The sequence below is a fragment of the Ischnura elegans genome (assembly GCF_921293095.1).
Source record: "Ischnura elegans chromosome 13 unlocalized genomic scaffold, ioIscEleg1.1 SUPER_13_unloc_3, whole genome shotgun sequence".
In the NCBI taxonomy this organism is placed as follows: domain Eukaryota; kingdom Metazoa; phylum Arthropoda; class Insecta; order Odonata; family Coenagrionidae; genus Ischnura; species Ischnura elegans.
The window spans coordinates 98,724-170,812 of NW_025791659.1; the positions used below are offsets into that span (position 1 = coordinate 98,724).

The 72,089-nt window shown below is 37.7% G+C and overlaps 1 protein-coding gene and 1 long non-coding RNA gene across 2 annotated transcripts; one reads left to right on the plus strand and one right to left on the minus strand.

Annotated features, from left to right (window-relative positions):
- Window positions 1–11,826: 11,826 nt before the first annotated feature.
- Window positions 11,827–26,266, plus strand: LOC124172898. The gene is made up of 4 exons (XR_006868317.1): window positions 11,827–11,952; window positions 13,279–13,368; window positions 16,801–16,890; window positions 26,214–26,266. It is a non-coding gene; the product is annotated as an uncharacterized LOC124172898 (long non-coding RNA).
- An 18,850-nt stretch (window positions 26,267–45,116) lies between these two features.
- Window positions 45,117–52,123, minus strand: LOC124172950 (zinc finger protein OZF-like). The gene is made up of 3 exons (XM_046552477.1): window positions 51,967–52,123; window positions 49,520–50,481; window positions 45,117–45,227 (listed from the first exon to the last, which is right to left on the minus strand). Exons 1-3 carry the CDS (start codon window positions 51,995–51,997, stop codon window positions 45,117–45,119), a joined length of 1,104 nt encoding a protein of 367 aa, XP_046408433.1. The 5' UTR covers window positions 51,998–52,123.
- Between the last annotated feature and the right edge of the window lie 19,966 nt (window positions 52,124–72,089).

The following is a 72,089-nucleotide window of genomic DNA, read 5'->3' on the forward strand; positions in this document are numbered from 1 at the left end:
CTTAGGAAAATTTCATGAACCTTACTTCCTAAATAAGGAAATGAGACATGTTTCCTTACACCTCTGCAGCCGGAGCGCTGTAAAAACGAATTTTTTTTCATCTACATAATACCCTGCGAGCCACCTCTAGCGTGTTTGGCAGGGGGTGATCAATCACCAGCAAGCAGCATGCATTTGGACTCCCACATGCACACCACACCGTCCAAAGAACGTCCCGTATAATAACAAACTATACTACTATATGCTGTAAGAAATAGAATATAGAATAGAAATTCAGAAACATGCATTAAGTTTTACATAGGTTAGTGGGCTACACTACAAGTCATGCAATATATTTACGAGTTCTATCGCTGCCGTTATAATCTCTTATTGATCGTGGAAATAATGACATTCGGAATCTTGCTGTTCTGCAATTTATCTCTCTTATTTTATTTATATGATCTGATCTTCCGTAGTGCGTTGGCGTCCGCAAGATATGGTTAACTTCGTCAGAAAAGACACTGCTCTTGAATTTATCGAAAAGGTTTAGTCTATTTTTCAATCTACGGTCCGACAAAGATTCCTATCCGAGTTTATGTAAGAGGTCAGATACACTAACAAGACTATCGTAACGACCTTTCACATACCTGGCAGATTTTCTTTGCACGCGTTCTAACTCTGTCATTGAGCCTTTTTCTTGAGGGTCCCAAACACTGGCAGCGTGCCACGAAAAATAAAATAATTCGCCCAGACCAGCTTGGTTTCCGGCGCAGAATGTCGGCAACTCATCAGATCCTAAGATTAGTTGAAAAAATCAGCCATGGGTTCAATCGCGGACTCACAACGGACGCGGTCTTTCTCGACGTTGCGCGCGCGTTTGAATGAGTTTGGCACAAGGGACTCCTTTACAAACTAAACCAACTCCAATTCCCTCCCTCCGACATTCTCCTCCTCGCCAACTACCTACAAAACAGGAAATTCTGTGTCGCCGAAAGTATGGTAATCTTTTCCCTTCGGCCTATGGAAGCAGGTGTTCCACAGGGCTCATTTCTGAGTCCGCTGCTATTTACACTATACGTCAATGACATGCCAAGCACAAACATCACAACTCTACACATGTATGCTGACGAGACTGCAATCGCAGCCACGTCACGTACAGGAGACGCAAACATTCGGAAACTCAACAGGCATTTAAATCTTCTTCACTCATGGACAACATCTTGGAAAATTGAAATAAACGCAACAAAAAGCTCACACCTACACTTCTCACGACGACAGAAAAACTCTCCACAAACAGCCCCACACATTAAGGGTGTTCTATACCTCCGCGAAAAACGGCTCTGCAGACTTCAGGTTGCTCGCCATTTGCTCGCTTATTATACACTCTGGAGAGAACTTGTTTTGGATATGGTTTAAGCTAAGATTATTGTTATTGGCAAGTGAAAAAAAATTATTTGAAAAGCATTTGTTAATTAGTTATTTGCGCTGAAAAACACAATAAAACGCCTGTTTTCTCGATGTAATTCTACCACGTAGAAAACGCGATTTGAATTTTTTTTTCGGGAAATGAGAACATTCATCCTTCTTCTTGGAAATAAGATACGTTTCATCAATGTAATATTTGTAATAACCACACTATAGCTCAATTTCCCGAGCGTGTTTTCTCAACGTCAAGCGCTTACGATCTTTTCTTCCATGGCGCTGCTGTATGATCCCCCACTCTCGGTGAAAGAGCTTCTCACCCCACAGCAGTCTCTCACACTACCTCCCCTCCATCGTCTCTTGTGACCCCTACATCTGTTTTTTTTCCCTCTATGCTTTCCTCGACCTAAGCTTGCCCGTCTGACCCGTGGTCGGGCCCCAGCAGGCCAACAGTTTTTTTCGTTATTATCCGAAGCCCTGTGTTCTTGTGTTGCGAGCGGCATGTTTGAAACGGGGCTAGCGCGAGTTTTCAAGTTTTCTGTTCTTATGCATGGAAAGTGAAAGGAAATCAAAGAGGAAGCATATCTTTTGTGGGAAGGTGGAAAAGAAGTACTAGGAATAATGGTGAATGTATAAATCCTTTTTAAGTGTGCTACATTATTAACAGTTAGTATATCTTCAGACACGTATTTTCATCCACGTAAAATCTGTAAAAACGTGATGCAGCTAAGAAATAGACTATCAAATTATTTTAACCATTTTAGTCATTACAAACCTGCAATAATAGATGTTATTTACACTACAGAAGGAGAAACTGCTTTAAAGTAAGTACCTACCTCTCGATAATTTATTGGCTGTGACTATAATATACGAGTATTAATTTTTTGTAACCAAGCATTGAAAATAAGAAGAATACAGAGAATATACTGCACATTATCAATTAGATTCTAGGTTGCACCATTGCCTTTTAAGTTCTTGCTGACGCTAACCAAGAATAAATATTTCACCGAGTAGGTAATATAACGTGCATATCTTCATTTCGTGTCTAAATATTTTCAAAAGTAACCGTTATGTCATCAAAACACGATATGAAAAGTATCACGTTGGTTTATTTGTCTCGTATTTCCGACATATATGTTTCTCGATAACTTGCAACCGAGGGAGAAAACTTCGAAAAGTTATTTTCTTATAAAAATATTCTTATTTATTAAAATAACTATTATTAATCATTACATGAGTCACCCAAAAGAAAGAATTTGAACATGAACCACCGTATCACTAAGCAGGGGTTGATGTTTGGTCGATGTAATACAGCGACGACGTCTAGATGACCGAATTTAATCTTTAACTATCTATCTAACTATTTGCGTAAATATGCTTGTTGTATGCAAAAATTAGATACACGAGATCCAATGAACCTGCAAACCAGTTTTACAAGTATAAGACAAGAATTTTACTTGTGTAGCAGGAGTGACGAGAAAACAAACAATACACACGGATAAAACTCGAATGTGGGATATTTATTTCGCTCGAGTGAAGTTATGCAAACTAACTTCGCGTTATATCTCTCACCAACAACCTGCTTCACGTGCTGCTTACACTCTTCTGAGCGATTGATTCTCTCAATGAATTGTTCTCACTACAGGTCGTAATGAACCGAAACTCTGATGATGAATGCAACTTTTCTCAGAAGTGGGCGGCAACTTCCGCGATTTTTCAATGCTAATTTTTGTGAGAATCACTGAACGAGGTAGTTAGTTATTTTTACCCATCCATCGACCGAGTTATTAACTAAAATTAAGATTTCGTGCCAGAGTAAACGACCACATTGCGATATAAATATGCGAGACTTCATGTAAAATACTAGTGCGCAGGATCAGGTAGACTCATTATATTTAACTGTTGAAATTATTCGGCATAATAAGACGTCTAGAAATTTATGACAACTAAATGTAATATCATTAAAAGTTCTTCAGTTTAGAATGATTCTAACATCACCGCAGAGCGGTTGTAGTCATTGGGAAGAAACTAAAATTTCTCAGGAGCATTACCCGACCAATTTTTCTCTACCCCTCGAGTACACTGTATGACCCTTCCGGGATGGAACCCTGCATTGAAGTTAGGTCTTGTACTTAATATGTCTCCCATTTTTTTAATTTCGAAGGGAATTTTAGATCTTATACTCCACTATTATTTAATATGAATGAGAATACATATATACCAAGACTGTTATTTGCCACGAAAAAAACATTTCGCTTATGAAGAAAGATCTGAGGTTTTCCCGGCGTATGCTGTTGTTGAAGTTTATTCGGGATTGCCACCGGATAAGGTTCTCCATCTCTGCCGACGTTTCGATGGCCGAGTCGTCCATCGTCATCAGGGCTTGATGACGATGCCCTGATGACGATGGACGACTCGGCAATCGAAACGTCGGCAGAGATGGAGAACCTTATCCGGTGGCAATCCCGAATAAACTTCAACAACATTTCGCTTATGTTAGCCGCGATTCAAACCCAGATCCTCCCGATTGCCGGTCCGTTACATTACCAAGTAAATTTTTCTAGGCGAATCTTAGACACAAGTAAAAAGAGTCATTGAAGAGTCAGTGAATTTCATATTCAAGGAAAAAAGTTGCTTCGTGGTATAAGTGGTAGCATATTTAACCGGCCATCGGGATTATCCGGGTTCGAATCCCAGGTTAGTCAAATGATTTTTTCATGTCGATTATCATACTTATTTAACCATGCACTAGTGTATTTAACTATGCACTCGTGCGCGTGACTGCGTACAAATTTGCTTGTTCAATGTAGTACTTTGTATGAGTGAGAGCACAAAACCTTTTGCATGTGACGCTGGAATATCCTCTTTTACGAATAACTCTAACCACTACACGGTAGATAATTTTTAGTTGCCGTTCCATGCTTAACAACTTTATTTGGTAGAATGATTAATGATTTTCAAAACGCTCTACATAAAAACATATACTTAATTCAACTTACAAATAAAATCCGAAGATTCAAACGTGATGGAGCGGAATTTTTCCATATTGAAAGAAACACTTGCAATTTTCCACGATTATAAGAAAAGTTAATGTGACCTAGATTTCAATGTTATAACAACATCTTCAACGTACAAATTGTGTGTAATTCATTCAATGTATCTTCTTGGGACTAAGCTGTCTGATTACGAACTAATGGATTCGACTTTGCCAACATTTGGCCCGCTTTAATTTCGTAGGGGATAAATTATTTCTAATGCCTTTACTAATTTACTTTGAAAAACTGCGAGAAATATTCCTCCTTCCGTTAATTATGTAAAAGATAAGGATCATACGATCGATATTCATGGAAAAAGGTTCCGCGCTAAATAAAAGGATAATTATGGTAAAGCTTGAGACTAAGCCGGTAGATACCGTAGTGGTACATGTTAACATACCTACGACGGACTACTAGGATGAAGAAGTTAAAGACGTCTATGAAGATATCACAGCAGTAATCAAACAGGTAAGAGGTGAAGAAAACCTTATAATTTTAGGTGATTGTAAGGAGAAGGCTTTGGGTGTCAATATTAACGGAGAGAAAATAGTATGCTACGATTCGCTGACGACATAGCAGTCATAGCCGAGACAGAGAAGAATTTTTAAAGACTTTGTCAAATATATAAAGGAATATGGCCAGATATCAGTTGAAAATCAACAAAAGGAAGACTAAGATATTAGTATGGAGCAAAAGAGAGGAGGCTAGGACAAACATTAAGCTAAGAAATCAAAAGTTAGAAGAGGTGAAAGCGTTTTCTTACCAGGGAAGCCGAATTACCAACGATGGACGAAGCAAGAAAGAAATAGTAGAATAGCGCTGGCGAAGAGGGCTTACTACAAAAAGATGAATCTTCCTACATCTGAGAATACAAGCATAGAAGTAAGGAAACAATTCATCATATGCTACATATGGAGTATGATTCTCTAAGGAAGTGAGGCTTAGACGTTGATAGCAGCAGGGAAGTCAAAGAGAGGAAGCATTCGAAATGTGTTGCTACCGAAGAATGTTGAATATAAAATTGATCGAACGTGTAAATAATGAATGAGTGCAAAAAAAGTGGGATAAAAAATAAGACTTCTAAAAACCTTAAGCAGAAGACGGGACAACTTACTTGTCCATTTTATGAGACCTGATAGCCTGATGAAAACATTCATAGAAGGACAAGTGGAAGGGAAGAATGGCAAGGGACGCTCCCGAATGAGTTACATTGGACAGGTTATAAAGGATGCAAAAGGGAAGACATATGTCGCTATGAAAAGTCTAGCGGGTAGGAGAGACGAATGGAGAGCTGCGTCAAATCAATCTTAGGATTGTTGACTAATAATTATGATCTCATACCTATAATCCCTCGGTACCTAGAAGAGCAGAAATATTGAGAAGCACACTAGTCCAACAATTTTTACTATTGCCCAAATGTAGCAGTATGAATTTTGTCAACACATTGGCATTAATATCTACTATTGGAATAAGAGAGAGATTCTTCTGTAGGACAATATTGGATGTAATTTTTTTATTTTAAACTACATTTTGATAGCATTAAAATTAAAATTCTCTCTCATTTCACAGGCCCGTATTGTCGGCTTTCGAACTCAGAAGGTCTTGTTTATTGAAGTGAGGAACAGATACTGCTGTATTTGTGCGAGAAGTAGCGATACAAAATCGGAGGTGAAAGAGCAATGCTACAAAAATTGGAGCAAATCCTCGACAGCAATGGAAGCTGACATATTAGTCGAAGGGTTCGAAACAGGTATAAAGATGCGCGAATTAAAATATCATTGGATAATTGGTACGGTAATATAAGGCACGGAATAATTCATTGTTATTGTTCTGGAAGATACTATAATACTGTCATTTCATTCGTAGGTGATGGCGACAGCAGCGTTACGAAGAAATTGATTGAAGTACCACCCTACGGTATCAACTGCCCAGTACTGGACAGTTGATACCGTAATAGAGTGCATAAATCATTTATTGTGCAACTACTGCAACAGGTGGAGGGAAATCGCAAAGAAATTAAACATAATACGGGAAGGGTATCAGTCGCTTTGCGTCGGAAAAGGGAGACAATATCCCATGGAAAGGGACACATTTTCGTTCTTCGGCCGATACTGTAACACTGGACGGAAAAAATAATTTTTCTCGAGCCCTGGTACCATTCCTGCTGATTCTTATATAAAATGACCACCTGAATCCGAATATAACATCCGTTTTCCTCCATCACCCACCATTTTTTGGGGGAAGGCCCCCTATATTTTCATCAATTTTGCAATAATTTGGAGGAATGAAAAGGATTATTTTAGAATTTATATTTCTTATTTGGCTTTTGAGAGTATAAAAGTTCTAAAACATGATAATTAATGGTAAGGATGTACATTTAGGGGGATTAGTTTCCGTTAATGACAAAAAAAACACTTTAAAAATCATCTTTTTTAATCCAATGAAAATATAAAATCTCAGTTTTATATTCTGCATGGAACTAGAAATTATTACATTTCTTTTTTTTAGCGGCGAAATCAAGAGAATTGCCGTCCAATCCTTAGCGGGAGAGGCACTGCGAGGGCCAGAGTAGTAAAGTGAATCTTCCGAGCTATTGCTACATATTTTAATTATTGTTGCTATGCTATACAGCAAAATATTTTTATTAATACTGCTGTTTCTTGCTGTAATGTATTATTATCTTTCGGGGAGGATGATGTGAAATAGAAGCTGGAAATGTTTTAAAATACGTGAAAATTTGCGAAAAATGGTAAAATTGGTCATTTTAATGCGTTATTACACAATTTACGGAGACTAATTTCCCTCAAATCTGCATCTTTACCATTTATATTATTTTTTCAGAATTTTGCACCCCTCAAAACCCCTAGGAAAAATTTAAATGCTAAAATAATCCTTTTAATTTCTCCAAATGAGCGAAAAGTGGTAAAAATTGGAGGGGGGGGGGGGGAGTTCCCCCAAAAATGGAGGTGATGGAGAAAAACAGAGTTCATATTCGGATTTAGGAGGTCATTTTACAAGTGAATTCGAAGGAATTATAATTTGAGCAAAGCTGATCATTTGAATCCACACCCCCTTCATAGTTTTGTAAAATGATATAATGTCAGGAAGCATTTTGTTACCACTTGAGGCAGTAATACTTGCGTCATGGATAATGGCAGAAGTAAGTACTATACGGATTTTATTGAAACGTAGGTATTACAATGCGGAAATGTCGGGAGTAAAGCCAAAAAGGGAAGGATGTAAGACAAGAGCATACCCAGGGTCATAACTAGGGGGGGGGGGGGCAAGCCATAGTCTAGAAGGGGGCGCAAGCCAAGTTGTGACAATTTAGCATGGAAAAGGTGAATGAAACAAATATTTTAAGAAAATTATAACAGCACATTATTAGATTATGATATCATTTACTAGAAAAAATATTTTTATTTTACTTACATATCTTATACCTACTAATGCATATCATTTTTCGTGATTTTAAAGAAAATTTGTTGAATACTTTCGTTTCAATTCAGTACTGATTTTGATGAAAGACTTTTGCGATTTTTGCCTCTGGAGGGGGGACAGCTGCCCCCCCTGCCCCTCGCCTATGATGTAAGGTTCTATTTTTTCTTGGGGGAAATTCAGGAGGAACGTCTGCTTTGTTCTTACTCATCGTCCTTACTGTAGCCAATCTTTTTTTGATAAAGTTCTACTGTTAAAGGCATGCTGGTACACCAATTGTTACTGGTAATATTTCTTCCTTTGCATTCAATGTGCTCTGCTAAGCGTTTGGCAATTTCATGAGGTGAATTGGATTCTTTGAAAGGGCATCTGGCTACGTGCCCATATAAATTTCAATTTTTAGGTAAATTTTCCTAGCATCCACCACAGCAATGACTTCAATACCATATTTCTTTTGCTTTTGGATAGATACTGCGTTACAGGACATCGGCCTCGAAATGGTATAAGTTGGTCAAGGATCGTGATGTACTCTGATGGTGTATTTGTAAATTCAAATTTTTTTGGATATTTTATTAATGAACTCAGTGACTGCGGCTTACTAGTCAATTTTCTTACTTTGTAGTCTAGTGCTAAGGTCATAAAAACTAATGCACCGTAGAAAAAAAATCCGATAGCCCAGTGTACGGGAAAAAATTTGATAGACTTCTTTGCTCCAAATCTCCCTAATATCAACACGGGAAATTTTATACGCACCTGAGAGAAAAAGGGGACTAATAAGAGCTAGTTAATCATCTTCACTCAACTGCCTAGTATCACGATCTCTTGCATAATTTCCAGAAACAGAATTAAAGTAGAGATTTGTGATTTTCACAATTATAACTAAAAATTCTGCGCAAAAAGAGGCGAAATGCTGATGATTCATCACACACACTTTTTGCACATGGGTGTATTCCAGGAAGATGAGTCATCGGCGATTTCATCAAGCCAAATGCGAGCGAATGAATTTTAATCGTCTTCACGATGGATCGGAAGCGAGAATAAATTGTAACACTTTCGGTCGCATCGGGTCAAAACTTCGGTTGCAGCAAAACTAGGGAACACTTTGAATATTAAACGTTACTTAGAGTTAGAATTACAAGAAATTAGAGACCAGAAAAACTCTAGTTCGAACGGCATCATTTTATTAAAAAAACATCGAAGAAAAAGTCAATATGACCCGATGCGATCTATTCAGGGTTATTGGCCTTATTAAAGCTGTATGTGATGTCTGATGCAATATGCAATTTATGATGTTCCTACCATATAAATCAATAAATATTAAAGATGATAGAAAATCAATTTTCGTTCATTCATTAATTGTCATTTGTCTCATTAGTGTTCTCCTTGAATAAACATGTTTCGGAAAGTAACTGTATTGAATACACGTTTTCAAATGGACGTGGGTGATTACTATTTCATTCATACTGAGGAATAACGTAAAAATGTAACCACTTAATTAATTTATTTTCTTTATTTTCTTTGTAAACATTCATCATAATTAAGAGCCCTGAGGAAGGAGAATAAATCTCAGAAACGTTGGCAAAAAGTGTATTTAATTTAAATCATGACCTATACTCCAAAATCATAAACACTACATTGTTAAAAATGTAAAGTTGTACTTTAAAAAAAAGTTTCACGAAGTACGCGCATTTCGGTTAGCGCAATTGACTTTTACGATTTTTTGAATAGCACTTAACAATTTTGTGATATGAACGTTGACCAGCTCTCCCCTTCGAGGAGAGTCGAATAAGGAGAGAACAATGCAAGTAATCGCCTTTCTTCATAGAAGCCTGCCGCACTTCCCAGCCTCGTCGAGAGCGTGCGTATTTGGATTCTTCCAAGAAACGGCAACCGAGTGGCTGAGGTGGGACTAATGCCGCCAGAGAGCAAAAATCAACCTCCGAATCTTGACCACTCTCAATATCGCCCCTCCGCAGTGAAACTTGATACAGCGTCGGGTGTTTTTTTCGGTCGGAGCGAAGCTTGACCCCTCCTCCTTTCCTTTTTTTTCCTTCGATCAGCGACTCCTCCCCTCCACCCAAGGAGGCTTCCCATTCCACTGGCCGTAGCGGCCGACTTCGCAACTAAAATCCTGCGACGGTTGAATTTGGATTTTTGAATTAGGATAGAACACCCTTAACAAGAAACCGATTCCAAGAGCTTCCACGCACAAATTTCTAGGCGTTCTGCTAGACGGTAAGTTAACCTTCACCCCACACCTCAAATCCGTCACCGCTAAAGCCACCGGAGTCCGGCAGGCAATCTCTTGTCTGTGTACCCCTTCCACCCCTCTATCCCACCAGTCAAGAGCACGACTTTACAAATCAATTATTCGACCAGTTGTACTTTACGCGTGTGAGATCTACGCTAAGAACAGAGGGATCCGTAACAAACTTGAATCTTTTCAAAACAAGTCTATCCGCCACCTTTTAAAAATCAGCAAACTTATCCGTATGTCCGACGATCTCTCCGCCCATAACATTCCCAAAATGAATGATTTTATTTCCTCCCTAGTCATTAAATTCAAGTCCAGGCTGAAGAGCACGAATAATACACTACTTACAGACATATGGGACTACGATCCCAGTATCCATACAAAGTATACACTGCCTCATCAAAACTCTCTCCTATGAGTCTTTCCTACTTCTTCTAGTTTAAGTTCAGTCACAATTTTATTCACCCGGTGCGTAACTATTAAGAATAATTTCACTACTTCACAAGATCTTTTGTTTGTTGCCAATTAGCCCAACTGGCTCTCTGTAAAAAAAACTCTTATATTTAGTATGCATATGTCTGAAAAACTGTAAAAAAAATATCCAAGCAGTGGTTAGAAAAAAAAAATATATATACAAGAAAAAAATATTTTAAAAAAATAATAACAAAATAATTATAAAAAAGAACATTTAAAAAAACGCAAAAAAAGACTGAAAAAATTGAAAAAATATAAATATATATAAATATTTTATTATTTAAAAAAATCCACTGCAAGGGAAAAAAAAGAAAAAAAATATATACTATATTCCATAGACTATGCTTTAGTATTTCTCCATTTTATAATATTCATGTTGTGGCAATAACAATGTCACCAATTCTCAAAGTCATTCTATTGTATTTTCAAAAAATTTAAAAATTATGCCATGTCTACTGTTTAGTTTGTAGTTTATTTCTAAATATAAGGTTAGATTTAAGTTTCTTTTTTCTCGCGAACAAAACACTACACAGACAACGATACACACAAGCCATTACGATTATTACTATGTCAACTGGCTGGTTAGGGTGAGCAATCGCTCACCGGGACAGCTGCAGAGTTCGCGCCTTCGGCGCGGTGAATCCATGTGCAAAAAAACACTGGCAGCGTATTCCAAATGTGGTCTAACGAGGGAAAAGTAGCTACTTTCTCTCAATTTGTCGTCGCACTTTCCTAATATTCTTTTAACAAAACCCATTTTTCGCGTGGGCTGATATGTTTTCAGAGTTGAACCGAGGTCCGCAATGTCAAAACCGCCCTTATTTGCAAATATACTATAATATTGAATGATCGTCGAAAGTTTTATGTACAAGACTTCCCAAATAAGGAAGTAAGACAGAATCTTTTCGGAGAACGAAACAACTAAGAAAAGGATAGATGCCGTTCCCACGCCCTGTTAAGCTGGTGAGGGGAAGGGAGTGGGAGGGAGCGGGTTTGGGGGTTGCTCGTGACCCTGAGTCATACCCACGAGGACTGAGGCACTGAGGTATTGTGAGGGGGACAGTGGAGGGGAGAGGATTTTAGAGAAGGGGGTTTAGGTTTGGAACTTCTATTCCTCTATGGAGGGGAGGGAGGGGAATTCCAATTCACCCGCCATCTCCTGGAATATTTTGGATACTCGTTCTGAATAGCGTCCCGCGCGCCAAAAATTTATCATTTCCTGCTCAGCTTTCGAAGGGTCAACATATACAGAGTCGTTGTCTTCTGAGGATTCATCGCCTTCGTATCGCTGCCATCAACATTATTTAATGTCCCGATATCAGTGCTTGTAGGAGTCTGAATCCCGCCTGAGTAAGTTCATGTAACCATTTTTATGTTACGGTTGTGTTAGAGTGAGGTTAATTTCAGCAGCCATATCATTTCATTTGGTATTTCAATGGTCATGATTCATGTGGTATTCAGTTGTTCGTATTAATGATCGAGCTCAAAATATATATGATTGTTAAGGTGTAGTGCTTATGAGTTTTTTCAATAGTGATTAATTACAAATTTGAGATTGCTTGTTTATGCGTAGAACAATTAGAAATTACGCTTGAGTGGATATAAGGGCCATTCTGAATACTCTGAGCCATGTTCCAAACTAAGGTGATTGTACGAAGATTTGGGTACGTGAAGATGACGTAAGTACTTCTGAAGGAAGTAGTGGACATGAGTAACGAGAGTGTTATTTTCATTTTATTTGCGTGTGCCTGAAATCATGTGTTTCCATGATTAGTGAAGATACCTACGTATTCAGGTCATTGATAGGATGGTTTGTTAGAGGCATGACAATCTTCAGGCTCATTATTATCATGTCTTCATGGCGAGTGTTATTAACCTTCAATAGACATGAATCGATTCTCAGGCTATGTTGTATGTATTGTGATACGGACTTGTCTGATGTATAGTACCTTTTAATTTCTCCAATGTTACGTACGTATCTGGAAGAGTTAGTTATTAGTGAGAGCTAGTAGTAAATGTAACATCGCACTGTACGAATACCTTATTCTAGGCTAATCTGTCAATTTAATACACCTTTATGGTATTTTAGAAAGGAATTACGGTACTTGATAATAAGGAAATGCTTTGAATTGATTCGCTGGTATAGGGCTGTCATTGATTGTAAATTACAGGGTGGATTAAGAATAAGCTATTATCTCTTGCCCACGGCGTAGATAACCCATATTAATTCTTAGACCTGTAACATAGGTACGTCTAGTGTGTGACGTTATAATCCAATCCTTATGGCATTGAATTAGCACTGCAATGACTATTTATGTGCCCTGATGACATTATAGTCTAGATTTTATATTAACTTTCCAATTCGTCTTACCATAGCATGTAAGTCCACTATACATGGCGAAGATGATCATGTGAATGAAATCATTTGACGTCTAAAACGGAATAATTCGTGAATGAATTGTCACAATGACGATCATTTAGTGTATATCAGAACTAATTATTTATTCCACTTTTCTCGGATGATGTCGTGAATTATGGCATGATCATCCACCGTGTGAAGCGGCCTTAGACATAGCTATGATTAGCATTATCATGTGATGAAGAAAGATATTGCCTTTGTGTGTGTTTTTTGATACTCCATTTTATTAATACACGGCGACCTTTTTTCATTTTCAGGATTCTGTCGTGCCGATTGAGCTGCAGTTATCTAGCCATACCTTCCTGCCTGAAGTTAGCTTTCCTGAACAGAATCGCCATAATCTCCAAGTGGGTATCACTATCAATTCCTTATGATTATGGATTTTGTGCTACAGTGTGTGGAACTTTTAATTTGCACTCATTATTGGCCCTGGTTTTTATTTAAGCAGTTAGTCTTTCATGTGTGGTGTCCATTCTGTTTGGTGAAATAAATGTTAGGTAATGATAATGTTGACTCATTAATGTTTTGGTTTGTGGATGGCTTCTATTCTCTCTCTCTCTCATGTCTTAGTTCATTGCATTTACAATGGGAAAAATGCATCCAAAATCTAGATTATTAAAATACCACAATCGTAGCGTGGCTTTATCTTATCACAGTGGGAGGTTGGAAGTCTAATGTCTTGTTGTGAGTGTATTTTTAAGAACCATGGTGCTTGTGACAGTCAGTTGATAAGCTGTGTGGAGAATTTCTCCCATCTATATGTCGGTCATTCAGAAGTATGATGGCCCAGTTGAAGCCCTAGCACAAGTGTCATGTTGATTTTTTTGTGTCCTTCCAGCATAGCTAGTAGTAGTAATTAGTTAGTATTTGAAAGTGGTTCAGTAAACATAGTTGGCCGTTAATAATATTATTATTGTGCAGTTATTTTAAATGATTTTTTATATAATTTTCCTAATATTCAATAGTGTCACTTGGGAAAAAATTGTGCACTACATTCTCAGACCTATGATCGAAGGTTTTAAAGATTAAGTCTGTTATTGTTATTCATTCTATTGTATTACATTAAGGTGGTTTCTCAAGGTGAATTTTAATTCGAAAAGTCATTCGAATAATCTTGTGAATGACCATCATTCACCCTGTATTAGGTAAATTCCTGGTATTTGAATGAAATTTCAGGTGTGTTCCAATAGGGTGGTTTCCTATTGTTTTTTTATTGCCTAAATCGAAATATTATTATTCCTGGAGTACATATTTCATGCTTTTAGATTTTTAAATGACGATATTTATTTTTCTCAATTAAATGAAAAGTGAAAAATCTCAAGCGCGCGAAAATGCGACGCGTAAGTAGGAATGATGGGAAAAAGTCCGTGCGACGCATTTCTGGTTCCCCCTCCCACCTTGTGCAGTGACCTTGATCGAGGCTCTTGAGCGCTGATAGGATGCAGGATGCTAGAGAGTAGCTGAGTACCTTGCTGGCTGGTAGCGCTTGACTTAAAAAAGGTTTATTAATACCTCATCAAACGAAGAAAACTTTCCGACCTTAGCCAGTTTTAATAGGTGATTATTAAGACATGTTTCCCTGAGCTCTGTGCCTCATGCATGCATTGGTAACCTCAGACGATGTATAACTCCTATCCTCTCGTGTAGAAACTAGGTCCCTGTGACGTCACGTGGAGCGGAATCGCATGGGTGCATATCTGGCCTTTTTCAAATGAGGATAAAATTTGACCCTTGCCATTCGTCTAAACCGGTATTTCAAAAACCAAATAATTTGTATATTACAAAAACACTAATGGTGGGTAACGAATCGCAATCAATGCCTTTCGTTTTCTTTGATGAAGGAGACTACCTTATTTGCTTGAAGGATTTCCTTGAATGATATTAGCGGGCGGCGTCCATCTTGCTATTGGCATCCACCTAGCAATTTTAAGATCATGTATAAAAACTTTTGAAGTATAGTAACTCATGCTAATGCTCAAATAATTACTATTAACGTTGAAAGTAAGTGAATTCACTAACATCAATTCTCTAAATAGGGTTATTTGGAAAAAAAACATTCTGAATGTTTAAAGTTAAGATATGTTCTTTTTCGTCTCGTTTGCTTATATATTTTTTAAAAATTTACAATAACTAAACGATATTTAATGATTTGAATGCTTAACTTTGGGCTGAGAGTCCCAATTAAACCCTTCCACTTCGATTAATTTTCTGTAAATTGTGATTCTATCCTCTATTTATTTTTCCTGTGGTTCTTCTTCAAATGGTAGGTAAAAAAGTAATATTTTGAAATTTGTAATCAGCTTAAAACTTTGAAATAAAATGTGATTATTAAACATGGAGAACTTAGCTGTCGCTACTCGAATAAGATAATTTTAATCCTTCGAATTCATCATGTTTCATGAAATATTAATTATTTATATAAATATGAAGGTGAATGTTTTAACATTTGTTAAGCTTTCGACATAATTATATTGTTCCTCTTTATTTGTGTCTTTGTTATAAAAAATTAATTCCATTGTTCACTAGGAAGATTCATTGCATGTATTTTATCATCTGTTGTACTAACTGTGGTTGAATATGCAATTGCAATATGAATGTGTAATTTATACTCCACTGGTGACGGGTTCCTCTTGCTGATCTAAAACATTAGCTGCAATACCTCGAACTTTGAAAACTCGCAATATAGGCAGTCAAAGTACATTGTAGGAATACACGACACCATTCTAGCCCAGAATGTACGTACGATGTTGAAATCCTTGGTTTTCGAAGATTGACGTATTTTATACGCCACCACGCCCGGTCCATGGTCATCAAATTTTATTTCAACCTATTTGTTAATGGAAATTATATTTTGGAATGGTCCTTTTAGCACATAGGTACTGTGTAAGTAAACTCCCTTTGGAGTAAAGTGAATTACAAGTGTTCGAGAAATGTGGCATTTTATAATCGTTTTGTGTTCTTATTAATTATGTCTGCATGCATGTTGTTGATCGCCGCAAACTTTTAATGGCATGTGCTCTCGTTAGAGTGGTTTTCGTTTTTAATGTTGAAGTTGATTAGTATAAGCAAAGAAAAATAAACATTTTGGCACACACCAACCCTTGCTAGTGTAGTCGTCGTATCTCCGTGTTTGAAATGACACTGCTCAATTACCTAAACGCCATTATGATGATTAAAAAAATAGTCTCCTCTCTATGCTTGTAGCAATTAAAACTAGAGAAAAAGACTTTTGATCACAATGAAGACAACAAAATATACAGCCTTCACCTAGCCTCGAACCCTGGTCCCCCGGGTGATAGCCATAAACGCTAACCACTACCCCACCCGATCCGCCTGGCAAGTGATGCGATATCATGGAACTATACGCGGCTTGCGAAAAGTACCGCATGAAAATTAATTAATTACAGCCAAACTAAGGCCCATTCAATGGAACCACTACTAGTTCAGGGATGTGTTCACCATTCCGAAGGCCATGAAAAATACGGCATTGAAAAAGGCGGAGCAAGTTTCGTGGTCTCCCCTTGTGAGATGAAATTCATTACTTTATAATCCAAATGGTTTTGCTGTGAATTATATCTGCAATGACTATTTGTCTGCCCTGATGACATTGTTGTCTAGATTTCATCTTAAATTTCCATTTTTTCTCATCATAGGATGACAACATATTACACAGTTGTAGCTGTGTATTCTGTTTTGTACAAAGAGGAAAGATACTGCCAATGTGTTTGTTTTGTGATACTCGGTTGTATTAATACATGGTGTGTTTCTTTCCTTTTCAGGATTCTATAGTGTTGGTTGGGCTGTGGTTATCTAGCCATCCCAGTCTGCTTTGACTTAGCTTCCCCGGACTGAACCTCCACCATCTCCAAGTGAGTATCATAATCAATTTATTATGAATATGGTGTTTGTGTTGCAGAGTATGGCCCTGGTTAATTGCAGTCATTGTTTTGTTTTGGTTTTTATTTGAAAATTAAGTCTTAGCTTCGTGTTTGCTTTAATTATTGGCAATGTAAATGCTAGAGTGTATTGATGTTGCCTGATGAATGTTTTGGTTTGAGAATGGCTTCTGTTCTCTCTCTTTGCCAAGTTCATTGACTTAATAATGGAAAAAAATGCATCGTACAGTTTTTATATGTCACGATTAGGTATATTATAGCTTTTCTTTACCATAGAGTGGTCTGAAGTCTATTTCAAAGTTGCCATTTTTTCACAATGATAATGGGGCTTGCGACAGGCAGTTGAGTAGCTGACAAGGATACTCTTCGTAAGTGAAGTCAAGAAAGAAGAGGAAACCTTTTTTATTTGAAAGTAGACTATTAGATAGGAATACTGTTGAAGGGTTAGTTTAAGGGTTTTGACCATATATGCCTGGGTTTGAGAGAAAAAAGCATTTAAAAAATGAAAAATGTGGTTACGTTGAATTTGAATAAAAAATTTTGATTTCAAGGTCGATTTAGCCAAGTGGTAGTGATCGCTTTTTTGCTTTGAAAGACCAGAGTTTGAGACTCTGCGGCAGTAATGTTTTTCTAGTCTGCCACTTTCTCCATTTTTTGTAATGTCTCATAATCAGATGTTTTACATTTTTGTAAATAAATTAACATTCATGCCACTTGTTAACCCTTGCCTCGAATTGCTGACTCTGTTACCAAGATTTATTCTAGCGGGAGTGATAACATTGTGTAGCTGGCATTAAAGTATAGTGAACTCATTTCCAAAGCAAATATCTTAAACATACAACCCGTCTGAGAAAAGTTTCTCCGGTTCCTCCTGAGGGAAGATTTTTACCCATGCTCTACCTATATGATCAAGTTTGATCACTCTGAGTGCTAAACGTTGCTATTGCTCTTCTAACATTTGTTTCTGTCCAGTAGTCTATTTAACTTGGCAATTGATAGGAAATGCCTTTTTAACTTTATTTATGTTGCTTAATAACTTTTGCCCCATGTATTTTGTTGCCAAGGTCCTATTCAAGTGGATTCGATAGACCGGAGATATTGAGTTCCAACTTAAAAGGCTAAGATTTTCTGTGTAATAGGATTTTGGAAAGGACAAAAGAAGTGTTGTTCTCAATGGTTGAATAGTTGAAGAGCTAGATGAATAGATTGAAGTTCTTGTAGCATGTTATAGCTAGGACAGGAGGTTGGAATTCTGTCGTTATGCTTTGTTGGAATTTTTAGTTACCAAAAAGCCATTTTTGGCTACACTGCAAACCATTATGCCCTATTCCAACCAATGGGCGAAGTATGCTTTCCTCCCTCAAACTTACTCTTCTCTCTTTTTGAGAGTCATTCTTTCCTCACATGTATTTATGTGCCTAGAGCTTTCAAACAAGCTGTAAACGCTAGGGAATGAATTGTCGATACATGTGAACTTTCAGTTACCCATACTATGCTACTTGGCCAACTCAAAATGGTTCATAGCCCGCACTGGTTGACGTCTATGTCCATTTGTTGGTCCTGTTTTTAGTTTTGCTCATCAGCTAGTCTCTTTCCTTTTCTTTTCCATGGCCTCTTCAGACTACCACTTTCCTCCACTCTTTGCTTTTTCCTGCAGCAATATTATTTGGTTTTCTTATCCTTTAATCAGACCTTATGCCCGTGAGAAATTGTTGTGGCATTAAAAAGACCATTAATTGGAGTAAATACCTCCATAATATAATGCACAAAAGTATAAAATTGAATAATACTGAAAAAGGCTCTGCCGTCTACAATTTTCCAATCTTCATACATTATTTGGCCCCTTTATATCATTCAAGGAATTTGAATGAGAATTGTCATAAAAAACGAAAAGCACAAAATTGAAAAGCAACATGGTCATTATATAAAACTGCTACCTGAGCAATAGCATTTGTGTTTCCTTAAGTCTTTAGGGAAACCTATTTCCCTCCAGGTTCTAAAAATAATTCTATTCTCTACTAACTGTGAGGCATACCGTGCGTATAATAGGGAAATTGCATACTTTTTATAAACAGTATGCTGATATACTACAGTAAACACTTAGTACTGCAATATACTTTTTTCCGCTTAAAATTCAGTTTATACCCTAGAAAAGGACTCCCAAAAGTCGCCCGAGTTTCGCGGGCTAAAAAATACCGCCCCCACTAATCTTTGGCTGTGACGTCATAGTTCAGTACGAGTCCAAGATCCAAGCCCAGTAACTGCAGGTTTGGAAGAGCCACGTTGCGTTTAAAGGAGAACATGGGTGAATTAAGGAAAAATTACAAGTGGTGCATTGTTCCTCTGTGCAATAACACCCCAGAAAAAATTTTAGTCTGCATTCCAACGGAGGAAATTAGAAGAAAAGCCTCGATGCATGCCGTCTGTCGGGATGAGCGTTACGGAAAAATAAGAGTATAATAAACGGAATGATAAACCCATGCGCTATGTGAGCGAAGATAACTTAAATATAAATAATATTTCCATATTTCATCGACTGAATAACTTGAAACTGAGATTTTTCGATGATTCGGGCGCCGTAGAATAAAAACTCAACTTCCGAACAAAAATCGAGATAGGTGTCTCTCGATGGCTACGATCGTTACGATGGACTCAAATTATTAAGGCACTTGTTCAATTTCAGTTACGGAAGGACATAGAAAATTCCATGATGTTTAAAATCAAGGGAGGAAATATGAAAATATAGAGCAACGTTGATCCTCATGCATTCGAGTGCCAGCCAAGAAGACAGCGTTTTCTTCTACTATCGGCGTCAAATGATGTGCCGCTGTACTTTGCAAATTTATATCCTGGCTTCACTGCATGGTATAATATTGAACTATTCGTCATTTTAAAGGAAATTTTATCCTAAATTCTGATTTATTTTATTACAAAAAATTTCAAAAATGTAGACACGGCCAGTGCAATAAATGACTCCGCGCACCGAAAAATTAGCCGTTTTGTCAACTTCATGAACTTCGCAACTCAACCTTGGGTAAACTACTACGTCTACAGCATTCATCTTCCACATTAATTTACACTCATTAGTGCGGATTAATAAAATGACTTTTGGGTATTTTTATTACTTATATTTTGTTATAAATTAATGAAAATATTTAAACATTATCTTGTCCCATAGTTAATCCCGAAAGATAAAGGAAGTTGTAGATGGAAAAAGAATGGAATCCAGAGGTGGTCACAAAAAATTAATCGCAGCATTCTTTGATTTTATTCTACGCCATTGCTTGTTTTTCAGAAAAAGTTGAGTCACAAGAGGAATGTTCCGCGGCCCTTGAATTGGAAACTGTGGAGATAGAGGAAGACGTGTGGATCAGCAATTTCCATTTAGATGGTTGTCAGGATAAACCAAGGATCCATTTAAAGGTTGTCAGGCCATCGTATAAAGATAAGATCCTGATGTGCACCACAGGGGAAATGGGGTGTTTGAGGGAAAGTCAAACCTAAAGTTGCCCAAAGAATGTGCAGTTCTATGTTGCTCTTACTCCAGTTAAAACCAAATAGAAATTGGATTGGGATGATATTTTCACCACGGGTTCCAGTGATAGTGAGAGTGCAGGTGATCACGGTCATCGTCGAAGGTCATCCCTCTAGGATTTCCAATACGGAATTTTTAAGTGACAACCGATCGCAATGACGATGAGCTCGCCTTTAGAGAAGGTTTCAGATATATCATGAGAAAAGCTCCCAAAATGTATTCAAGACTCTGTTTGGAAAACATGCACATTTTAATGCTAATTTACGAAGTATTTCATTTCAAAAGTAACTTATTAACACCCGAAGACGTTGTGTTTATTATATTGATCGAAGGGCGGTTGACCGATTCTTTCTGCAGAATAGGAAGTGGCTTCAGGGTTTTTAGTCACAAGATGGTAGATTGTGTTGGAAGTTCGTCTATATTATCGCTACTTAATTGAAACATTAATAGTCTGGCTTCCTCAGAGCTTCCTGTTGCCCTCAAGGCAAGGTATTTTTAAGTTGAAAGTATCATCGACAGCTTCGAGGTGGAAATAAGTTCACCATAAAACTCTACCGGACTGCCAAAAGAATACACATTTCACATGAGTGTACGCTTTCGCCAATATTATACGCAAGTCTCACTTTGTTATGAACTATAAAACATTACAGATGCACATCAGCTACCTTTCCATTTCTCGGCATCGACTTTCCGAGCCGACGAAGTCTACAGTTTCACTAAAATACCCTAGTTATCATGATGGAATCAGTAACAGGAAGCTTGCTAGGATCAGCCTAAGAATAACCGTATTACTTCATCTTTACGCAATCTATCGCTTTCAATGGAGGAGAAATAGATCAAATAATAGCCCTGAAGTCACAATGAACAACTCCGATACGTCTGCACTTCAATATATGAATCATAACCACGCCGTTGCATTTATTCAAGTACGCAACCTAAACTACGGCCGTGCCGCCGTGCCTCGTACTGAACTATGACGTCATTTTTCTACCAGCCAATCATCGGGCGTTTTCGCTTCTCACTTGAATTTGAAAATTCTCGTGATCTTTGATGCATTAAATATCGCAAACCACGTCATAAAATAATAAAAAAACTTTCACCTAGGTATGCAAACATATTTTTAAATAATTTTGGGGCTATTGATTATATCTGAAATATATGCAAGTTCCCTATTGTATGCTAGTGAGGACAATGCATAATGCGCGGTTGTATGGATTTGTATTCTATCCTCACATGAGGAAATCTCTCTTTTCTCTTGAAGGAGGAAGATGGAGTTCTGGATTCGTGAAATAAACAGCCTTACTTGCGTGTAAAAATATGCATCGCACGGTAGCATATGGATGTGCACTTTGGTGTTATAACTTTTTTGCTGCTTATCGGTTCTCATTCCTCATCGATTAATAGTTCATCATAAATAAAACCTTTTGTTTGTCCCCTAGGAATCAATATGCAATAAAAATGTATTGTTGCAAATGTATGGCTTGAGAACATATTTTATAAAACTTGAATTAAAACCTTCTCATAAGTTACCCAGATTTAGAATACACTATAGAAACATTTTAAAATTCACTCTACAGTTTCTTCACACACTAATGGACTAAAGTCACCTCCAGGTTCTGGCATAGACAATAAAAACTTAAGGAAGCAGTTTTCCTGAGGCCGAAATGGCATAGTGCGCTGTATGTGATTGATTTACTTTGGTCACTCTCCCAAGAGCCTCCCGAACAATTTTCTCCTTTCTGGAGAGCGTTCCTTTTTTATCGCCCTCTACGGACACCCGGTCTGATCAAATTTAATTATGAAATCCCTATTACAGTTGGAGACACGGCTTTTTGTTGGCTCCTGGAAGGTCATTGCTTATTGAAATATTTCTTCAGCTGGCACTTGCTTGTTCAGTGACACGTATGTTGTTATTTATAATTGCACGATTAGGTATCTCCTCTTGAAATTTGCAACCCATGTAGCACTGGCAGTGAATTCAAATCCTGGAGATGTGTGCTGAAATTACGCTGAAATAGCCTATTCTTGTAAAGTCCAGGTCATCACCCAGTTCACTCTTGTTCCTGGCTTCCACAAAGTGATAGTATACCCCTCTGCCAATCACTCCAAGCTTGTAGAGTTTTTTTCCCCCTGATTTTATATTTTTCTCCCGTATGGAACCTGGGAAACTCTGGGAATACAGTATGTTTAAAATCATTTGCTTTGGAAATGAGTTTCCTTCACTTCGATGACAGCACCACAGTTTCATCCCTCCTGCTTGGATGAATCTTGGCAATAGGAAGAAAATTTCAAAGCAAGGGTAAGTCAGTGACATAAATGTTGATTTAGTTAAATAAATGTAAAACATCCGAAAACAAGAAATCTGAAGAATATGGAAGAAATTTAATAGAATGTAGAAAATGGAAGACTGGAAGAAATTTATTCCGGGTCTAGAACCCTGGTCTTTCAAAAACAAAAATGCGGTTATGTTACCACTAGGCCAAATCAATTATGAAACAATAGGCAAAAGTTTTTAATTAAATTCCATGTGAGTGTATTTTTAAATTATTAAATGGTTTTTTCTCTCAAACCCAGGCGTATGTGGACAAAACCCTACAGTATTCCTATCAAGGTCTCTACTTTCAAGGTGTCTGGCTGGGGCCTTTGAATATTTAGTGAATCCCTTGCGTGGAAAGAGTTTTGAAGCCATTCTTCATCTTTAAACCTAGGAAAATTCTATGAAAAATAACAATTTTTTAAGACAGAGTTCAGAATTTCTCAGCTTATAAAATTTAGTAATGTTCATGGGCTGTTTTTTTTCTCAACCTATGTACACAAGGCAAAGTGATTGATTAGAAATTGCTCCATTGCTAAACATTGGGCACACATGTTGTGTCCTTTGGACTGATTTGCCTCGGTGGTTGAGGATCTGGTAGTACCTGTAGACACGATTTACTATGCATTCTTCATAGGATGTTGCCGCCAATGATTTTTAATGGATTTTTACCTTGCCATGGAACTCATCGCCATTTTAAAAATGCTTCTCTCCACTACACGTCTTCACCTCAGCGTAAAGATGAAGTGGCGAATAGATGGAGGTAATGGGATCACCAATTGAGCATGACAGACGGAATCTTTTAAAAGGTGCTATTGTCCATTTCAACATATTTCAAGGTTACACAGTTTGGTAGTCCCATGGTTAAGTAAAATAACATAATATAAGTATTGGTGCTTGGGTGCCGACTAACAAAAAATATTGGGGGTACCCAAACCGAGTTCCCAAACTCCATGAAATTTTATAAGTAGTGAGTGTTATGTTTTTGAGCATTTTAAAAGAGTCATATGATCAACATTAGAGCCCTGATATCTCGAATCTTGACATCTGGACACTCAAGGGAAAATCGACAAGCCTGACACATTTTTTCTCACACCCATAATGAATTATTGAGGGGGATTGGGCCCCCTCAGGCCCCATGGAGTTGTCGCCAATGTAATGGTGTTTACAGGGAAGACAATTGATAGCTAAGGTAATTTGCATTTCTAAGAGGAGAGAAGGTGGTGAGGAGGAAGACCTGGCATAAACATACATTCCATGAATAGCACCCAGTGGAATAAGACTGCGTTTCATTTGATGAAAGAAATATTACACTTGAGTTGCCCCCCAGAAAGAAACCTAGCAAAGATTGATAGTGTTAGAGGTATATTTCCACCGCTGCCGGTGTCGCCATCAAGTTGTTACTCAAGAACATTTAAGCCGTGTCCCAATTGGCCATTTGGCTATGCCAATTCCAGGATTTAGCCATGACGCCATCTTGGAAGGATGTCCCAACTCGTTAGCCAGCATAAGGGAGGGAATTTAGGCAGCTAACGCGGCCGCCAGATTTAGGCATCGAGGAGTGCATCCTTCGCCCCACTTTTCCCATGATTCAAAGCGTGCAGAGCGTCTTCAGGAAGAAATCAGAGAAAGGGCATCATGGCTGTCAACAAGGGATAGTACTTGTTTGCAAGTAGTGTTGATGTTTTGAGACTTGTTCGAATAATTATTAATTATTATTTTGTTCATAATAATGAAATTGCATAAATAGAAGTGTAAGAATTACGGGGAAATTAGTTAAAGAAAAGGCGGCATTAATTCTAATGCTAATTAATGTTTAAATGCTTCTTATATATGTATATTTTATTTTATAACTTTTTATACCCATCATATGTTATCTTTTGCTAACCTTTACTTTTTTAAATAATGGTTATTGATGTTTACATGCTTCTAATATATACTTAATTAAGTAACACTATGTCTAAATTCTTATTTATGTAACACTTTTTTGTACATTAGGTTAACACCCGTAAGAATAAACAATTATTATTATATGCTATTGGACAAAGTCCCGAAATTGGAATCGGAATAAGTGATAAAAATTTAAATCTATAGTGTTTACAAGATGATACCGAATCCTGATTTATGTACGTAAACCATACTTTTAATAGATTTTGAAAATAATTTCCAAGTCTGACAGTAACTATTTGAATAGACTAAATAGACCTGTTCTTAATAATACAAAACTAGAAATGAAATTGCCAAAATATAAGAAATTCGAAAAAGTACTTTGTTGAGAGACGATTGAAATATTACAAACCAATTGAAAGGAAATACGCTAATATTTCGCCACAAACTTAGCTAAAACCTCTTTAACAAAACCATACGGAACTTAAAATACGAATTTGAAAGTATACCCCTACTGTACTATTACATAAAGGTTGTCTAAGATACTAAAATTATGATTAAATACTCTTCTCCGACATCTAATACTCAAAATCACTTGACACATCACATTTTAACAATTTAGGGTGGGTTTTGTTCATCATTTGTTCAAATAATTCCGAATATCTCTTGTTTTGCATTGGTCTAGTGCCCAGTAGATGGCATCACCTGCATAAGGATGTCCCAATTCATGCTCCCTTGTGGTTGGCTGCCCAGAATCTGGCTGGCTATATACATGATGCCTAATGGCTAACGAGTTGGGACACGGCTTTACTCCATTGAAAAAAATATGGTGGCACCTTTCCACAAAATTGCGACTACAACGTGTTTCAGCTCACAGAGCCATAGTTTGGTACAAGTGTTGTGTATTAAATATTGTGGAAATGTGCTGAAATTTAAAGATTTTGGACTTCCACCATGTAGCACCTGCATCCACTTGCACTTTTTCACCATATTTTAAAACACCCAACGGTTTTCGGCTCGTGAAGCCGTCATCTGGTATGAGACTTGTATATTTAATATAGTGCAAAAGTGCTACCATCTTTTATTTAAATATGTTGAACTTTGACCATATATCGCCTGCATCTGTTGAATTTATTCTACTGTTCTAATTTCTTTTTTTTTTCTAGTTAAATCGTCCTATTTTCCAATAGCATCATGTCAGATCATACATTTTGTGTATATTCTCTGTTTTCATTCTAACGTCACTTTGCTCATTATTCTAGGTTCCGTAATTAACGATTGGTACTCCCTCTTGTTTGAACTTAGAAAACTGTCCACAACATCTTTTAGCATAGGTATATCTATTTTGGTCTCCAGTGGATTTGTTATTTCCTCCAAGAAACGGTTGTTGTGCGTGATTGCATTTAAAAAATGCCACTCTAGAGCATTTTCCTTTTTATTCTGGGTTGCATACTAAGCAAGATATTTTCTGTAGTCAAGCTTATGCTAGTTGTTATGTTCCTATACTGCTATTGATAACTATTATGATAATAATTTGATATTCATTCTGTTTCTTTGCAGTCAAAATTTCATCCTTTCATACCAACGCTGAGATCGTCTGTTACTCCTTGCTGAACATTTCCACCTCACTTGGTTCCCACTGCCATCTTCCTTCATACTAATGCCAACATACTTTGGCAACTTCCTGTATTCTGAATCTAACATTTATTTAGTAGTTATTTCATAGTTTTGCAATTATGGTGAGCAACATTTCTGCTAGTGGTGCAGAGAAATATGTCGAAGAGAGGCTCATTGTCGGTTTGTTCACTGGTTCTTTGCTCCAGCATAAAGACCTACTGGGCATGTTGGAAGATGTAGATGTTCGTTATCCATGGCAAAGAACACTTTTGCATCTTGGAGTGGGACTTGGTAAAGCTGATTGGGTCGAGGAGTTGCTTGCAAGAGGGGCTGACATGGAAATTAGAGATGACAGTCAACAGAATGTGTTATCTTCGGCTGAGGAGATGGTGCGGCAGTTCCCTGATGATGTAGAACGCTCTAAAATTCTTAAGTTGGTGACGTTGGTTCAAAGGAGGGACCAAGTTATTTTGCGTCGTCTGGAAGCATCTTCGAGTAGGAGCACTGATCATGCAACACCCGTGGCTAGCCCAGAATGTGATATTGCATCTCTTAAGTCCTCTGTGGACTCATTGAGGGAAGAGATGAAATCTCTAGTGCGACAGCTGAGCTCATCGTTGGAGGAACTCAAGGCACAGGTGTGTGGACGTGACACACTGTTGCGTTGTCTGGAAGAGGCCGTGACGTCAACAGCGGAGGAGGTGACGTCTATCAAGTGTGGTCTTATTGGGGAGGCATCTTTAAGTCAACCTACATCCGATCCGGCCAGAGTAAGGCAGGAGTGCGTGGAAAGCATGATGCATAGGACAAGGATAGTGCATGGAAATGGAGTTGATGAAATGCGTAAGATATATGAGAGACTGTATGATGGAGATGAATGCACTGCATGTATTATTAAGTTTTTAAGTGGGGATGATCGGGTGAAAGTGATGGTGGACTTTGAATCTGATCGCATTGGAAGGATGAAGGAGACGGTTGTGGAATTGGATGGGACTCAGTCGAATGGGAGTAAATGGATTTCATTTTGTGATTTGGAGAGTGAGACTGTATATTTGGGTGCAAAGGAATGTTCTGGTGATAGGGAGACAGTTGTTTGTTTTATGTTAGCTTGGGACCTCTCACAATTATCTCTGAAATTAGTTTATGATAATGAGGGGAGGCCTTATCGCAAGGGAGATGTGGAACGAGAGCGTGAGTGGATGGGGGCTCTGGAGGAGCTGGAGGAGAGGAGGAAGAGGGGAGAGGGATTAAGTGGGGGTATCAAATACGCATTGGATGGGAAGACACTGAAGGCAAAGGTATGTTGTCTGGCCGTAGTTGTCCCTCATATTATTGCTTGTTATGGATCTGCAGAAGGAAGAGCAAGGCTTAAGAAGCAAGCCCCTCTTCTCTTGCCCTTGTACCTCAGCAACGTGATGCGAAAACTGCTGGCGGTAACAAAGGTGAGTTCCATATTCTTAAACTTCCTTATTCCCAATAATATACCTTTTGAAATTATTTGCTTTTTATCCATTGGCATCCCTTTCGCCCCCCATTTCAATCTGAAAACTGCCAATAATTGAATTGAATGCATTTGTCTTGGCTGTCTTAGCATTTTAGTCCGCAGTCTTTATTTTCATTGCAGTGGGGTAAAAGAGAAGAAAATTAATCTACCTGAATATACAAAGTTTTTGCTTACATGGCATTCTTCATTGTATCATTGTCTTAATTAAAACATTCAGATCATTATTTGAACCTTCATAAGCAAATGAATTGTAAATCCATACGTTTAACTATCAATAGGGTTAAGAATAATTGAAAGATTTGTTCGTGATTTAATTTTCCATGGTTTCCCAAAAGTGGGCCACTTACTGGAGATGCTTGGTATGTAGAGGTGAAACGAAACTTCAGGTACATTGGCTCATCAATCCTTAGATGTTCCTCTCATGTGTTCTATGAGTAGTTTGATTTAATGGGAGTAGGGTTTTTTAATTTTTACATATTTAAATGCAATTTATTTCAGTCAAACATTCTACTTCTCCATATTCCGAGATGCAGATTCCTTTTCAAAAGATAACGTTTTATAGCTCTTGTATGTTCTTATATGTTATAAGTTTGAGAAGGTGACTATTCAAAACCATCAAATCTAATCTAATGGATACATATCAAAGTTAAGGATGAAATAATATAAGGAAATTGAAGTGTCTATATACAAATCCATGACATATCGATCCAGTGATTAGTATGTAACTTCCAAAAAATAGTGAAAGTCTTCCAATATTTTTCACTTATAAAATAAATTATTCCTGTAGATTATGGGTTTCTTCGAAGATATTTAATAATTGCTGCTTATAATTACTGCCATTGCATTTTTGTAAATGGAAGTAATATTTTATCTCCTTATGAGAAGTGACCTAATGTTGACTAATGTTGCATTTTGTTTACGATTGCAATACTTTTCATTCCATTAATTTATATTTTTTGTTTTAGAGACGAATTTGGCCTGACATACTATGGAGATTGTGATGGAGCCAGCCCTGAAGATGAACATTATGTTTACATTCATTTATTTTCTTTAAGCCTCTGTTTTTATTGACTTTATTGGTGTATAATTTAAATGTGATGTAGAATTTATTTTGCAATCTTAAGTCATAGTTTGACAAAGGTTAAAATGGGATATTTTTCCATTTTTACATGTTTTTCAATTACTTAATTACGACATTTAAGAAATGTAAATAAGTAACTTTAATTCATTTTCCTGCATGATTATGACCTTAGTCCATTTTTATTCTAGTTGGTCCTTTTCAAATTTTTGCTGATGTTAGAGAAAATCATTGCAATCATTGATGCACGTATATATTTTCAACAATCACTTATCCTTTGTATAATATTAGGTGTACTCGAAATAGTAGGCATTTGCTAACTTCTTAGCAACAGTCAATTTCTCCTAATCCTCACAATTGCTGCTATTTCAAGGATTAAAGTGAATATAATGGGTGAACATTTTACCCATATCTTTATATGAAATGTAGCTATTTCTATTTCATGCCTTTGTGAGGCCGCCATTCTTTGGGTTTCATAGTATATATAGGGCCTATTTTTTATAATGGCTCTCTATTTGTCAAATCTTCCATTTGGTAAATGGGTTTGAGTATTTTTTATATTTTGTTTCACAATTTTACTTTTTCCTATATTTTCTGCAATGTTATTTGTTACTCTTGGTTTCTGTAATTTTATTATTTGTCAAACAATATCTATCATCTCTCTGCTACCTCGGAGTAACAGAGATGTGGTTCTAATGAAGTGTTGTTTTATTCAATAGGAAATACATTTACAGTAAATATTTTTGTAAGATATTTCTGAATTGATGATTTTACCTGTGCTACACCACTCCAGTTAGTAAGGCCAGATTGACCATCCAGATTTTGTTAATATGTTCCATTAGATATAAATAGAATAAAATTATTTCATTAACTAATTTGCATTAGTGTCATTATATGTGGATTTAAAAAAAAAGATTTTATAATCATGTCTGATGGTACATATTTTACATGTTAATTGTTCTATGATTATTACTTGTAATTGATAACCTAGGATAATGAGTGCATATCAATGAGCTAAACTGAGCATCTCTGAATTATTCCCTTCCGTATCTGTTGGCTTATCTCTGGAGATGAATGGCATGATATCCTCACTTAAATTATTACCTGTTCTCATTTATTTGGCATTATGTTACTTCACATTTATTATTCTTTTTTAAAAATGTCATGATAATATATGGGAGTAATATATTTATTTTTTAAGTAATTAATTCCATTATCATGTGGTTGTAACGGTAGGCACATTTTTTGTGTAAGTGAATTATTTTCTTTCGTGGTATAATATTGTATTCTGTTACAATTCCATTCAAGGCACATTTGGAGAAATAGCATTTCATTAAATGTGATATGACTAAACTAGGACTTTTTTAATTTGTGCGCCAAACTGTTGTGGAGCCTTTTCCAATATTGCATATCATGCTCCATACGGATAAAATAAATTTTGTATGGCTAAAAGAGTCAGTGTTTTATTTTGGTTTGAGATATGTATCCCATATGGTCCATCAGATTCAATTATGACAATTTTTTCTAACAAGATGCTTGAGGACCTCCTGATGTTCATTTCCTATTTGCCATGAGACATTTTAGTGCTGTGCTCCATAGCCCATTCCAGCCTTAAAATTTGTAATCCAATCGCTAATCAAAGCTAGTATTATATTTTTCAATTTTTCATAATATGGTATCAATCCATTTCAAGAGTAAAAATGATAATTATCCAGCTCATCCCACAGTCATTGGAGTTAAATGGTATTGCCTTCCAATCATGGGTTTATGAACTAGGGCCCTTTCCCCCAGAATTATAGTGCGGTAATTTTAATTTGCATTATCACATAGGTCCAGACCTTTCATCTATTTACCACACTCCCCAATAACTCGAGGCTGTTGAACAGTATTTTTTGTCTGCTGAAACGTTTCCCTCTGCCCAATGAAAGCACTGAACATGTACTGCTGTCTACAGCTTCAACAAATGCTGGTTTTCATGTTCCTCTCGGTTTTATGCCGATGGTTTTACTTTATTCTATCAGGCACTCCCCCGTTCTATTTTCACGGATGGTTCTAGTGTCAAACAGTCCTTTTTCCTTCAGAACAATAAAAAGTTTGCACGATGTAAAGGAGTCATTGAAAATCATACGATTATTAGAGGGTTTAGGGATAACCTTGACAAATTCACGTGTAACATTTGCTTCCTTGCCTAACCTTCGATCAAAGTCAATTCCCATCGCCTGGTTGAACCCCAAAGCCGTCTGAAGAACATAATCACCGAAGTTTAAAGCGAAATCTGAAAGGCTTGTTTTTAGAGAATATTTTTGCACCGTGGCGAAGTGAGGTATCATTTGCTCATCAATTGACAGACGATGCCCAAGTATTCCGAATAGTAAGAATTTATAATTCAAGTCATCAAATATCGGCCATAATTTACAAATTGTCATTTTCGTCCAGACAGGAATTATTGGAAAAGTTCATTTTTTCAATAATCTAAATATGCTTTGGCTCAATGATTTCGTAACCAAATCCACGCCTTATCGTCCTCGGTCGATCAATATCTTGTTGTGAAAGTCGCTGATAACCTAAAAAATTTAGAAAAACGGAAATTTTCTTATATCTATCATTGACAGACGCAAAATGTGACTTGTCGTCAATAGAATACCCATAAAAGAAGTACGCTGTTTTTCTCACACAAAATTATTAAAAAACTTTTGAAACATTTAAATTGAAGAGTATCAACTCAATTCTTTTTTTATGTTTTCCACACAATAATTCCGAGCGAGAAGAATTACGGAGGTGAGGGAAGCGGTGTCGGAGAAATGAAATCGAGAAATTAACTAGAATTTTCAGGTTTTAGGGACAGGCATTGAAGAAGATAATGGAGCAGTATTCAAGGATTGGGAGAACTCTTCGGTGATGCACGGTTTGAATGAAAAAGCAGCAAGGATGTACAGCAGATGGAACGAATTATCACGATCCTTACGCATTCGAGAATTTTTGCTGTATTCCATAGTCTACTAAATCATGGATAATTTTCCGTTAGTTTAACAAGTTTCCGCAATAATTTTCCACATGCTAAGTAAGCCCACAATGACCTATTTTTTCTACGCGTACATAGGTTCCAGATAGATTGAGGTTAGTCCAAATTATGGCTTAAATTATCCAAATGCAGCTTAGTGTTTTAGTTTCGCAAAACAGTAGTTATTTAGCTTCGTTAGAAAGCAAATAACCAAGAAAAATCACCTTGATGGCTCCACCTTTGACCCTACCGCATCAATACTGAAAATTTATTCTAACTGCGCGAATATTGTGGGGTAGGTTTGGTAAAAGTTACCTATAGCCATTATAATCTAAGTCAAATTTAACGCAGTCACTAGACCTATATAATTTAACTATAAGTTGTAAATGTAACTGGGAGTGGTTTCTAAGAGTAGTTTATGTAAACGATATCCACAATCTCTTCCGTTGTAACACGAAATCTAACCAAGGTCGTCTAACCCAGTAAAGATGACAGTGATAAGAAAGATACTGTCCAAATTTTGAAGCAAATATTGACATGATCAATTTTTGTGAGATAATGCTTAGGATTTAGGTGTGCTAAGACTTCGAATATCTACAAATAATAAAGTTCACCTGCGCTTTCAACTTCGAAATTTTTTTCGGACCATCGCAACCCCACAACTACACAAAATGGCTGTAAAATGTATGTTTAAAAATAAAATAAAACATAAATATTTACTTCAATGAGCTCCCGCAAAGCACATACCGCTCCATCCATTGAAAGACTGAAAAAGAAATACGTATACACTGAAAATTAAAATCAACCAAGTAAGCCCATGATTTATTTTACTTATTTTTTCTAAGCCTACGCAGGTTCCAGATAGGATGTGGGGCAGGGGGTGATTAATCGCTAGTCTGCGACAGGGAATGAGGGTAGTCCAAATTATAGTTTAAATTAAATATCCAAATGCAGCTTAACGTTTTATTTTCGCGAAACAGTAGTTATTTAACCTCAGTCTTAAGCAAATAACCTGAAAAATCACCTTGATGGCTTCCGTGCCGCATCAAAATTGAAAATTTATTTTAACGGCGCGAATATTGCGGGGTAGGCTTCTTTAAAGTCACCTCAAGCCATTTGAATCGAATTCAAATTTAACACAGTCAATGGACCTATATAATTTATCTCGTAGTAGTTTATATAACTGGGAGTGGTCTCTAAGAGTAGTATATGTAACTGATGTCCACAATGTCTTCCATTGTAACACAAAATTGTAACCAAGGTCGCCCCAGTAAAAATGACGGTGGTCTTAAAGATACAGTCCAATTTTTATAGCAAGATTTGACATGATCTATTTTTATGCGATAAAGCTTAGGTTTTATATATGCTCAGTTTTTTAATGTCTACAAATAATAAAGTTCACCTGCGGTTTCAACTTCGACAAAATTTTTCGGACCATCGTAACCCCACATCCACCCAAAATGGCTGTAAAATTTATGTCTATAAATAAAATATGACAGAAGTATTCACTTCAATGAGCTCCCGCCGAGCGCGTACCGCTCCATCAATTGAAAGACTGAAAAAGAAATACGTTTACACAAGGAAATTAAAATCAACCGTCGGTTAGCAAAGCTTTTCGTGTCAGGCAAACATGAAACTAACGGATACACAAGAAAATCCATGTTCAAAAATAATATGGTGTGGAAATAGGCATTGAAAATACAAAAATAAAGTCAGAAAAGTGATTACTATGATAAAAACAATTACAAAAAATAAGTCGTCTCAGTGGGTACTATATCATTACCAAATGCTTACGCTAGCGGAAGTCAATCAGGAAATCATCTACGTCTTCATAATAATCTGCGAGACACCTCCAGGGTGTTTGGCAGGGGGTGATCAATCAGTGGCATGCAGGATGCAATTAGATTCCCACATGCACACCGCACGGTCCAAAAAACGACACGCTAACTAAAAAAAATACACTAACGCACTCATGGAAAAGCCAAACTTGCGAACTATTCATTAAGGTTACCTGCCAACAAAGCTATAATCACGCAAAACATACCGTTAGAAATAATAAGTAAATTCAGAAACATGCATTAAGTTATACATAAGGTCCAGTCATAGTCATCTAATCTATTCGTGAGTTCTAATGCTGCCGTTAAAATCTATAATTAAAAAATTATTATCTCTTAAATTCCAGGCGTCTGCTTTGTTACTTTCTAGGGATAGTTGAAGCACAACAATCTGTCTCTTGGATGGAACTTTTAGACTTCCCAGACGGCACAGAACCCTCCGTATCTAATTCGTATGTACATAGTACCCATTGACTAAGGGGATACTATGCCGCTCCGTCGCTTTTCGTCAATGGATAATTTCCGTTCGCGGCCTGTCGACGAAGCGCGTACGCAGCATGTGAATGTCCGCTACTAAGCACGTACGATTGGATACGAAGCGCGCAGGAACACGGCACTCAGGCTAATCTCAATCGATTAGGTCGACATAGATATATCGTAACTCGCACGATCGAAAAATGTATCGAACGCAACACAATCGATAGCTACCGACCGTAGCGAGAACCTTGATACGAATCATTGTGAATTGTAAGTTCTCAATAGGTAAATAACACCATATCATGAATTCTAATTACCATGAAAGACTCACGACCGACAAAGTTTTGTCGGTTGTGTTTTTCATGGTAATTAGAATTCATGATATAGTATTATTTACCCATTGAGAACTTACAAAACTTACTCGGCCACTTAAATAACTCTGCGAAAAATGAGATTCTCATGGCTAATTCACGCACCCCCAGCATCCAGCATTGTTAAGTGGCTCGTACTTACTTGGAAACCTTGAGATGTTAATGAGAGTAAATTCTTATTAATTTTGACTCTAAATAAGACATCACATAGCCCACGAGCATTAAAAAGCTTACCCTAAAGCCTGACGAAATAAAATTTTTAAATAAAAATTGCCGATGAAACAGGATTGCTGACACATCTGCTATTAGTATGATCGAATTCATCAAAATGCAAGCAAAAATTAACGTATAGTTCAGTCTCAGCTACTAAAACTTACCCATATCAGGCGCTTAAGTATTTGAAAAATTATTTGGGATGAGTAAAAGTCCCTAGGTCACTGCAGTAAATGTATCACCCTATTAAAAATATGAAAGTCCTGCCAAATCACCAGCATAAACACTAGTAAAATAAAACATGTTATCTCTTAGATCACACCTCCGATTTTATACTTACTTTGCATGAAGTCACCACCGCAAGAAATTTTAAAGAGGCAGGTAAGAAAAAACCCACAGAAATACAATACATATATTATGTATTTTCTATTGTCAACCACAAAAATATTTCCAATTTTCTCTTCTATCCCACATCTAATTTAGCGAAACAATTACTCTTATTCTCTTTCGAATAGAAAATTATTTAAAAGAGGACTGGTCGATACATACAAACTATCGTCAATACTTTCTCCGATGAACGTCCACTATCACTGCACCAACTTGCACATATCAAATCCACATCCACAAATATGTCACTTCTGCCACAATGTCTGTCTTCTTGGCGACAGGTAACAGTGAAGCAATGGTACCTTCCTCCAATCTGGGCACCTTCAATTCAGCAAGAATTTTCTCCTCGTCTTCTCGTCCAAGGCCACAGATTATTTTCTGATATCACAAGGTGCGATGTGAAGCTCACACACCTAAAATTAATAAATAATAAAATACCATGTAACTTATTAGGTCAAATCATTTCCAATTTTTGGTATTTCTGCATGAGAAATCAAATTACTAGGCTCGTAAATATAGTAAATATTTTTATGCCTGATATTTTTATTGTTTTAAACTATAGCATAAGATAATTTGAAATGATGAAAGCCGACGTGTAATACACCATAGGGCAAGCTAAGAAGCAATATTCGATCCTATAAACTTGGCAGCTTATTCCTAGTTTCTGCTTTAACCACACGTTTGCCGAATGAATTAATACAAAAAAGACAACTAAAATGCAAGAATTTTCAAAAGAATTGCTGCTACAATATTTTGAACCACCATTTTTAGTACTGAATAGTACTATAGTACTTCAGTACTGAATAGTTCGGGATGTTGATGCATCAACATCCCGCAGCCACTTCTAACTTAAAATATTACATCCAAATAATTACAGCGAGAAAGAGTACATACCTCACAGTTTTTCGTAGGGGTGAAATGTTTTCTTCTTATCGCCCAAATGCACTTCTTCTTCAACTCAGGATCTTTTGGAAAGCTAAAAACTTGAGCCATGTCCCGGAGTTTCCATTACATCCCGACATTACACACACGGAAGGCATTTTTAACAAAAATATCTCACAAACACGTTTCTGAAGCCCAGAGAATGAAATTAAAGAATAAGGGAAACTTCACCATTACCAGACACTCTATTTTTCACAAACTTAACCACAAAAATCCCTGAAATGTGGTGAGACGTGACGTAAACCATGCCATCTCCAACGGCTTGTGAAGGCATGTGATCTTTCTAGGAGGATATGGCACGATGGCACCGGATGGCACCACCCGCGAAAGAAAATAGTCCCAGACCGAAGACAGTTTTATCGATGAGATACAATTTTATCGATGCATATGAATTTGCCAGTCCTCTTGCATCTTTTTTCGTCATTAAAGGAAATAAAGAAACAAAACCTTCTAAGTAACTTCCTAAGCGCGATTTTTGTATCTTGATTGTCCACCCTCGTATTTAGGTACGAAAACTTCCTGTGCCGTCTGGGTTGGTACCTATCTTTACCTACCTTTCGCATGAATTCATTCATTGAAGACACCGTCTTTCCCTACACACTGCCTCCTATCCTTTCTTCAAAGAAAATACAAATTATCAACTCTTTCGGTCGACTCATTCAATCGCCATACAGTCAGACTGACGACTCGAAATCGGTACCTCCGAGTATGTACGACGATGGTGGGGACTCCTTTTTTAGAATATTCCATACTTCGTGGATGCGTTGCATATATATACGTCGAGTCACATGTTTATATTCTTACGAAAACGAAGCAATCTACGAAACATAACGTTACAACAGTGTTTTTTGAGCTATTTCAAAAGTATTTTAAAATTTAATTTTTTATTTAAGGATGGGAAAATACCAGAAATGTGTGTTTGAAATACTAAATGCTAGTCGTGTATTTTAAATAACAGTTACAAATGTATTTCAAACAGGAATTTTAAAATACTTGTATTGGAAATGCTCAGCGCTGGACGTGGAATATGTTTTGCGTTTGTTTGAGAGAACTACCGTCGGGTTTCCCTCCGCACTGTCTTCTCCCCTCTTCTTCCCTCACTGGAACACAAACCACTTAAGCTCACTCTTCCCCAAATGTTAAAAATCTCTATAGTCGAAGGCGTTGCCTTGGAATGGTGGACACCCCCTTTCACAAGATCCAATCTCTCAAGAATGCGCCGTCGCTCTGCTTATCTCCATCGTGTTTATCTCTTACAGTGGCGTAATTATGGGGGGATTGGTGGATGTATCCCCAAACAAAGCCTCAGAGATATCAAAAAATTATTTGAAAATCTTGTCTGGATTTGATCTATAATAACTGCAACTGATAACAGTTAAATTTTAAGGGACAAAAAGATGTAAAATGCATTTTCAGACATGTATTTTTCAAAAGTTTTCCTGAAATCCCCGTTTTCTGGGTGGGTAGCTCCCACCAATGGCGCAGCGAGGGATGGGTTTTGGGGGATAAAAACCCCCACCAAGAGCTAAGTTTTTTTTAAGTTTAATCCATTTTACTTAATTGGATTGACATTACTAATAGAATAGTGCAAGGATAAATAAAAATATCCCTCATAAAGCCGTAAAAATCACCATTTTGAACAATTTATCTTAAAATTCCGCAATTTATTAGTCTCGCACCTACCGCATATCCTGGTGGGCATTCCATACCCCCACAAACCACGGTATTAGTTGCACCTAACCCCCCCCAGACTTAATTCCTAGCTGCGCCCCTAGCTCCCACTTACATCTCTCATCCCCCATCCCCCGAAGCCCCCACAAACCTCCCCCCCCAAAGATCCCTCATCCCTCAAAGCATATGTCTAGTTATGCCACTGATCTCTCATCTCCTTCGTATCCTCCTCTTTTCCTCCCACTCATCCCCTTATAATCTTTCTCGGATATTCTCTGTCCCCTTCCTTAGATAGAATCGTGCGTATGTGACCACCTACGCCTGTGTCAAACCACACACATGCAATGATACCGAAATGGATCCAACGCATCAGTGACGCAGCGAAAGGGGTTTTTGGGGAGTAACTCCCCCCCCCCCCAGATCTCAGAGGATGTTTTCAGTTTAATCTATTTTACATATTTGGATCGGTATTACTTAAAGAATAGTGTTAGGATTTATCAAATATCCCTCAGAAAGTCGTAAAACTCCCAATTTTTAACCATTATTCTTATTTTTTTTCTGGAGGAGGGCCCCCGCAACTCCTGCTTACCGTGGCGGGTATGCGATGCCCCCACACCCCTAAGTATTAGTTGCGCCTAAAGCACCCCCCCTTAGCCTTAATTCTTGGCTGGGCCTCTGCAACACAGCAACGTTGGCATTTTGAGTTACCTGGTCATAACAGCATAAATTGTAGCTTTGTTTCCTAACATCATCGCAATCATATACTCGTATACAATCGTAAAATGGGTTTTGTTAAAAGAGTTTTAGGAAACTGCGACGACAAAGTGAGAGAAATTAGCTACTTCTCCCTCGTTAGACCCCATTTAGAATACCGCTGCCAGTGTTTGGGACCCTCATGAAAAAGGCTTTGTAACAGAGTTAGAACGCGTGCAAAGAATAGTTGCCAGGTACTTGAAATGTCGTTACTATAGTCTTGTTAGTGTAACTGACCTCTTAAATTAACTCGGATGGGAATCTGTCAGACCTTAGATTGAAAAATAGTCTAAATCTTTTAGATAAATTCAAGGGCAGTGTCTTTCCAACGAAGTTAGCCATATCTTACGGCAGACAATATACTTCGGAAGATCTGATCATAAAAAACAAAATAAGAAAGATAGATAGTAGATCAGATAGATTCAGAATGTCATTTTTTCCACGATCAATAAGAGATTATAACGGCAGCGATGTAGCTCATAAATAGATTGTATGGATTGTAGTTTAGCCTACTATCCTATGTAAAACTTAATGCATTTTTCTTCATTTTATTTTTATTTATATCAGCATATGGTTGTATAATTTGTTAAAATGCGAGACGTTGTTTGAACTGTGTATTGTGCTTTAAGGACTCCAGTTGCAAGCTGCATGCTGGTGATTGATCACCCCCTGCCAAACACCCTAGAGGCGGCTCGCAGGGTATTATGTAGATGTACTCCTCCAAGGTCTACTGAGGTCTTTTTTTATATTACTTAAAAATATATTGTTATCTAGAAAAACGTTATATTTCATTGTCGATGGTATATTGACCACGACTGGCAATGAATGATAAGGAAATAATTTTGTACAGAATGAGAAACTTTTCAAAAAAGGCAGAAAAAGAGAAAACGTATTTTAAATTAGAGTGGTCCGAAAAGATTTCTATAAGTTCTGTGATCACTTGTAATCGTCGTTTAACGTATTGAGAGCTGTTACTACACTTTTCGCAAACATTTTTCTTCTCCTATTTCACTTGTTTAGAATTTCTCGGAGTTTAGCATTTCATATTTTTTGTTCGAAAAATCGTGCAGAGCCAACGCTAAGGAAATGTAGCCCTAAATTATCTAGGCTTTCAAACCATGAGTTGGGTTGACCACGAACGAGAACCCTCGTGACGTCATCAACTCATGGAAGGTGGGCGGCAATTTTCGGGTTTTCTTGATTTTCGCTTGCAAGAAAATGGCTGGAGATGGAAAATTTTTATTCGTTGGAACTTATCTTTGCTAATATAGCTGTAGTTTGCCTTGGAGTGACAACTTATTCACACAACCTCGTATATTATCTGCGCTAAAAATTCTCCCAAATGATATGCAGTCGGCTCAATCCATCATGCGCGTGGATTTCGTTGGCAATGGAATTCATCGGTGAAAGTGGCCTTAAGACAATGTCCCTCGTGGCTTTCATCATTGGTCTCATCGAAGTAACACAGCTCCGTGCATTTTGGATTTCTTTCCTTCTCGCAATTCTAACCGCGCTTCCATCCTGTCAATCTCATTCAAACATAATCTCTCATCCCTGGAACCTCTCTGCAATGTTTTTGAAGTTATACGTAAAAATAGATTGCTTCACTTTCGCAATGTGTCTACAAAATGCATTATCTCCTCTTTCTCAATCCATAATCTACATCCACGTACTACTTCGCAATCCCCCCAAAAAAAAGGCGTGTGGCAGGGGTTGTTAGGACACCAGCCGTCTACCTAAAGAAAGCAAATGTTAAAACAAGATTACGACGAGCAGTTATTAAAACCATTTATGGTTCGGGAGAAAAACGATATCCCATATTTATCCATTCGGAAAAATATCTCTCGTAATGTATTGCTTCTATTCATTTAGATTGCTTGAACAATTGAGAATAGAAATCTTTAAAAGCGACACGGAGAACATCATATTTCAGCCTTGCGCGCAGCCTCCGAGTCTCTAGCCGCTCCCAGACTAATTGACTTAACATCTTAGTAACACTATCTGTACGCCCGTAACATTTTTTGACGAATCGCACAGTATTCGTATGTATTTTATTCAATTCACGGATTCAGTTAACGCAGTTTTCCTGTGTATTTTGTTTGGTTCACGGATTAACTCCTTCTGAACCGGATCCCACATACTATCGTCCCATATTCATTGTGTTTTCGAACAAGTGCGAAATAGTATCCGTATTTTTTTCTTTCTCGTCCGAAAATTTTCCCATAATACGCTAGAATAACTTCTTTAGGGATCTGCCACAAATATTCCATTCATACGTTCTCCACGATAGGTTCCAAGGTATCAATACTCCCAGGCACTTCACTTTCACTATTGCCTTTATGCGTATACCATCCACAGCATAAGCATGTGGATAGTTGGACGACTTCCGCAATAAATATACCGCCGTGCGTTCACTCCGATTAAGTCCGAGTCCCCAATCACAGTTGCACAAATGATCGTTGTTTACATCCGATGATAGTATTTCAAAGTCAGAGCGATCATTGATTTATCGATGGATTACAGCGTCATCAGCAAATAAGAGTATTTTACTGCTAATTCATGACAATAGACATGTGCACTTGGCATCAATTTGGGTTCAGAACTGTAGATATTCTTCGTTTACATTTGTTCCGTTTCGTTCAACTAATTTACCGTATATTTTTAGTACATTGGCAGATTGCTATTTTTTGTAAATATTCATTCCAACTTTGCAAACGTGATAATATTACATGATTTAGCCGAAGTGTATGCAGTTTATAATTTTAGAATGTAACTAATTCAAACCACAAATTCGCACTTGCAACTAACTAAAATAATATTTTTGGGATTAATCTTCCTGGGTACTTTTATTCATATTACAATAACATAGAATATGGAGAAATTGATAAAATAACTATTAAATATTAGCACTGTTGTGGTATGCTCATAGCAAGTAAGTATTGCCCCATAAAATGTTATTTCTCGGTGTATTTCAAAGCCAACAAAGTCGTACTTCAACTTTTCCGACCGAGCTGTCATGCTAATTTTCCTGATACTTAAAAAAGCTGCCGTAATAATATTTCCTGTGAACGTTTCCTTGATATATTTGATCGATCCCGCGCTAAGTTTTCTTTACGAATAAATAATGGCATTTTTATGCTCGTACCTCAAGGACTCAGAACTCAGACTGACACGCAGTTGACATGCGTTTCAGTTCAAAACTATAAGTACTCTTCGTTTATATTAGAACCATTTGTTCCCCCCGTTCGACACATTCACCGCACAGTTATATTACATTGGGAGAACGTAATCTTTGGTATATATCCCAAATATTCCATTGCGACTAGGCGGGGTCAAATATTATGTTATCAGGCAGTAGTTAATTGAGTTTATAACCTTCAAATGTAACTAAATCAAAACACAAATTCGCACTTGCAAATGCCTAAATAATTTTTTCGGGACAATTCTTCCTGTTGATTTTAATTCTCAGTTCAAGACTGTGAAATATGAATATTATGATTTCGTAACAACCATTAAATAATTGCGCAGTTGGATTGAGCTCCTATCAATCATGTAAGGCTCCATCCAATTATAAGTTGAAAGGCAAATATGTTTTAAATTTATGGCATACAAATGCTAAATTTTGTCGTCTTTAAAAAAATGTCAAAGTGAGATAGGAATGCATGAGACGTAAATAAATCATAAAATCGCATAAATATGTGCTACGACATAATGAGATGAGGAAAAAGGCATTCAAAATACGATACATACAACAGACTAAGAAGGAGAATAAAAAATGTGAACTATGTGTTGGGTTAGTTAATAAGTAAGGGGTTGATTTCTTTAGTTTCCAGTTCCAGAATTTTTTGAAATGATATAGGAAAAATGTGGAGGAAATTATGTCATGCCATATGTGCAACGTGTAAATCTATTTCCCGTTTGTATTTAAGTGAACCCATCTACTTTAGTGCTTCCGCTTACAAAGGATAATAGGGTAGTTTCCTTCATCGAAGAAAACGAAAGACTTTGACTGCGATTCGTTATCCACCATTAATATATTCATAATATACAAATTATTTGGTTTTAGAAATACTGGTTCAGACAATTGGCAAGGATCAATTTTATCCTCATTTGAAAAAGGCCAGACTGGTGCCCATGCGATGCCACTCCACGTGACGTCACAGGAACCACCTAGTTTCTATACCAATAGATAGGAGTTTTACATCTTCTGAGATTACCATTGTATGCATTAGGCACTAAGGTCAGGGAAACGTTTTAATAATCATCTAATAAACTGGCTAAGGTCGGAAAGTTTTCCTCGTTTGATAAGGTATTAATAATCCTTATTTAAGCCAAGCGCTACCAGCTAGCAGGGTACTCTGCTAACTGCTAGCATCCTGCATTGTATCAGCGCTCAAGAGCCTTGCCCTAAGGTCACCTCACTTGCGGCAGCGGGAACCAGAACGACGTCGTACGGAGATTTCTCGGTATTTTTACTTACCCGTCGCGTTTTCGCGCGCATAAAAATTTTCACTTTTCATTTAATCGCGAAAAATAGATATCGTCATTTAAAAAATCTAAAAGCGTGAAATACGTATTCCAGGAGTAAAAATCTTTCGATTTAGGCAATAAAAAAATAATAGGAAACCACCCCATTGCCCATCATTTCTATAAAGCGGTTTCTGCATCATGTGTATGTTTGGAGGCTTTTCCTCTTAATTTACAAAAGACAGATGAAGGCAGAGTCAATGCGGTGGGGAGGTAGGGTATCCCAAACGGAGATATATTCGTATTCCCGACCTCAATGCCTCTCCATTCATCTTTGGACGCTGAAAATGAGTTAAGCCATGAGAGTTGGAATACTTGCAGAGCAATGAGAATTTGGAATATGGGCTTGAATAACATAATCAATGACTTCATACCACACGAAAACTGAATCGAAACTTCGACTGTTTGCTCAAGGGATACGTCCTATCAGCGTCTCAAATGTAATCAACATCTGCTTGCGGATAAGTCTCTATTTTATAATCTTTTTATTACGACTCAGTTCAAGAATTTTTCCATCACCTTTTTATTACGGCTGAGTACATGAATTCTTCAATCATTCTCGGTTTGAAAAAATCGGATGATCATCACAAAGAGTAAACAATTGCGACCCTAAGTGCTCGATATTTTTCGGGGTATTTCAAAATTGACCAAATCTAATGGTAATTTTTCCTTTACTTAAACCAGATTCCATGCCAATATTTCCTATGAACGTTGGGCTACGGTTAATCCCGCGCTAAGTTTTCTTTACGACTACTTAATGCTTTTTAATTACGTCTATACCTCAAGGATTCAGAAAGATACCGCTGAATATTGAGCTGAACTATTGTCACTCCCAAACTGTTAATCACTAGACGCCATCCCAAATTAGGATAGTCCAAAAAAAATAGTTAATTCTAAGATCCAAATGAAAGATAATGCCTTTTTTGTAGTTTCATTAGAAAGAAAACTAGGAAAAAATACCTAACCATAGAAGGCATTGCAGTAATTTAAAACAATTATACAAAAAATGTGGTTTCAGCTATTATCACTGTCCATGATTTCAATTAAGTGACATTTTTCGGAGTTATGTTTAAACAAAATTGAAACTTCCCTCTAATTTAGTGGAAAACAGTAATTTTTAACGTCACAACCGCGATAAATACTATTTTTCGTTCATTAATGAAAAATGTATTGTGAAATAATGCAGATATATTTAGGAAAAATATTGATGAAATTTATCTTTACATGTGGTCACAAATGAAACTTCAATAAAGGTACTGAGAATAAAAAACTCTTCTACGTACATTATGTAATACTGTCGTGGTAGAAAATAAAAATTAAGCGTCAAAGACATGGAAATAGTAGTAAATTCCTAAAGCATAGAAACTACATTTGCACAACAGGTAATAACCAAAGAAGCACAAAAGCGTTTTAAAGGCCACAATCGGTTTTGAAGGACTTTTCAATAAATCTGGAAAAATACCAAAGGCAAATATTTTATTTTATGAAATCTTCTGAATTCAAACAAACGAACCACTTGCGCGTTTAGCTAAACGGAAGGAAATGCCGGAAATGAACTTTTAAGTTACGATCTATTGTGGAATCCTACCTCAAGCGTTAGCTGCACTAAAAATGCATTCTTCCTATTTTTCATGAATGCTCTGAATGGTCACATTAAATACTGAAATAGTTACAATACAACGGGATATGCAAATTTTTCTTTAACAAACAAATTTTTACCCAGAAAAATTCAGCAAATAACGTGTTCTGAAATGCTACTTGAGTTTTTAAACACATCACGTATTATTTTGTAACTGTGCAAGTGATACACATTTTTATTTGAAAGAAATAGTTTTTGGTGTAATTGATATTTTTTGTAAAGTAAACACTAAATCTGACCGTGAAACTAATCAGAACATTAAAAGGTGATCAGAACACTTCCATTCTCGTTACGTTTAACTATGAAGGGAAAACGAATGAGAAAGCGCAAGAAAAGGGCGAACGGTCAATTGACCGCTGGCGGTCATTATAGGTATGCGGCTTGCCCCGGTCATTCTAGTGTTGACACGTGTGTTTTACTTGCAGTCAAACTGCCTCTAGTGTAGCAATCAAGTCAAGTTGGGTGGTGCTCCATTGCGAAATAGCAGAATGTCCCGACTGAGGACCGCTTCCCACTTCCCTTGGGTGCAGCAGGTGTTCAAGTAACGGATCTTCTGCCACTTCGGATCGGAAGAAACAAAAGTCAATGGTGGGTTTTCCCAAAAGTAGTGCAAGCAGCATTTAGTCTTTACATCATAAGACTACCAAAACGCGACTGAAGTCGTGCATGCATGCGATAAAATAAAATATTATCCTCCTCTCTCTGCGTCAAAAATGCGCTTAACATCGAACAACAAAATTATTTTATCGTTAAATTTAGTATTTTTGGATAGAGATAAAATAGAAAATAATACAAAATGTTTAACTTCTTTTTATAAGTGAATGAACGATCTACGTCTGTTGAACAGTTGAAAGAGAATTAATTCCCCACGGCCGTACTCTTTGGTGGGCAAAGTGGGTGTTGGGAAGTATGTGTGTGTGTATTCGCGGAAATTTGTTCCTTAGAGCAAATCTGCAAGGTGAGCGTTTGTGCTGCGCGATTGTTTGGTTTCACAGTGTTTTAGCTTGATTTCCGTGTTTTACCCCCCCTGTCAGACCTCTACCTTCCCAACCCCTTCCCCACTTTGCCCACCAAAGAGTACGGCCTTGGGGAATTTGTTCTCTTTCAATTTAACTTCTTAATTTTTTAATACTTTTCAATGAAATATAGGAAGACACATTTGACCACGTGACTACTCCGCGCTGATGCTCGCGTGTTGACGCTCGTACGTACGGCGGATATGCACAAAAATCGCTGTTATTCAGTTACTTGCAAAAACTTATAGCTGCTTTTTTAACTTATGTATTTATAATACTGTACCTTCTTGTCACCAAATTAGGTTTCCGCGCAAATCGACGTCACTTTTGTATAACTCAACATATATGCGATTTTTTTCCGAAAACATTTACTCCTCTTCACTCACTCCTGATGCAGTCATCAACATCGCCAAACGGTTGACATCTAGAATTTATGATAGTATACTGTCTAAATGAATATAGTACATAGTTTCTTTTCCGAAATAATAGGCGGAATAAAGTAAAAAAAATATCTAAAATACGTAATTTTCGAAAAACAGAAAAAGCACGTTTCCGGTAAAATAGTGCAAAAATGACGCAATGTATCTAACTTTAATTTTTTTCATAAAAAAATAAGCATGAAGTGTGGTGCCCCAGGCATATAGCAACATAACTCTCATAGCAAAAGAGGGTTTCAACAAAGTCCAAAACATCATTTGTGTCCACATTTTTCTGGATCCGCACAACTGCGCGGCGCTAACTCGCACCGCTTCAATTTTCCGATGTGATTTGCATTCCTCTCCCTTCTACTCTCTTTTGAGCCCCACCTACCGCGTCGTTACCCTGTGTAAATTCCCGACCCTTCCTTCACCACCGACACTCGCTATTCCCTCAATGGGAAACCAAAACTCTCTAACCCATTCATGCCCTCCCCCATTTTTTCTTTTCCAAAAATCATTAGGTTTTGCCTGCCCTTTCTTAACCTCGCCCTCTTTTATGGACTCTCCGCCCTCCCTTATTCAGGAATATTAATATTTTGTCCAGAGACCTTTTAACGGGTAATATTTCATTGCGTTCTTTAATTGTGCCCATAAAGTTTCAAAAAGTGGCTCATTACCACGTCTTCCGACAAAACACCATTGGCGATATTATATCTCATTTTTGCCTATGTTCCAATACCGCATTGAGGAAGGCTGCAGTATTTTTTCAAACGAATCATTGTCTCGCATATTATAAGCATGCTGAATATAAAAACCCCTCCAATCTCCATTCGATGTTGGAGCATATCTCCTCTCAAAATTGCGTCATAATCCGTGGCGTTTGAGTGAATATTTTCGTGACGCTATTAACTTGAAATCCAATTCGTTCAGTTTATGAATATATATTTATAGGGCCCAAGGCCCCCCTGAAAATTCCCTCCCTCTTCTACCTGGCTTTCAGACTTCGATCTTTGAAGTACACTAGACCGTTCCAACACTTGTTCACAGCTGTATGTTGTAAAACTGTTTAAGTGATAATGTGGAAAGCCAAGCAGAAGAAAAGATCGATGGGTTCGTGGAGGACGCAGCTCGCCAAGCGTGAAAGAACCCCTCTAGTAGGACCCTGCCACAAGGTCCCGAGTCCGCATGCTGGTAGGAGAGAGACTATTAGACTATTCTCTCGGTCCGAGGCGAAGATCGTTTTCCCTCAGCCGGAGGCGATGAAGACGGACGGAGAGTTTGGAAGAGGGGAGGGTGGGAAGGAAGGGAAAGAAGAGAGGGAACTAGAACGACCTTGAACGATGGATCTCTCGCCTCTTGCTCGCAACTCCGCGGCAACTCGGCCATTTATCGGCTCCTTCAGAATTAAAATAGTCAATACGATTCCCTCCTATGACGTTAGCCCTCTAGTATACTTACTATATACTTTAGATCTCTCTTAATCAATCGTACATTATCATTAACTTGACATTTTCCTAAAAATTACATGGAAGCATTACATGAAGTAACATCAATCAGACAGACAAACATTATTTAATAATACAATTAGAATTAATGCCACATAGAAAATTATTCTTGAGACTAAGTGCCTCAAACTTTTATCAAAAGTGTTGAAATGAATGGCTTTCATATAAATGTAGCGTTGCGTCGTTAAATCTTGGAGATTGTCCACGTAAGCCCAGACATAGGGAACTCCAGTCGTCGGTCACAAGCTGGTTCAGGGAAAGACTCCACAAACAAGAAATCAGCACTCAAGAAACAATTGTCAAAATATTTACCAGTTATTTTCAATCAATATCCATTTCAAGTAGAAGTATTCAAAATCAGAATTATTACAGAAAACAACGAGGATAACTAATGATCCCATAGGAAACTACCAAACTAAGTACCAGCTGTATAATTTTTCTAAAATCACCCATGTCAGTCACGCCATCCATCCACCACGAGCGCCCGTGCAGAAGAGAGGGCTTGCATACTCCACGACCTGTCAGGGTGGAGGAGAGGGATTTTGCAAAGAAGTGGAGGGGTAAAAAGGGCGATGTTCAGTCAGCTGCGTATCTGCCCCTGTTGACTAGCAGCTCCGCCAATCATTAGTCATCCTACCCGGGGTAGGCGCGGGGAACAGCGTGCAGGCTGGAATTTTCTCGATCTTCTGGGTTGGAGACATCACTCGAATCAGAGGGAGATTCATTGGAAAACATGGAGGGGAGAGAGATAGTGGGGTGAGGTGTAGTAGGGAAAGAGAGGAATGATAGGACTATGGTAATACTTCTCACTCCAAACTCCATATTGGTGCCTCAGCACCCATTTCCCCTTAATTGCCAAGGAATAGGTATTCCTCCGCAGTAGTCCTATATACGTCTTGCTCTCCAGGTATGGCTGAGTTCGGGGCTGGTTTTCCGGGTGCTGGGTTTCCAGATGCAGGATTTCCGGAGGCAGAATTTTCCGAAGGTTGGATTTTCCGGAGACAAGAGTTTCCGAGACTTTGAGTCGAAGGGCCTTTGCGCGAAAATCCTTGGCGCGAAAAACCTTAGCGCGAAAAGTCATTAGCGGGAGAAGTTCTGCGGATAAGTTCGGAGGAAGTTCAGAGAAATTTCTGGGGGGATACCAGAAATTTAAGGGGAGAGGTTCACTGAAAAATGCCACAAATTTAAAAACTTTACTACCATTATAAATAGCAGTTAAAGATAAATGAATAATTTATTGATCCTTGACAATATAGTAGAGTAAATATACTTGAACATTAAAAAATAGGGTCACGGACCTAATTGAATATTATTGTAATATTTGATTTGATTGATGATTAGATGGCAATTCTTCGATTTCAAACATGCAGTTATCGTAGTAATGAGAATTATTTATCTTGATGACTAATGAACGCTAATTAATTAACCTAATACTAAGACCTAACACTGTTTTAAATGAGAGAAAACATTGAGAGAAATCGGGGAATTTTTCTCTCATCGGGGAATCAATTGAGAGAAAGTCTCTTCACAATCAATGCAACAATAAGGCTTCCTATGTACACGCATGTGTAAGACAAGGTTTCGTTTGGTAGCATAAGACTTTTCACATTCATTGCATGATTACGATACCTCCTCCGTATGAGTCTGCAAGTGACGGACAAGGCTGCTCCTAGCAGAGAAAGACTTTTCACATTCACCAAGGGAATAAGGTTTCTCCTTCGTATGAGTCCGAATGTGACGGACAAGGTTACTCTTCAGAGAGAAAGACTTTTCACATTCACCGCAGGAATAAAGTTTCTCCTTTGTATGAATCCGCATGTGACAAACAAGGTTGCTCCTATCAGAGAAAGACTTTTCACATTCGTTACATGAATACGGTTTCTCCTTCGTATGAGTCCGAATGTGACGGACAAGGCTGCTCCTATAAGAGAAAGACTTTTCACATTCACCGCAGGAATAAGGTTTCTCCTTTGTATGAGTCCGAATGTGAAGGACAAGGTTACCCTTTTGAGAGAAAGATTTATCACATTCATTGCACGAAAAAGGTTTCTCCTTCGTATGAGTCCGAATGTGACGGACAACGTCACTCTTGTTAGTGAAAGACTTTTCACATTCACCGCAGGAATAAGTTTTCTCCTTCGTATGCGTCCGAATGTGACTGATTAGGTGACTCTTCCAAGAGAATGACTTTTTGCATTCATTGCAGGAATAAGGTCTCTTTGCTGTTTGTTGACTATCTGTCAATGATTTCCCATCTACAATGAAGCTTTTCCTCACTTCCCTCAATTTTTTCTTCTCCTTTGTTACTCCAAAGTTTGCCTTAAGAAGCCCATTTCCTTTTTGTCTCACCCCTTGCCTTGAGAAATCTTTTCCGATTGTCAAAGTAGCATCATTATCCAAATTGCCAGAACCAAAATGAATCTTCAGGTGCTCGATGAGATCATGTTTGGCATTGAATGCATCCCCACAGTTGAAGCAATGATAGGAATTGTTCTTTGATCTTGCACGCTTACCTGGATTTTTGATCATGCTAGTATTTATGTCTTTTTTTTCTCGCATGACTGCCTTGGGGCCACTCTTTCTACTGCCAGTGACCTTGAAAGCCTCTGTAGTGTCTGTATTATCACAAACACTCGTTTCCTCCGCAACAGTCATTTCTGCTCTATCTACTTTGATTTTAGACACACCCCTGCATTTCGAATGAAACTGTCCATCATCAGGAGTTGAGCACAAAGTTCTCTTATCAGTAAGCAGAGCAACACATTTTTCAATGTCTTCATCCATCACCTTCAATCCTTTCCTTGAAAGTGATGATCTAATTTTTGGTTCAAGAAATCCAAACAAAGCTGAGGCTCTTTCAGGAGCTGGGAGATCTAGAAAAGAATTTCACATTTAAAGTTAGTGAAGTCAGAAATATAATCTATGATTCGTTGAACTAATTTATAATACTCGTTACAGAGATATGAAGGTTGCAACTTCAACCGATCTTTTGGTTAGTTGTCATACACATAACAAATGTGGCAATTAATTTTTATGGTAGTTTCCATACATTTCTTCACAAATGCACACTGCTGCTGCTAAAAGAAGTTCAGTAAGGTATTACGCACTAACATTAAAATATCTACACCAGAAAACACGCCAGTGCACAGTTTTACGGAATATGGTACTAGAGCATTCTAATGAAAAATATTACCTAGTAGTTATACGTAAAATTACATACCAATTATTCAACTTCTCATATTCACCCTCAATGAGAGTAATGCCCTGTACTTCATTGTACCACAATTAAAAATTTCAATGAAACAATATCCATGAAATCTTAGCTAACAAGAATAAATTAGCATGGGTTGATCGCTTACTGTCATTGCTCTCCAGAACTAGAACTTTTGCAAACATGGCATTGAAATTAAGTTTTGCCTATTTTTAGCCAAATTATTTTTTCCCATATTCCACTTCCTCCATGCATATGTGTTTGACCTAATAAAGCACAGTTTCCATGAGCACAAAAAAGAGAATTGGATGGGGTATGTATCAATGCCAAATTTTCCCATTATTTCAAAATTGAACCAAACCTTTTATCCTCATTTCAACAAGCTCCATGTTAACTTTGTTAATTGATACCACACAAATGACGTGGGAGTTGGAATCTCATGCTTTGCATTCTTCACAATTTTTAATACTTATCTATTAGCCAATCTTAAAGGCAATATTGTTTGGTTAAGTACGAAGGAGTTTCCCTAGAAATGCAATTGACTCCAAATATTGCTTTATTTCACTGAAACATAAAGAAAATTTTACTAGCAATTAGCCAAACTGATTAAAATATCCTGCAGAACGTTTAAAATAAACCAAAGACAGTATAGAAGGATGACAAATTCACATGCTACATCCTTCCCAAGTGGAGTGTCCAAAAGCCTGGTGTAAGAATTCAATCAAATTATGTTGTCATAGTCCATTGCGAGTTGTCCTCGAATCACCCCCAATATAGGGTTACATGTATAACCAATATTTTAAAATACAAATCCAGTTAAACATTTACAGGTCAAATGTAATAATGTATAAGAGCCACCCAGCAAAGGGTGAGCGTTAGTCAAGCGGTTAAGATGCCCAGTCATCACCTCGAGGACAGGGGATCGAGCTAAATATAAAAATAAAAATTTCAGTGATATTTATAGAAATATTGAGAAATAACGGGCTTTTGTATAATAGAAAGTAGGATAAAAGTATGAAAAAATTTCATGCAAGGATAGCAAAAGCTGATTGAATTCTTAGATTCAGTTTTGGGACATTTGCCTGGTCAAAATTAGTGAGAAGTCTTTTCTGTGAAGAGTCATTTTCAAGCACTTAGGAGCACTTACCCAATGCCTCCGTCATAGACTCCATGGCCATTGCCTGATTCTGAATCAGCTCTCCATTCTCCACGGAATTACACTGAAAGTAATCACCAAAATATTAATGGACAGGGAATTGGAACTATCTTAGCTGGTGATTAAATATAATTTATTCATAAACCATATAAACTCAGATATTATCTTATATTTTTCATGTGAACAAGAAGTGAATTGGTAATTATTATGATAAAAAACGTATTCTCAATGATCATCTGACAAAGACAGCAAATGTAGGGAAATCTGATTAGCCATCCTTAAAAGCGATAAAAATCATAACCAGCAGCGGAAACGTAATCCAATTGAGTCTGTGGTCAACACCCATAACATTCCATAGCATGCCTTCTTTCTCAACCTCCATACTAAATTGAATGTGTTTATCCTGTGAATTGAACACTCTCAGAGATGGCATTAGCTGTCATGACATTCCTTATCACTCACAAAACACACTGTCTACATATCGATACCATTTTATGCTTTTCTTAGTAATGACGTATAATAGAGAACTGAAGGTTTTCAAAATTATCAATATAAATTTCGGCTAAGATGGGGGACAAAGGTGACCCCATAGCTAATCTAATTGTTTGCAATGCTTGCCAATGAAGAAAAAAACTTATGATTTCTGCACCATTTCAGGAGTTCACAAAGTACACTTATCACTGGATAGGGTGTATCTGACTAGATGAGGGTGATTTCCACTAAATGCGCTACTTCTTTTCTTGGGATACTCTGTAGATTCACTACATCTAATGAAACTAATACACAACTATGTTGTGACACTTAATGTAAGAGCAGGCTTGCAAGTTCATGTGAATTTTTCACATCATATTTAGGTTTACTCTTCACTTTGATGTTTCTCTGTAATGAAACCATGTGTCATCACAATAAATCACTATTAAGAAATAGCCAAGTTTTTATTTCTTCAACTCCCACAATAAAAGATTTCCACCAAGTTTCAGCGCTATTATCAATTATATAAATATTACTCTTTATTTAATTCAATTCCATTCTCAGATATCATTTACAGGTCCCACTATTTTACTTCGTAAAACATTAGCCAAATACAATACATGTATACAACAATAAAAAGAAACAATCAACTTGTCTTGTGATATGAATGCACCTTGAAAAACTCATTTAGACTGAAGTAACTTCAAAGAAGTTTCATTTTATACTTGAACTCATGTCTCGGAGGAGTATACATGAAGCTCAGAGGCAAAAGGTTCTTTACTTTTGTTGCCATTTGAAAGGGTCTCTTGTGGTACACTGCTGTGTAATTGCAGAACATGAGTAAATTCTCACCATGCTGAGTTAGTGGCCCATGCACTTAGGCAATGGTGATGAGCTGTTCCAAGAAGTATTCGTTGAGAATAAGCAGAATAAGAAGATATATGAAAAAAGATTCAAAGCATAAGAACTTAAGGAGAAGGTATAGGACAATGTTGGCAAGTTTGAATCGATTCGGCTACTTAAAAACCTGTGTTGAAAGAATATAACAAGTTCAGTCATTTACACACAAGCTACTTGAGCCACGTGGGCTAACTTGACCCCAAAAACTGAAAAATGATGTTTGGTTTTCTGCGAGCTCTCAACTTCAGCAAATCGATGTAGTTCAGTGCTTTGCTGGTAGGTATAGGCAGCAGGTTGACAATAGATTGAGTCTAGGAGGTTTGGAAAGTCACCATCGACAGAAGAACTGGTTAATTAACTCACACATAAGTTTGTTTTTCATATCACTCGGCAAAATTTCATCTGTAAAGACATCAGGAATAGCATAAAACTGGATATGATTGCATATATATCATATGACGTCTGTTGCCGAAGGAAATTGAGGCCTTTTTTTGCCCTAACTAACTCATTAACTGTGCAGTATGTTGCTTAGTACAACTTGTACACATTATCCAAAAACTTAGGCCACTTGAGCCCATGGGCACAGAGTAGGGATATATTTACTGTGCCATGGGCTGAAGAAATTTACTACCTCTTTTATTGTTCTTCAGTGTATGAAGTGTTTGCACTCAAGTTCTCCACACAAATTTTGTACCATTTTAAATGTTTAAGGACTGGGCCACATATCACCTGCATCTAACTCTAAGCAAAAAGATGGGAAGAAGGTGGTAATTGGAGGCAATCTTTCTTCACACCTCATAATCAATGTAATTCAATTCTGTAATGCACACTTCGTTTTCTTCCCCCTAATTCATCCCGCCTCACTCAAGCACTGGATGTGGTGTACTTTTGGCACTCAAATGAAGCGGAAGGGCATTATTCACCATTGGAAATATTAACTTCTGTTAAAATGGTCGGTTCTTCCATAGAATCAATCCTCAATACTGTTACGAGCTGTTTTAGAAGAAATTGGAAACCAACCTAGAGGCGGGCTGAAAGAAAGTTGGACTAGTGCTTATAGAAGACAATCAAATTACAAGCCATTTGCCAAATCAAGAAAAACCCAAATCCAATGGAGACTTGTCTATGATTAGGAATGCATTTCTTCAAGGACGGCAAGAAAAGACAGGAGGGTTTGTGACAATACCCATTACATGGAAGAAATACTCCTATGTCACCTAGATAGAGTATAAGAGATAACGTGTTAAAGTTGACTGCATGGAGCCCATGATCTATGTTTGGAGGTGGACCAAAATCAATGATATCTTGCCATACCTAGGGTCTAGCAGGTTAGGATTGTAAAAAGTGCTCCCAGATATTTTGAAAAATTGCAGGCTCAGATTCTCGCACTTTAAACAAATTTTTTAACACAAACCTGCTCAATGATTTCCCTTTATGCATATTCGAAATGATGATACACCAATTATCACCGCTTCTGTCATATTCACGCAGTACTTAGGATATTAAAGCTTAACAGTACGGTTATAAACAATAGTTAAGATTATTCTAAATGTGATAGGCATTGCTTATGTTAATTTGTATTCTTAATCATTAATATAAGAAACTGATCAACAATAGTTGCTCTCAACAATCAAATCAAATATCATCCTCGAATACATAGATGCAAATAGTGCATAGCAGTTATTCATGTTTTTGACCATGTTCTACCAAATTTTAAAATCTGAAATAAAATTTGGAATATATTGGTAACAACGTATACTTTTTCGGCATGCCTATTGTTTCCTAAATTTTTTAATTTAATTTTGAAAATATCAAACTTATGCAAAAGTCAAGTTTTTCGTCAAAAACTTATGAAAAAACAGGATGGTAGAATGTAATTGTATTTACATTTTAAAATCAAGGAAATGATTTTACAAAAATAAATCTGGTGATAGAAAACTAAAAATACTATCTCAATTTTTTTGGGGTTATCATCCATTGTAAAGGCCTGAAACTTTGGGAAAACACAATTTTGGATGCACTGTAAGTGTATATTTTTTTATATTTTGAAACATCAGGGGGCACTTTTCACCATCTTAACTGACTAGACTCTTTGAGGAAATGGTAATAGAGCCCCGGAACCAATAAAAGTATATTTTCTTTCGCTGGACTCTAAACATTGCCATACACAAATCTCGTTTTGTTTGTAAAATATCTTTACAGTGTTGCTGGAAGTAATGTTTCAAGTGCTTCTTCGAAATTGAAATTTTTAAAATTATGTTTTTTATAATAATTTTTCTGTGAAATTTATGTTTTGAAGCCTGCAGGATGATTGGAAATTATTCACTGCAATAACAGTCGCCCTACTTGAACCTAAACTGCGCTGAAATGGTAGTTATTATGGGTATTACAGTTTAGGGTCGAGTAATCCATGTTAAAGTTAACTCAAGCGCAAATAAAATAAAACTTTTAAGTATTTACTTTGCAAAAAAATTTATGTTTAAGCATAGATTAATTTTGAACCATAATTTAAATATATAAAATTAGTATTTCAAAAAAGCAATACCGTAACACCACGAATCACGTGACAATGAGACATGGGGGGACGGAAGGGGAGTGGGAGGATTCCGTTGGAGGGAGGTGGTCCTGTACCGTGGGTTGGGGAAGAGGGGGAGGGGAAGAAAGGGGGGAAGGGGAGGGTCCCGTTGTGGGAGGGCTCTTTGCTGATGGCTTGCGGGTGTGCACGAAAGAACGAGTGCTTACTATATACACAGTTAACATTGCTGTTTCATTCATTTCAACAGTGAACCAGTGAAAGTCGTCACTTGGAAGATGTCTTGTGTTGCTAAAAGCTATTAAATTTGAAGATGGTCCATGCATAGCGGTTTTTTATGTGTCTAATAATTCTACAAGATACAGGAAAACCAGGAAGGAAGGCTGAGCTGAATATAAAAACTTTTTTACAGCAGTGGTAAGTACTTAAAATGCGGTGGGTTACCTATGTTAGTTTTATGGCTACTGATACCATTAATTTGGTAATTGTTTCATGGTTTTAGATCTCAGTGACCTCGTTCTTTAATTGAAAATATGGGTTATTCGCTAAGAATAAATAAGCGGTGCAAATAGATGGCGGAAATACTACAGTATCTGCAATGGCAGCCTTGTTGACTCTTCCATGCATGCCCTTTCTCTTGTTTTAAAGAGGTGGATATGGCAAAACATGCGATATTTATTCACTTAATTTCTCGTGGTTATTTTTTCAAGCTTAGTTACATTGCCTTTGCTTCATGTGTTTGAATAAGTTATATTCCATCTCACACTCTCCCACGTGGTGTTTTTATTGATTATGGTTGTTTAACTGGCTGAAGTGAATTTTAGCCAGAGTATATTAGCCTTCCTCATTTATTTAGAGAACTTTTTATTTTTATCTTCGTGGGAATTCAATGGCTCATGTTTTTCACATAATACCAAAATAATATCATGCCACATTGCCGTGGAGGCATGGTTCCATCAGTTTTTTCTAATTGTGCTATTGTACTTAATTACTATTTTAAAACCTCACTGATTTCGTAGCTCGCTTTCCAATTAATGGATGGCTTTAGATATTTAGTGAAGAATTTTGTGAGAGTACAGAAAAGTAGAGGAAATATATCGCACCACCACTAATAGTTACTTATAATGATAGGGAAAACTTGTATTATTTCATTTCTATTAAGATACAGTTGTGCAGTGAATTAGCGTTTTTATGATCATGGTGAAAGTGTTAATGTGTACCCTACTATAGTTTTAGGACTTAATGACAGTGAAATTATAATGGTAGCTTTTGTTATCTGGTGGGATAAGGTTTATGGCACCCTGGCATTAGTTATGCTTGCATCCATGCTCATTTCATGCAATAATTGACGTTGTATAGCGTACAATAATCTATGTGGACTAACGGTGATCCTCCTATGCTAATATTCACATTTTTACAGGGGACATGGCATTCTTCAAAATTCTTTTTTTACTTTTGTGGATTTGCTGCCATTGCAGTTCAGAAATTGTTTTAGTTGTAACCAAAGTGTAACAACAGTAATGTGTTCAGGATATTTTTTGCTGAAAGGGGGCAGTGATTTATTAAATAAAATTAGTTGTAATCAAAAAGGAAGTCATGAGAATAGAGTAAATGGTGAAAATATTGAGAATTGAAAGGATGAATTAAGCTCTTGTTATTTGTGATCGAAAATTTGTCCCCACTCTCTCATGATGATAATTTTCTTGCACCTGAAAGCCTCACATTTTTGGTGTGACATAACCTCATGTAAAGCCACTATTAGCAAATTGTGGGGATCTTTCATGGTAGAAGTACTGTCATTCCATATTTATATCTGATACGACCTGAGATTGCAACTGCTTTTTTTATATTATCTTTTAACTTTGCCTAATTTTTAAACATTTATGTTTCTAGGCGGTCATTCATCTCCAGATCCTTTGGTGGAAGTGATACTGCCACATCCTTGGAAAATCCTCAACTCTTCATGACAGAAGTGATGTAGAAAAGATCTCCATAGGCATGAACAATTTTTACGAGAGAAATCGCTATATGTGGTCATCAAATGAGCCAAAACCCGTATACCCTTCCATACCACCATTGCTCTGAAACCTGGTTCGAAGGATCACATTACATAACTAGGTAAGGCCTCGTAAGTATTAGTCTCAGATTTTTGAAGAGCAGATTTTACAATTGAATACATTGGTACGATCAAAAAAATAAAAAGATCTTGTGATTTTGCATCATCCAAAGGATGCACAATGGGCTCTTCATTTTGCGGATTCTCGGCGAACAAGACTGTAATATCCAATGTCCCAAAATATATAAGGCTGTTTGCTTAGTTTCATTTATGCACTGCAGGGTGAGTCATGACATAGAGTCAGGGAAAATCAGTAGTAATTGAATTTTACAACGTAGCTTAAGGTGGTGCAGATACTTTAGACAAAATGTACTGTAGATACACATACTGGGAGGTTGCCAATGGCAGTATTTTTCAGAATATTAAATATTTCCTTTGTCAACTCTTTTGTGCTTCAGCAGTCTGAGAAAGATAAGAGGGATATTAAACAATTTATAAGTATAAATCAATGGTTTAGCTACATTAGACTCCATATGGGAAGGAGAATGTCAAATGTAAGACTCCCGAGTCAGGTATGATAAATTATTGAGCAAATTCTCCATCTACCATAAGAAGAAGTTGAAAGGTTAGAGTAGCGGACAATATGTTGACTTTCTCTGCCGTACAAAAACACGGAAAACCTCTTTCTTATTTTTCCAATGAAAAAAGCCTGTGTGTGCTTTTGTGAAAAATTGTAATTTTGATCGCCTGCAGAAGGCATTGAGAAAAGGAGTAAGTGGGGTAAAATTCATGGCTACTTACTACTTAGCCTTCCAACATTAACATTTAAGGCTTTTTTTTAGATCTGGCGAAATATTGACACGAAATAATAATAAAAATTATAACTCAAGTGTTTTTGGCATTAGTTTTGGTCCTGTTTCAAATAACAATTTTTACTAACAAATTGGTTTGTATTGGGAATGTAAAAATTTTAATGTAAGTTTTACAACAGTTAAGCATTTAACCCTTTCGCGCCGAATGCCTCACCTGTGCAGCGAGAATTTTCTTCTCTAAACAACGAATGCTACACCAGTGCCTCCTGAATGTTCTTGAACTATTAGTGAAGGTGGGTGGCAGTAAGCAGGCAGTAAAACAATTTAAAAAAATGCAATTTATTGTTACAAAAAAACTTCAGGCAAACCACAAACCCTGCCAAAGAGTCGACCACGGCACACGGAAGAAAGGAGAAGGGGTGAAGGGAAAAATCTGGGAAGTGGGAAAGAAAGGGCTCCCAAGCTTACGTGGTTTGGCGGTGTCTGGCGACGAGGCGGTCCCGGAGCGGCGTTGAGTTGAGAGGGCACAACATGCCACAACGGGCGAATCCCAAGCAAAAAGCCTAGATCTCCTTGCTCTCCCAAATATATAGGGAGCCCGCAAATAGATTCCTTCCTTCACACGACGGACTGGGAGTCGACCGGCTAGGGCTAGTCCGAAGACTCGGCCTACGCCCCGCAGTGAGGTCGTACTTCCACTACTGCTTATGATGGCTTGTCCTTGGAGCCTCAGTAGACGGCTCATCCTCCCCCGCTGTGCTCCCGACAAAAAATCCTCCGCCAGGTCTGTTTTGTGCTCGGGGATAGGGAAGGGACAGGAGGGGGTATAGAGGTTGTGTGACCGTAGTTTTACCAAAATAGGCAGATGTTCAATCAACACAGAAATTAGACAAGCAAATTCATAATTTAAAAAAAATCACCTTTACACAACAGAAATCTGTATGAAAATGCCAAACATGAAACAAAACCAAGACCGTTGCATTCGTACAAGGCAAGCTATCTATCTCAATAGCCGATAGGAGATAAGGTACACCAATACATGAAAAGTATCTTAATTAGTAAGAGTCCATTTTCACAAACAGATAAAGAAAAAAAAAACACACACACAGATGTAAACTCGAAAGAAGCAATCACTATGTTTAGTGTAAAAGCCTTATTATAGGCTACAATCGCTATAATTTTTAAAGAGTCCTGGTGATTTCTTCCTCACAGGTCACTCACAAGATTTTTATTATAACGGTGCCAACTAATAAACAGCAATAGGAAACACTGAGTTTCAGCATGAAACAAAAAATGAAGCCAAGTCGTGACAGGCAACCAAATAAACGTTGAAGCCGGGCCATAGTCACGATAATCAAATCTTGCGCTTACCAAGGTACACAAAAAACAACATAATAACAACCACAGTCAGAAGACTAGAGGAACGAAAAACAAATAAAGGCAAAAAACCCGAAACAATAGGGCAAATACCCAGACTGACCAAACCCAGAATCCTGCTCTCACCTCGATCACTCTCCGGGTACGCCTCACCGCACTAACCGCCAAACCTAAGAGAAGAGGAAAAGGTAAGGAGGAAAATGGGTCGGAGTGCCGAGGACGGGAAGGGAGGGTCTCACTGACGTGCAAAGAATGGTTTAATCTGCGATACATGACACCGCCGTTCAATTGCTCCCGTATTTATATCACACAATTCCACTGTAACTGGGCTGGTAAACCTAAGGATCTTTAAAGGACCCTCCCATTTTGCCAACAGTTTAGCGCTCCTCTTATTTACTGCAGAGCTTTGGGGGTACATTTTACCGGACACCAATTGCCCAACTACGAATGGTTGAGGCTGACGTCCCTGGTTATACCGGGCGGCAACAGCTCTATTAGCCTCTCTTAATTTTTTTACGGCAGCCTCCCAACGGTTTTCTGGCTCGCCACTCTCTTGAATAACATCGTCATCCATACCCCACTGCAATGCGAGCGGATGGTTCAGTTCCCGACCCAAAAACAAGCTCGCTGGCGTCATTTTCGTGCTTTCATGAACAGCGGATTTAAACGCTATTGCAAGTGCACCAAGATTCTCATCCCAACGATCGTGTGAATCTCTATGAAAAATAGTGAGGGCGGCCTTCAAATTTCGAAAGAATCTTTCGATATGAGAGGGTGGCGGGTAATGAGGTGATGTCGTTACATGCTTGATACTGCACCTGAAACACGCGTCTTTCATCGCGCCTCCCGTAAATATGGCGGCGTTATCTGACACTTTTGTTTAGGGGAACCCCAGAATAGAAAACGCGCTATTAAACAAAACCTTAATGGTGTTCGCAGCCGTCATTTCTTGCGGGTATTAACATGCTGAACTTAGAAAAACCGTCTATGACTCCCAAAATTGCCGTGTGCCCGCTTCGAGTGCGCGTTAGTGGTCCCATGTAATCAATAAATATTTGGTCGTAGATTTTAGCTGGCGCTTCTGCCGAATGGTATCCTACCCGAGTATTTTGCGCCGGCTTCGCCTTCTGACAATCGGGACAAGACCGACCGTAGTTTAGTATATCTCTGTTCATATTAGGCCAATAAAATTCACGAGTAATCTTATTCCTTGTTTTATGATACCCACTATGTCCTCCAATAACAGAGTCATGAAAGTACGCCATCGTCATGGCTCTTATAACCGAAGGAATCCATACTCTATTTCGTCGCCCCCGTTTGTTTCTGAAAACTAATATCCCTCCACGAACCTTCATATCTCTAACCTTTTCCCCCCTGTTAATCCTATCTTTAATTTTTTGGCATTCGGGATCTTGTTGCTGGTGCTCTAATATCGAGATAAAACTCAAGGGGGCTGTCTGAAGGACACAAAGGGCAGGACTTTTTTCCTGAGTTTCTTCTTCAAACATACGCGATAAACAATCCGCAATGACATTTTCATTACCCTTAACATGCATAGTCTTAAACTTATAACCCGCCAAGCGTAGCATCCAGCGTCCGACCTTTCCTAATTGCTTTGGATGCCGACGCATCCAAGACAGAGCCTCGTTGTCGGTATATAGTTCAAACTCCCGATTACGCAGATATTGGTCGAATTTTTCGACTCCAAATACCACCGCTAGGCATTCAGCCTCGTACGCGGCATATTTTCTTTCGGCTTCGCTGAGTGTCCTACTGGCATACGCAACCGGCGCCAAATGCCCCTCAATTCGTTGAGATTACACGGCCGCTACTGCGTTGGCGGAGGCATCGGTGTGCACGACAAACGTCTCGCTAAAATCGGGGATACGGAGCACTGGGGGTGAGGCTATTCTCTTCCGCAATTCATCAAAGGCATTCTGTTGAGCACGCCCCCACACGAACCGACAATTTTTTTTCTTTAGAGCGTTTAAGGGAGCTGATATTTCCGAAAAACCGGGTATGAAACGAGCGTAATAACTACACATGCCTAAGAATCACTTAGCTGCCCTGAGGTCTTTTGGTGTAGGAAAGTTAAACACGACCCTACCCCTCTCGGGGTCAATCTGTATTCCTTTCTCAAAGATTATGTGCCCCAAAAACTTAATTTCGTTCCGTGCTAAAGATATTTTTTCAGGATTAACCGTTATCTTGGCGTGCCTCAACTGCTGTAATACCTCCCTTAAGTGTTTACAATGGTCACTAAAATTACTGCTATAAATCACAATATCATCCAAGTAGTTAAATACGTATTCGTATTTTATGTCACTAAAGATCTTATCAATCAGACGCGACAGTATTTGTCCCCCGGTGCAAATACCGAAGGGCAGACGATTGTATTCATACAGCCCAAATGGCGTAATAAAAGCGGTGGCTCGCCTACTCCTTGAAGTAAGAGGAATCTGGTGGTAAGCCGCGTTCAAGTCTAGCACCGAGAAATAATTTGCTTTACCAAAATGAAGAAACGCATTTTCGGTGGTGGGCAGCGGAAAAGCATCAAAAACCACCTTCTCGTTGAGCGCACGATAGTCTACTACCATCCGTGAAGAGTTATCCTTTTTAGATACTAAAAATGCCGGACTGGCGTACGCCGAATTAGATTCCTTTATCACCCCCTTTCTCAATAAATCCTGAACTACCATTTTCATCTCTGACATTTTGATCGGATTGCATTGGAAGGGGGGCGAACGCACTGGCGTCCAATCAGACAACGGAAGGTCATATTCCAAACGGTCAGTACACCCCAATTTTTTTGTGATTACCTCACCATATTCTCCAATAATTTCTGTAATCTCTTTTTTTTATCATTACTTAACTTAGAAGATATCGCGGAATCCACATCTGCTTCTTCATTTTCGGTAGGGAGTACATAACCTATCACTCCGGGACGTACCTTAAAAGAATAAGTCTTGCTAACAAATTTCAAGGTCATACCTGCGTGCTCCATGAAGTCCTCCCCTAAAATAATTGAAACCGGACAACCCGGAAGAATCAGTAACTCCTGGTCCCAGGTTAACCCATCAATTTTTATTCGCAGCAAAACCGTTTTGGAAATTTTGATCGGCGACGATCCCACTCCACGGCATAAAATTTCTCTTTCCCGTATTTTACTAGGCAGAAAAAGTACCTTCTCTAAAAAGGATTCGTTACACAAGAATAAATAGCACCCGAATCAAGAAGCGCAATAGTTTTTGTCCCATTAACCCTTGCGTTTACCTTAGGCGACATTCCAGTATCAACTCCGGATATTCGACCAAAAAAGGTGACACGCCTACCACGGCGAGGACGGAGCTTATTCCTCCCGTGGCTTACGCGTTTCCCTGACTATCTTTATTTCTCAATGAAGGCCCTGAACGGTCGAAACGCTCTTGCTCTCGTTGTCTCTTATTGCCCCAGAATGAACCACCGCGGTTCTGACAAGGGGGCGTCACCCGAGGATTAGCCGAATATGCAGCTAAGCTATCAGACCTCCTCCTCCCCAAACTCGGGTTACCAAATTCCCTATCAACCATTTCATCACCTTGGGGCGGTTCACGGTATGACTCCGCGACCATTTTTCTGGCGTCCAGTTCTCGACCCCATTTTTCTAACTCCTCTAAGGAGTCCGGCCTCGGGGATAAGTGCCAAGAATAATATGGATTTAAATTCCCACAAACTATTTCCAATAGCTCTTCTGAACGCACGGGACTTTCTAGTATATTATTCATTTTGATAATTAAAGCAAGGTAGTCGCCTAACGTTTCCTCCGGTCCTTGCGACCTGTTATATAAGTCCCTTCTTAATCGTGCATCGTAATTGGGAGGACCAAACCGCGCTTTAACTTCTCGCGTGAATTCCCTATAGTTAAAAAATTTGTTATCCCAGAACCAAGTCCGGGCCTTGCCTCCCAGTACTTCGGGCAATAATTTCATTAACATCAGCTCGCTGACTTCAAAAAGCTCCACAAACTTATCTAGTACTTCCAAGAAACTTCTCACATTTTCCTCGCCTTCCCCCTTGAACCGCAGTTCCCAGCGTTTCGCCGCAGTTAGAATTTGCTCTAGCCTTACGAAGTCAAACCCGATAGCTTCACTTGATTTGGAAGGACCCATGTCAGCTCTACTCACATTTGTATTTTCGGGCACCGTTTCAGTAGTTGTGGACAAACTCCGCACATACTCGCGCAAACGTTTCCTCAGATCATCTAGTACGCCGTCATTACTAATCCCAAACCGTTCACAAGCACTAATCGCTTCCGTTTTAGACAGATCATTAATCCAGCTCGTTCCCTCTGGTACCTTGAATGCCATGATTACCACGATATCCTACACTGCCACCTCAAAACCGCGCTCTGCTACCATTGATATTAGTGAAGGTGGGTGGCAGTAAGCAGGCAGTAAAACAATTTAAAAAAAAATGCAATTTATTGTTACAAAAAACCTTCAGGCAAACCACAAACCCTGCCAAAGAGTCGACCACGGCACACGGAAGAAAGGAGAAGGGGTGAAGGGAAAAATCTGGGAAGTGGGAAAGAAAGGGCTCCCAAGCTTACGTGGTTTGGCGGTGTCTGGCGACGAGGCGGCCCCGGACCGGCGTTGAGTTGAGAGGGCACAACATGCCACAACGTGCGAATCCCAAGCAAAAAGCCTGGATCTCCTTGCTCTCCCAAATATATAGGGAGCCCGCAATTAGATTCCTTCCTTCACACGACGGACTGGGAGTCGACCGGCTAGGGCTAGTCCGAAGACTCGGCCTACGCCCCGCAGTGAGGTCGTACTTCCACTACTGCTTACGATGGCTTGTCCTTGGAGCCTCAGTAGACGGCTCATTCTTACCCTAACCAACGAATGCCGCGCCTTTGTGGCACAGGTCGAAAAAAGTGACCGTCGCGGACACAATAGACCCACAGACGCGGTCGCCCCTCACGATCCGCATTAGCACGAGCCCAGTCCCATCTTCGGCCGCTCAGGTCGACCCTTTCTTATCCTCCCCACGCGGTCAACTACTGTTATTTGCAGTGTGTTTTCCAAAAAAATATTTGTTGCTTACTTTTGAAATTCAATGCTAGAAATGAATTCATCTTTTTTTGCTGACCACATGGAAATTTCAAACAAAATTCTAACATTAATCTCAATGGAGTAATAGAACAACTAGTAAATAAATTAAATCCATCTAAATCAATGTTAGAACTTCGTTTGAAATTTCTGCACGCTCAGAAAAAAACACAAAATTCATTTTGAATGTAAAAAAATCGGTGCGAACAACAAATATTTTCATATATTTTGCATTTACATTTTAGCCAGTAGACCACGAACTCGTGCTAGTTAGGGGCTTTTAATCCTTCTTGGGTCTGGGACAGAGGCCGAGGAAAGGGATCGGCACCCTATGAGTTGGGTCCAAAAATGGTTAGGGAGGGAACCACTTCCTTCAGTTGACGCGAAAACGCTTCGTACAAGGGAGTAAAGAAAACTTTCAAGAGACTCGTATTGAGGAAGAATTTCCCTGAACCAAGGTCCGGTGCGAAAGGGCTAAAGAAAAATCAAACAAAACAATAAAAATGGCATTGCAACATTTAATGAATTTTTGATCTATTGCGGTCTGCACGTCACTGGTAGTGTAACAAGAATTCCAAGTCACTATTTAAGGGTTAAAAAAATAAATGTTTTCATACTTCATTTACCATGGGAGCGGTCTTTGATATACGTTACGCCTTTCTTGTAATATTATCTTGATTTGTTAACTCTGCAATTGATGTCATTTTATTCATGCGATGCCATAAACAAAAGAAGGTTTCTTTGGCGAGGAAACAACAAAAATAAAGTTATTGAAACTAGGCATCCGTGTGAAAAAATGGGATAAAATCTTATGTTGCTTCATTTCAGAAAAATATTTCCACACATGAAACTAATTTTTTCAGTGAAATTAATGGAGAAAAAGATGAACAGCAGGCATTTGTAAAATTTTGCACAATGATAAGTGGAAACAAATTATGAGAAATGAGCGCTGCATGCGAATGTCCAACCTAGGACCTCCATGTAGTAGCCAAAAACCATTAACACAGGGATACCACTCTTACCTCTATGGATATAAAATAGACCTGTGAATGTTTAACTGCACTTCATCTTAAAACCATTGGTTATATAAGCCCATATGGGGGTGTTTTGTGGACAGCTTCACAATGACTTCAACAGTAAAAAGTTTGATTGAAGTCTGAGACGTGGTTTTCTTAATGAGCAATCATTTATCAGTCCTAGGATTTCATATCGTAAAATAAACATCTTCATGAGATATGATACCAGGATTTAACATACTAACATATAAGGCAAGTAAACTACGACACTTACGTACAACATAAAAAGGAATAAACAGCTGCTTTTGAGATGAGAATACTTGTTTCAGTTCTTTGTAAGTTTCATTTGAATGGGTTACACTGCCTGTAAATGCTCGTGCATCCGAGTAGCAAAGAGAACAGGAATACTGAAGAAGGGTTGGTGTACTTTCAATAAACAGCACCGCTGGGAATCCACATTCCTACATTGCAGGAGTACAGCTCTTTCTAATTCACCAGAGGAAAAAAAGTTAGGCTTGTTTACTTGTAATGCTAGAGCTTGAACGCTAAGCATGTACCGGTTGCTAGCAAGCAGCTTTGTGAGACTTTTCACTCCTAAATATTGGATAGCTTCTGAAAATCAGAGGTATTTTGTGCCATCATATGAATAACAGCACACGCATGAAACACTTTGGACCACCAAGGTGCCCCACATCCCCACTGGAGGGCTATTAAGGTCAAGTTTACTGGTCCCAGGATTTTATATAATCATGTATAAGGCAAGAAAACTACTACACAAAAGCAAAACATAAGAAGGAAAAAAACTGCCTATAATTAGATAACTTGTTTGAGTTATTAATTACTTTGAATCGAATGGGTTACCTTTTAATCTGCGTAGAAAGCAGAACGTCCTATGATTTGCAATGACAAATTTTTAGATTTTTACCTTCTATCTCCTGCAACAAATAATTACATTCCATAACAAGGATTCTGTACATACCTGGGCATTCTCCTCCAGAGATAGTTCCCTCTTTGCCCCAATCAGCGTTGCGTCCAGGTCTGCCACAATATCTCCCCCACTCTGAGCTTCCACCTTTTCACCAAGGGAAGCAGTTAAGGTATTGGGCTGCAACATAATCCCCAATCATCATCATTAGCGATTGAGATACAGAAACATAGAAATGCTTTTCAGAATTAGTCACAGGAATAAAATAGAAGTTAGTTTCAAATGGATATATTCTTCACACTATCCGGCAAGGTAATTAATGTCAGAAATTGATTATGTTTATACTTGTTATTAAATATATCACTTAACTATACTCCTAATGCTTCTTATTTTCATTGCAAAATCCCTGAATAATCCACGTCATTATTCTCTGGGCAACAGTTCCTGGAGATGTAATTCTCCAGATATCATCTTATATTTTAACAGAAACTTATATTATGGGAACACTTTGCATGAGAATCCAGAGCCCATAGGTATAGGCATTCATTCATGGAAAATAAAAAGGGGCAACAACAGAAAACAATTTCAGTTTATTTTGGTTTATAATTTGGTTTAGAGACATCAAATATTTTGACAAAAAAAACTTACTCAGACGAGATACAACTGAAGGCCATTTTGAGTTAATGAAAAAGAGAAACAAATAATAATTTCTACAATTTAATATAAAACTCCACCACTGATGAAGGTTACAATACCCTACATCATTTTTAAGGACATCTCTATTCTCGCAAACCGACTGATATGTTATGCTTTAGGAACCTTAGTTACAAGTGATGATGAAGCGAGAAAGAAATAGTCAGTATAATAGCACAGGCACAGAGAAAACTAGAAAAAAGAAGACTCTCCTACAATAGACCTCTGGACAAAATTTTAATTTGCCTTCAAATATGTTCTAAAAAATCAATAAGGATAAATATATACGTAAAACGTTTATTATATGTAACAATTTTCCATGGAATGTTTTTTAATCGCAAGAAAAGGAAGCTTTTCTCATCAGCAGACACTCCCACCTCAATACGTATTTCCATTGGCTGACGGAAATATGACGTCAGCTCATGCAACCATGCGGCGGTCCCATGAAATTCATGGGGGTTCGGCGGATTTGCAAGGAGATCTTCAGCACGGATCGGCACTTCGTTAGCGTTTCACTTTGAGAAGTGAACATAATATCGCCGTGACGTGCTTTTCCGAAGAGTGAAAAAGTTACTGGGGATATTATTTTGCTTCCGTGGGCATCATGGATCCTGGTTTCGATAAGGGAGACGCGAGAAACTTGCCTAAATTTTCAACTGCCTCAATGTTTACATTCATAGGTATAAATAGTAACTACTGAATTAATAGTAACTACATAAATTCTGAGACCCGGGGAGTGAAGATGGCTAGGTGAGTATATCATTACGAGTGGAAATTGATTTCCTTAGGGTATTAGTTGATGTTAACGTTTCTAAATCCTTTTATTCACATAGAGTCAGACGAGAATAATACGGCGATGATGCTATAAGTTACGTGGTTAAGCGTGATAAAAATGAATGCATCGTCCGTGATCGTATTCGTAGGTTCGATCGAAGTCCTATGTTGTTGAAGCCCGTCTTTTGGAGGAGAGCGGCGAAAGCGAAGTTGTGACTCTTTCGTGTAAGGATTGCATAGCCAGTTTGGGAACGTAAGACTTTACTCTAAGTGGTATTGTATCTTTTTTATTTGGCATTTTAAGGAAAACAAATTTTCCCGTTATTTATTCGTGTAGAACAACCTGATGAAATTTTTAAGTGGTGAAATTTCCGATTTAATAGACATAATAATTTGTATTTCCTGAAGTGTGGAAAATATAATATTGAACTACTTCGAAGTAGCCCACTTGCTCAAAATTTCACTTTTAAGTAACTTAATGGGATAAAAAAATTCCCCTTTTTCTGTTGCTGTTCCTTACATTTTACAGCAAAAATATAGGAGATAAAACTATCCGCTTATTATTATTACATTTGTTACCTATCAATGAGCTGTAGGGTTCTACGGTACTTATTCATTTGGTTTTGTAAGCATATATTCGAGTTACTCTAACATTATCCAGTCTTTCCCTAGTTTCAAGAAAGAATTACTTCATTTAATTATATTAGAGTTTTCGTAGTAAGTACCAATAAATCAAGAGACTGAAATTCGTCGGCTCTTTTTCATCCGAACAGTTCGTCGTTCACCGTCTTGGGGGACCGTGTGAAAATACGTATTTGAGGCATTTCCACTAGTATTACTGCACATAGGTACAATGCAGTACTTATAGCTGCGCTTCGACAAATCGACGAAATACGTACGACAACAGAAACGGCGTAATATCCACAAAATCACTAATTCTTTACCTCCTCTACAGTGATGCGCACGGACGCGAACAACACTATTGCATGAGCTGACGTCATTCAAGATGGCAGTGGTGCGAATTACGTTCTTCTTGCATGGCAAGTGACAGCTATTTAAAATGCTCGAAATAAAAAAATGCAAGATTATACGGCCAAAGTGTTACGCCACTTAGATTAATATTTACACGTACTTTTCAGAAAGGTCTTTACCTTGATAGGTGTCCAGAGGTCTATTGAGAGTACTAACACCAAAATAAGGAAACAGTATATCTGATACTACATTTCAAGCATAGTAAAAAATGGTAGCCAGGTTTCAAAATGGACAGCTGCAGAAAAGTCAAGATTGGAAGCTTTCAAAATGTGTTGCTCCAGAAGATTACCAAAGATAAAAAAATGAAAACAAAAGAAGGAAGTAAAAATAAGAGTGGGAGAAAAGGGAAGTCTTCTGAAAACCTTATCTTAATTGGCCACCTCAGTAGATGTGAAGGCCATATACATACAATGGTCAGAAAAAAAGGAGAGGTGGACAGGAAGAAGGGAAAAAGATAGTTCTGAAAGTTTTTTGTTGGCCAGGTTATCAAAGATATAAAAAAAGACCATTTATGTGAAAAAGATAAGCAGATGTTAGACCGGAATTGAGGGCTGTAAGAAACCAATTTTAGTTTTGCTTACTGATGATGGGGATACAGTACAATGTAAAGTACATTAATAGTATTACCTGATAAGAAGAGTCTTGATGCATCAGTTTGCTTGAGACACCATCAGTGCAATCATTGAGTACATGTCCTTCTTCATCATTGCTAATCTGATCTTCTTTAACAGAAGAGCACCTGTATGTTACTGGATCACTCTATTGGAAAAAGGGACAACGAAGCATTTTACTCAATTGGTACATGAAGAAAAAGTGTTCATGAACAAAGCTTGAATTACAAAGTGTATGTAGAAAATAAAATGTTCCTGGTGAATGATTCTGGCCTCTTTGTAGAAAACAGATTAACTTAATAAAAGAAAAAGATTCAGCCAGTAAAATTCTTATTCGTTCTCAAATAATCTAATAATAGCCATAGTATGAAGGAGAAACAACTTTATTGGGAAAATCTTGGGAATAAATAGCTTTTTAAGTTGTGAACTTCCCCGATCCTTAAAATTAATTTCCAAAGGGGAACAAGGCCAAGAGCACTGACTTCTACAAAAATAGATAAAAATCTAAGAATATGCAAAATCTTAATATTTCATTAAAAGTGGAAGGGTTTCAAGACTATGAACAACAGCAGCAGAAAATTCAGTCAGAGTAAATAAAAATCAGTTCACGTCACTAAAAATTGATATCTTTTGGCAATAAACTTGCATTGCAAACGTCAAACACCCCAATCAAAAATGGCAAAGAAGGTTGTATGCCTAGGCTACACTATAAATTCCTGTTCGATTTAATCAAAAATCCAAATCTGCAACAATGTGATTCCTATGAACATCAATCTCTCATAAGGAATGAGGGTTATGCAGCTGAATCTGGTTAGCAGCTGCATCATGATGTCATGTTCATTTTGTCAGAGTACCAAATTCAACGGAACTCAGTAATACTCTCAATTTTTACCCCCCTTCTGTTTCGTAGTGAACGTAAGTGAAAACAGTCTTTGTATGATCATAAAAAATACAACTGCTCAGTGCCGTGATGACAGAGAGCTCAATTGCTCACTGAGTGAAGTCGAACTGTCAGTTTGGCAAAATACACCAAATGTGTCCATAGCAATTAATCATTCATTTTAAACAATTCATTCATAAAGGCTCTTCTTTATTTCTAAATGACTGATCAGGTGAGGGAAAATGCTGTACGTTTCTGCTGAGAGGTGTTGCCAATATTCCACTACGGAAAGACATTATGCCCTAGAAAAAAACAACTACACAAGGCAAGAGTTAACTCACCAATTCATCAGTCGCCAATGGGTCTGAGTCATAATTTGAAATTCCAGCTGAAACTGATGTGTACAGCACAGGATAACTCTCCTCACTGAGGTGATCTTGGTTCTCCTCTTTCACATGACACTAGAATAGAACAATGGGTGTCACTAAAAAGTAAAACAATAATAACCTCATTTCAGCACAAAAAGCAAAACAAAATAAAATCATTTGATAATAAAATCTTCTCTTTCACTTGCAGCCACCCAATCTGGCCAAAATCATTATAATTATTTCAAAATGATTTTACATTTAACTCTACAAGAGTACTGATTTAAAAAAACTTGAAATCTTCTAGAAAAATATATCATAAAAATCTTAGAATAATATTATCTTACAATAAAAAATAGTTAAAAATGTTTAAAAACTTTGAATAACAGCAGCAGAAAATTGAGTCAAATTTAATCAAAATCACTTCATTTCACCAACAATTGAAATCTTATGGCAATCGACCTTAATTGCCTAGCACTGGTTATAAATTCTTGCTCACTTTCACAAAATCCAATTTGCAGCAATCTGATTCCTGTGAATATCAATCTCTCATATGAAATGAGTTTTGTTGTCAGATCT

Excerpts from the sequence above, each read along its gene's own strand:
- LOC124172950 (XM_046552477.1), bottom strand. The coding sequence starts at position 51,997 with ATGGCCATGGAGTCTATGACGGAGGCATTGG. Across the intron at positions 50,482-51,966 it reads GTCTATGACGGAGGCATTGG|ATCTCCCAGCTCCTGAAAGA; the intron begins GTAAGTGCTCCT and ends ATTCTTTTCTAG. Across the intron at positions 45,228-49,519 it reads TCTCTTATAGGAGCAGCCTT|TGGCAGAAGATCCGTTACTT; the intron begins GTCCGTCACATT and ends TCCGATCCGAAG.